At 36.0% G+C, this 60948-nt stretch overlaps 8 protein-coding genes across 8 annotated transcripts in view; 7 read left to right on the plus strand and 1 right to left on the minus strand.

Moving 5' to 3' along the window:
• LOC144439169 (beta-1,4 N-acetylgalactosaminyltransferase 2-like) overlaps nucleotides 1-1505 on the plus strand; it is a 1630-nt gene extending 125 nt beyond the window's left edge. Inside the window, exons 1-2 of the mRNA XM_078128440.1 lie at nucleotides 1-327; nucleotides 416-1505. The exon at nucleotides 1-327 is cut by the window's left edge and continues 125 nt beyond it. Coding sequence (XP_077984566.1) covers nucleotides 1-327; nucleotides 416-1505 — 1417 coding nt within the window. The remainder of the gene's footprint in view (nucleotides 328-415) is intronic.
• Nucleotides 1506-5566: 4061 nt separating this feature from the next.
• On the plus strand, nucleotides 5567-10937 carry LOC144438946 (beta-1,4 N-acetylgalactosaminyltransferase 2-like). The gene is made up of 2 exons (XM_078128174.1): nucleotides 5567-5621; nucleotides 7702-10937. Exon 2 carries the CDS (start codon nucleotides 7721-7723, stop codon nucleotides 9347-9349), a length of 1629 nt encoding a protein of 542 aa, XP_077984300.1. The 5' UTR covers nucleotides 5567-5621; nucleotides 7702-7720; the 3' UTR covers nucleotides 9350-10937.
• A 5315-nt stretch (nucleotides 10938-16252) lies between these two features.
• LOC144439170 (beta-1,4 N-acetylgalactosaminyltransferase 2-like) lies at nucleotides 16253-17881 on the plus strand. Its single transcript, XM_078128441.1, has one exon. The coding sequence runs from the start codon at nucleotides 16253-16255 to the stop codon at nucleotides 17879-17881; it is 1629 nt and encodes a 542-aa protein (XP_077984567.1).
• Nucleotides 17882-21931: 4050 nt separating this feature from the next.
• On the plus strand, nucleotides 21932-26960 carry LOC144438974 (beta-1,4 N-acetylgalactosaminyltransferase 2-like). The gene is made up of 2 exons (XM_078128205.1): nucleotides 21932-21986; nucleotides 23997-26960. Exon 2 carries the CDS (start codon nucleotides 24016-24018, stop codon nucleotides 25642-25644), a length of 1629 nt encoding a protein of 542 aa, XP_077984331.1. The 5' UTR covers nucleotides 21932-21986; nucleotides 23997-24015; the 3' UTR covers nucleotides 25645-26960.
• A 3875-nt stretch (nucleotides 26961-30835) lies between these two features.
• On the plus strand, nucleotides 30836-32548 carry LOC144439171 (beta-1,4 N-acetylgalactosaminyltransferase 2-like). Its single transcript, XM_078128442.1, has one exon. The coding sequence runs from the start codon at nucleotides 30836-30838 to the stop codon at nucleotides 32546-32548; it is 1713 nt and encodes a 570-aa protein (XP_077984568.1).
• Nucleotides 32549-33660: 1112 nt separating this feature from the next.
• LOC144438998 (COMM domain-containing protein 8-like) lies at nucleotides 33661-43017 on the minus strand. Its single transcript, XM_078128237.1, has 5 exons — nucleotides 42932-43017; nucleotides 39127-39282; nucleotides 36387-36539; nucleotides 35326-35481; nucleotides 33661-34598 (listed from the first exon to the last, which is right to left on the minus strand). The coding sequence occupies exons 1-5, from the start codon at nucleotides 42995-42997 to the stop codon at nucleotides 34575-34577; spliced, it is 555 nt and encodes a 184-aa protein (XP_077984363.1). The 5' UTR covers nucleotides 42998-43017; the 3' UTR covers nucleotides 33661-34574.
• A 9241-nt stretch (nucleotides 43018-52258) lies between these two features.
• LOC144439172 (beta-1,4 N-acetylgalactosaminyltransferase 2-like) lies at nucleotides 52259-53782 on the plus strand. Its single transcript, XM_078128443.1, has one exon. The coding sequence runs from the start codon at nucleotides 52259-52261 to the stop codon at nucleotides 53780-53782; it is 1524 nt and encodes a 507-aa protein (XP_077984569.1).
• A 4268-nt stretch (nucleotides 53783-58050) lies between these two features.
• On the plus strand, nucleotides 58051-60003 carry LOC144439173 (beta-1,4 N-acetylgalactosaminyltransferase 2-like). The gene has a single exon (XM_078128445.1). It carries the CDS (start codon nucleotides 58051-58053, stop codon nucleotides 60001-60003), a length of 1953 nt encoding a protein of 650 aa, XP_077984571.1.
• Nucleotides 60004-60948: the final 945 nt, after the last annotated feature.

Consider the following 60948-nt stretch of genomic DNA (forward strand, 5'->3'; position numbering starts at 1 on the left):
CCCGCCCAGAACCGATGGAGAGGGGAAAAGTGGTGGTATTGATAACTTTTGTCGCCGTCTGTGGAAGAAAAACGTAGCGCCTACCATTTTGGAATATGAAGGGGACACTCTCACGAAAAAGTGTTCTTGCCAAAAGGGTCACCAAAATCGAACGTTCGAGACAAGCGAAAATTCCTCTTTGCAGAGAAGACATAAAGAGTTCATAGAATGGGAAAGAGAACAGGACATCAAAAGGGAACCCTTGATCTACACTCCTGCGATGTCCGCTTTTGGTTACCTTGCCAGCGGATTAACCGTCCAACCTGGAAAATCAGTTCCCATCAAATCGTTATACATTGATCCTATGGCCGTGGAATGTCTAACAGTTATCCATGGATTTAGTTTCCAGGACAAAAAAAACAATGTTGAACTTCAGATGCGGTGACGGGAAAGCAGTCATGTTCATCTCGCCAACGTCATCTAGTTTGGCACAGGTCAGAGTTGATGGCAACCAAACCAGTGATTTAAGGATATCTATGGCATTCAATGTCGGTATGCTAAAATCATCGATGGACCGATCGCGATCTGATATCGTCACTCAAGCTATCAACGAAGTATTAAACAATATCCATTACTGCAATATCTACTATGACGTATTCAATCGTGACGTCATCAACGTTACTTTTCTGAATCTCACTTTTCAAATAAACGTTCTCATCAAAGAAAACGCTTTACCTCATCTGTATGACACCGGTTCCGGTGACGATATCGCCAATAAGGTAACTATAGTAACTAAAACTTTTGAACGCCCAGATTCTGTGCTTAACCTCATCAAAAGCATCAGAAAGTACTATCCGAGTGTAACCATAGTGATAGCTGATGATTCAGAGCAACCAGTTGCTATCCATGGTGACAACATCAAGCATTACACCATGCCTTTTGCAGAGGGGTGGTTCGCTGGACGGAACTTGGCTTTAAGCCAAGTGCGAACCAAATATTTTTTGTCGGTAGATGATGATTTCGAATTCACAGCCTTAACTAATCTTAGTAAGTGTCTCGAAAAATTGGAAAACAATGAAGAAAATATCGATATTGTAGGTGGCGTCCTTGCCAGTGGCGAAGGAAGAGATGTTGAATTGAAGAACTACCAGGAAAGAATGAGATTCGAGGGTGGTGATATGGGGCATTGCGTATACCGAAAATCTGGTGTGTACAGAAAACTACGGAATTATCCCCAGTGTCGCGTGACAAACATGGTGCTTAATTTCTTCATGGCCAAAACGTTATCTGTCAGAAATATAGGATTTGATCCACAATTCGAACGAGTTGGACACTGGGAGTTTTTCTTAGCTGGTTTAGGGTATCTTCGGGTCGCCTCGTGTTCGGATTTCATCGCAAAGCATTGCCGCTCTTTGCCTGAGAAGTACAATATATACAGGAATAAAATGGTGGATCCAACTTACAAATACAAGAAAGAACAATATACTCTTTTCAAACATTATTTACAATGTATTCAAATGGGTTAACTTGACGGCAACGTAAATCATAGGTGTAGCCTACCTGCGGACGGTTGAATATATTCTTCACATGTAATGCAATGATGAACGCATATCTTTTTTTAATGCGTCAATTGTCAATATTGGTGAATATTGCGTTATTGGTGAATGGTTGTTATTTTCGAACGTGAATGGTGAATGCTTATAAATTAATCGTCAACGGCATCATTTAACTCACCAGTACAGTAGTACGCTCCAGGTCGCAACAATCTATTCGTTTCACTACACTTTGCATCATTGTATAATCAATCGATATTACACCTGTCAGACTGACTAAAGACGTTACAAATCAATAATTATCATATCCGTTTTATACCTTTTCTGGCATATCTATCTTTGGTTTGTTTTGTTTTCTATTATTTTGTTTCTATATGTGACTAGTTATATCTTCTCTAATATGTTCGTAGTGTATGTATTTTGATTTTCTGTTAGTGCTGCTCATAACGTGCTTAGGGAGCCCCTGATACAAAAGGGATGCAAAAAATAGATAAACAAAATTAAAAGGAAATTTAAGTATTCATGGGTAATAACTGAATTTTGCGGTCCTAGTACCTCATATTATTATATCCTTGTAATGTATTTTTGGCCACATCCGCAAATCTCGTTATAATTGACCACATTCCGATCATATCACTGGACACAAGTGACGGTCTGTAGAAACTTGCAATGTACGAACTGTTACATGAGTTTTAGATTTAATGAATATCTGTATCTCAATATTTGGTATCAGGAATTCGTTTAATTTTTAGCATATGATTTTTGGCCGCTTTTTTTACTAGTGTCTGTAAAACTATGAAATTGGAACAATTCCATAGCAGGTTAAAATTCGTCAACTGTGGTGGCGCACTCGGTGTTGCTTTCAATTGCGGGTAGCACAATACCGTATACCTTAATTTAAGACAGATACGAAACTACAGTTCAACGTAAACTGGGATATCATTTCCTTCACATTTGCACAATTCTCGAAATATATAGTGGTTCAAAAACTGAGTTTATATGATGTTTTACTTGGAAGAGTTTTGAAAAATTATTTAAACTAAAACATTTATTTAATTATTCTGGTATAATGTTAATGTTAATGCATGTACCTTCGGTGACATTACAATTACTTCTGGCATTGTATGTATAGTTTTATTAAGGGTTTCTCAACTTTTTAGAACATAAACTCAAGATTATCATTTAATTACATTCTACTCTGTAACCATAGGTGACAAGGTATAAAAAGTGTTCCTTTTTAGTTTGTTTTCTTTTTGTTGTTGTTTATTTTATTTACAAACTCACAATAGCTCAATTATAATTTTTCCCATTGGCAATGTGTTTACACTAAATAAGTGTAGTGTGGGGCATTTATACTATAAAGATTGTGGGCAACTGTGTTGATAGGCTGCCCTCTAGTGGGGGAACAGTCCAACACCTAAATGGATTAATTATCAAATCTCTATAACTTTAGGCGATATGGTTATTCGATATTTTTGTTTCATTGGGCAATAAACAATAAAACGTTCTTTTATTGCAGAATTTTGTGATTGTCGTTGTTCTAATTATTGCAATTACCTTCAAGATTAATTTCGGAAAACGTGTTTTTTCACATTTAAAAGCTAAGCAAGCATCAACTTTGGCCAAAAGAATGACCCATTACTTTATTGCCAAAATAATGACCATTATGTTAAGCATTGGAAAATTGATCAAACCAATGGCCAATATTTTGGCCACTGGGAAATGAGAGTTAGGGAGCCTTCAATATTTACAAGTGGGAGGGCCGGAGGAAATCACACTTGGTCTGTTAAGTAAAACATGACCCTCCCCCCCCCCCCATTCTCCATTTGTAAAAAGTGGCCCTCCCCTTTGTCCCATTTTCTAAAACATGACCCATGACAATTGCATATACTGAATGTTAAATAATTTTCCCATTATGTGTATACATACAAATTAAATTATTTTGACTCTGTATTAGAAAGCAATATTTGTACATATAAAATGAAAACAGTAAAACGCTGACTAGTTGCCTTTCTCTTATAATCATACACAATCTAGTGAGTATCTAAAACATGCTTTCCATGTTGTGCATACTCTGCCTGATCTGGAAAACTTGCAAAAGTTCCCTGATATCATTGTCATCATCATCACCTTCACCTTCACCTTCAGTATTGCCATTATCAGGGTCACTCTAATCTGACTCACTGGTACTACTTGAGTCAGTACATGTATCACTGTCCGTGTTCTCTATAACATTCAAAACTAAATCATCATCATCATCATCATCATCATCATCATCATCATCATCACCATCATCATCATCATCATCATCATCATCATCAACAACATCATCATCATCATCATCATCATCATCATCATCATCATCAACAACATCATCATCATCATCACTGCTACCATCACCATCATATTTTAACAACAACATTCACGGACAGTGTGAGTGATAAGGTGAGATGGTACACTCAACAACATGCATCCTTTTATTAAACCATTTTCTTACAATATATGTATTTTTAATTTTTGTATTTTTGCATGTAAAGTACTCGTAAAAATAAATGTTGAGTGCATATCACTTTTATGAAAGCCCATTAGGGACATTTACAGAATAGAAAAAATAAAAAAAATTCTCGAGATAAAGATAAATTATCTCATTATCTCGAGAAACTATCTCGTTATCTCGACATAATATCTCGTTATCTCGAAAAACTACCTTATATACGTGTGTGTATATATATATATATATATATATATATATATATATATATATATATATATATATATATATATATATATATATATATATTATAGATTTTCATTTTTCTTTCGCCAAGTAGAGTACTCAATCACCTTGGAGAGCTACCATACATAAAAATGAAAGAAGACGAGTCTGATATTACATTATGGATTTACACTATGGACAGTTTCACCAGAAGGATCGTTGGGTGTAATAGTAGGGTGTAATAGTAGTCGTTGGCTTTACATTCTGCTTTATGTACATAACGTCTTCTTCTTTTTTGTCTACACACAGCCGTCAATGAACACACATAAGTTATGTACCGTAGCAGAATGTATCTCGCGAACTTATCTCATTATCTCGAGAATTTTTTATGTTTTTATTCTGTAAATATCCCTAACGGGCTTTCATACACTTTTTCGTCTCAAAACACACAAAACAAATTGACAATATTTGAATTTTCAATTTGGTCACAAAACTACGGATTGTAAAATGTGGCCCTCCCCAAAACATTGTAATGATATGAACCTCCCCCAAGAACAGGTTTGTAAAATTTGAGCCACTCTCGATTTCCCCCCCCCCTTGTAAATACTGAAGGCTCCCTTAGTAATATCATACCATTTCAATAGATCCATGTGAAATGTTATTTTTGGTAATAGGGATGGTGCAACATGGCCTACACTATGATGTAAAGAAACGGCAACTCTCTCTCTCTCACTGGTGGTGACCCACTATTATTTTGTCATTGATAGATAGCTGGAATAATACATTGTACACATACAACAGAAAAAAAATAATCTATCATGGATGTCTGGACATAATACACATTGCACTAAAATATGTGAGTTCATTAAGTGCTCCAGGGACAATCTTTAACTGTCAAATATCATGATGTAGTTAATTGTTGTAAATCTACTTATTTTGACCCAAAACAATATGTGTAGATACAAGAAACGGTCATTATCTTGAAAACAAAGGTGGCGACATAGTATTTTCTTTGTATTTTTTATATATTCAGATATCACTGCTTAGGTATGCAAAGTATAAGAAAAATCTATAGACCTTTGTAATTTGACACCTCCCCCACCCCCTAAGTTAGTTATCTATTGTCAACTACATACAAGCTCTGACATTAGCTCACCCAGTCTCACCTTGACATAATTTCTCACAAACAATGAGCAATATGTATTTGTCAATGATCAGTTTGGGAGGACATGCATGATTTTATTTCAAATTTCTTTTAAAAATTCAATACATTATATATTTTGAATTTGCATTTTACAGAGAGTTAGAGGGTTCGCAACAGACACATACTGATGGTGGTTGGAAACTTGTTGAAGCTGTAACTACACAGTCACGTACGTATATGACTTTCTTACCACATTTCTCTTCTAGTGATTGTATATAATACCAAGTTATCTGGTAATGCATGTAAATATATAGTCGAGCCATTATACTTTAAGTTAGGTGTCAAATTCGAATTACGCCGGTCAACGACGCAACTTTCGGCGCAGACTGAAACGGGCGCTCTTGTCAACGTACATTCACACGCGAAACAAACCAGTGTTTGGAAGTGAAGTGAAGTGAAGTGTTATATTTCGATTGTTGTACGTAATCATTGGAGATTTAGGGTGAACCTCAGACCACTAACGTGTGAATGGGGCTCTTAATCCCTCTCCCTACTGCCATGCTCAAGTATGCCTTTTGTTTTAAACTCTCTCCGAAAACTGTCGAACGTTGTGCAAAATGATACTTCGGGTCTTTACGTTTTTTGCAATTGAGGCGACCACTTTCTATCGGAAAAGGTCAAAGGGTTGAGGTAGCATGGTGGCCTGCTAAGGAGTTACCAGACTAGAACACCAACAAGGGAAAACCCATTGAAAACATTTATTCGGAACTTCTAAACTACATCGAGGCCATAAAAAAGGCTGATTACACGATTATGGAACGCCATGACTGTCTTATGATGTCTCATGTCGTGTTGTCCATTTAATATGACGTGGTGTGCTTTCACCACAACGTGATGTGCATATGCAATGACATGATGTGCTTTCACCACAACGTGATGTCCATTTGATATGATGTGATGTGATGTGCTTTTACTACAACGTGATGTCCAATTTGATCTGATGTGGTGTGCTTTTACCACGACGTGATGTCCATTTGCAATAATCGCCATTAAATGAACTACTTTGTTTGGGTTTTTCCTTTGTTACTATGGTAAACAGATTTGCTATACAGATTGATTCTATGTCGTTTTGGAAACATATACCTCAATAGGTCAGCAGTGTCACCAAAGCTAGAGGACGATTGATGGGGTCAAAGCAGTAGGTCAATCATTTGGTTGTTTGTGCGCGTTTTCTAAAACCATTGATGTCTCATCGATGCTAAAACAACGTGCGCATTTGTCATTACAAGAAAAACAACAATGGCAATTATTAGAAACTGATCGTGGAGAAAAAAAAGTGAAAAAGCTAATTCTCGTATTTGAATTAAGGCGACGGCAACACTTCCGTTTTATTCATTTATGGTGCTGATTATTTTATCATCCAATCATTTGATTATTGTATATTTTATGTTTATAAGAATGTAATGGAATAATAAAGTTTGGATTCTTTATTTGGAAGAGACGGTCTGGGGCAAGGAGCGTCAATCTGCCCCCTGACTGGGCCACTTCTAAATGATCCAGAGCTAATTCCCTAAAGCCGATCCTGTGTACGGAGTAGAGAGAGAGAGAGAGAGAGAGAGAGAGAGAGAGAGAGAGAGAGAGAGAGAGAGAGAGAGAGAGAGAGAGAGAGAGAGAGAGAGAGAGAGAGAGAGAGAGAGAGAGAGAGAGAGACAGAGAGACAGAGACAGAGACAGAGAGAGAGACAGAGAGAGAGAGAGACAGAGTGAGAGACAGAGACAGAGAGAGACAGAGACAGAGACAGAGACAGAGACAGAGACAGAGACAGAGACAGAGACAGAAGCATTGGAGGAGGGTTAGTTAACATTAGAGGTCTCCCTCTCTATTTGTTACACAAGCAATAAATAATGTTTATTTGACCAGTTTGGGAGTTGTAGATGTATGGATTTTATTTTAACTTTCCTTTAAAAAAAACAATACATCATATATTTTAACTGTTACGGTAGTGTATTTAGGTGAAACCATTGATAACTACCATATATAATTGTGGGTATCAGAGACCTAGAGGGTTCGCAACAGACACGTATATAGTGAATTGTTGTTCAGAAGACTTGTCAAAGCTGTAGCTACACAGTCACGTATGTATACGACTTTCTTACCACATTTCTCTTCCAGCCATTGTATATAATAGCAAATTATCTGGTAAAGCATGTACATATTTAAAAAAGCCATGATATGTTCCGTCATATACATTTTCTGACGGAAAATGACCACTAATAATTTTATGTCGATGGTTTCGTTTTTCAATACAGTACAACTCGCACAGTTACCATGGGGCGACGTCTTCTATATGTTACCTTTCCACTTCTTTTCTTGGTGATGATCATCCTATATTTCCTACCACCATGGACTTTTATCGTACCAGAGGTAAAGAAATGTCATCATGGATTTACCGTCCCACCGTCGCCACGAACCGGTGGAGAAACGAAAAGTGTTGGTTTTGATCACTTTTGTCGCCGTCTGTGGAAGAAAAACGTAGCGCCTACCATAATCCAATACGAAGGAGACACTCTCACGAAAACGTGTTCTTGCCAAAAGAGTCCGCAAAAGTTCGGGGAATACGAAAATTCCTCTTTGCAGAGAAGACATAAAGAGTTTATAGAATGGGAAAGACAACAGGACATCAAAAGTGAACCCTTGATTTACACTCCTACGATGTCACCTTTCGGTTACCTTGCGGGCGGATTGACTCTCCAACCTGGAAAATCAGTTCCTCTCAAATCGTTATACATCGATCCCATGGCCGTGGAATGTCTAACAGTTATCGATGGATTTAGTTTCCAAGACAAAAAAACAGTGTTCAACTTCAGATGCGGTGACGGGAAAGCGGTAATGTTCATCTCGCCAACGTCATCTAGTTTGGCACGGCTCAGAATTGATGGCAACCATACCAGTGATTTAAGGATATCAATGACATTCAATGTCGGTACGCTAAAATCATCGATGAACCGATCGCGAGTTGATATCGTCACTCAAGCTATCAACAAAGTATTACACAATATCCATTACCGCAATATCTACTATGACGTGTTCAATCGTGACGTCATCAACGTTACTTTTCTGAATCTCACTTTTCAAATAAACGTTCTCATCAAAGAAAACGCTTTACCTCGTCTGTATAACACCAGTTCTGATGACGATATCGCCAATAAGGTAACTATAGTAACTAAAACGTTCGAACGCCCAAATGCTGTGCTTAACCTCATCAAAAGCATCAGAAAGTACTATCCGAGTGTAACCATAGTGATAGCTGATGATTCAGAGAAACCAGTTGCTATCCATGGTGACAACATCAAGCATTACATCATGCCTTTTAAAGAGGGGTGGTTCGCTGGACGAAACTTGGCAGTAAGCCAAGTACGAACGAAATATTTTTTGTGGGTAGATGATGATACCGAATTCACAGCCTTAACTAATCTTAGTAAGTGTCTCGAAAAATTGGAAAACAACGAAGAAAATATCGATATTGTAGGTGGCGTCCTTGCCAGTGGCGAAGGAAGACATGTTAAAATGAGTACATTCGACAAAACACTGGTAATCGAGGATGGTGATAACGGGTTTTGCGTATACGGAAAAGCTGGTGTGCACAGAAAACTACAGAATTATCCCCAGTGTCACGTGACAAACATTGTGATTAATTTTTTCATGGCCAAAACATTATCTGTCAGAAATATAGGGTTCGATCCACAATTCGAACGAGTTGGACATTGGGAATTTTTCTTGGATGGTTACGGGTATCTTCGGGTCGCCTCATGTTCGGATTTCATCGCAAATCATCACCGATCACACAACAAGAAATACGGAAAATACAGGAATGGTATGGTGAATTTAGCTTACTACGGTATGATCGCGCAATATCTTCCTTTCAAACATTATTTACAATGTTTTGAATTCGATTAACTTGACGGCAACGTAAATCATAGGTGTAGCCTACCTGAAGACGGCGAAGTACGTATATTCTTGACAAGTGAATGGTCAATATTGGTGGATATATTGCGTTATTGGTGAATGATGGTTATTTTCGAATGTAAATGATGAATGCTTATAAATTAATCGTTAATGACATACATGTGATTTTGTGTGAATGAAAATTGTGAATTTAACCTGGACTTAAAATCATGCTATTGATGGGGCAATGATAGGTTCATCGGGGCACTCACCTGTACAGTAGTACGCTCCAGGTCGGAACAATCTATTCTTTTCACTACACTTTGCAACATTGTATAATCAATCGATATTACACCAGTCAGACTGACTGACTGACTATTAAAAGACGTTAAAAATCAATAATTATCATATCCGTTTTATGAGTTTTCTGGCATGTCTATCTTTGGTTTGTTTTGTTTCTTTTGTTTGTTTCTGTATTTGACTAGTCATATCTTCTCTAATTTCTCCGTAGTGTATGTATTTTAAGTTTCTGTTTAGTGCAGCTGCTCATAACATGCTTAGTGAGTCCCTGATACAAATTGGATGCAATAAATAAATAAACAAATAAATAAATATAAATAGTTATCAGGAAATTTAAGTATTCAGGGGTAAAAACTGAATTTTGCGGTCCTAGTACCTCATATCATTATAACCTTGTAATGTATTGTTTTGCCACATCCGTCAATCTCGTGCACATGCATTTCGATTAAATCACTGGACACAAGTGACGGTCTGTAGAAACTCGCAATGTACAAACAGTTACATGAGTTTTACATTTAATGAATATCTGTATCTCAACATTTGGTATCAGGGATTCGTTTACATTTTAGCATATGATTTTTGGCCGCTTTTTACTAGTATCTGTAAAAGTATGAAATTGGAACAATTCCATAGCAGGCTAAAAGTCGTCAACTGTGGTGGCGCTCTCAGTGGTGCTTTGAATTGAGGGTAGCACAATATCATAGACCTTAACTTAAGACTGATACTAAACTACAGTTTCAACGTACTCTGGGATATCATTTCCTTCACAGTTGCATGATTCTGGAAATATATAGTGAGTTTATGAGATATTTTACTTGGAAGATTTAGGAAAAATGATTCAAACTAAAAACATTATTAAGCTATTCTGGTATAATGTTAATGTATATGTAATACATATACCTTCTGTGACATTATAATTGTCTTCTGGTATTGTATGTATAGTTTTATTAAGGGTTTCTCAACTTTTTAGAACACAAAGGCAAATTATATCATCCAATCGTGTGTATGTTTCTATAGCTTTCATGGTTTCGTGATGTTTTATTACATTCTACTCTGTCACCATTAGTGACAAGGTATAAAAAATGTTCCTTTTTATTTTATTTTATTTTTGTTGTGTTTTTTTTTTACAAAATCATAATAGGTCAATTATAATTTTGTCCATTGGCAATGTGTTTACACAAAATAAGTGTAGTGTGCGGCATTTATACTATAAAGATTGTGGGCTACTGCGTTGATAGGCTGCCCTCTAGTGGGGGAACAGTCCAACACCTAAATGGATTAATTATCAAATCTCTATAACTTTAGGCGATATGGTTGTTCGATGTTTTTGTTTTATTGGGCAATAAAAAATAAAACGTTCTTTTATTCCAGAATTTTGTCATTGTCGTTGTTCTAATTATTGCTATCACCTTCCAGGTTAATGACAATGTCAGCTGATTTTTCACATTTCAAAGAAAATCAAGCATCAACTTTGGCCAAATTAATGACCCATTATTTTTGCAATGGCCAAAATAATGACCATTATTTTAAGCATTGGAAAATTGATCAAAATAATGGCCAATATTTTGGCCACTGGAAAAAAAGAGAATTATAGAGTTTCAATTAAATCCATCTACAACTTATTGAGATGTCTTCTTAACAAACAGATTAACACATGAACAAAAATACAGCCACATAGGCATCCACACAACTCACATTCACACATGTACTGGTAAATAAATACACCAACAAATTTAGTAAATATACAGGATGTACCAAGTAGACGTCGCTATTTACTACTAGTTTATTCAGATAATCTTGATGCCTTTAAAGTGGCAATATGGATAAGGATCAGTGTTCTCGCTAAGGCTTATTTGTGCGCTACATGTGCAAGGTCTCTGTCTGCTCTCACAGTCAAATTTCATGGTTTGCGCAACTATATATCCAACCATCAAGAATAAAACAGAAAATATATATACAAATAAAATATAATTAATGATTAAATGAAATGTAATAAAGTTTTTATTTCTTTCTATTCAGCATCCAAGAACAGGTGTTAGCTTCATATTGCAAATAAACGTATGATTTTGCTTCTTGCCTTCGGCCAAAAGGGGGATACACCCCTTCTAAACTATCCTCCATGTCACCCTTCCCATTTTTTTCCTTCACCTCAAGTTGCTCAATCTTAAAACCTCAAAGGGAACACTGATGAGGATTGTGTATTTATTTTGGATTTTTTAATTAATAAAACAATTTTATCATGGCTTCCTACTTGAAAAAATAATGTGAAACAACATTGAGTAAGTCTGTGTTTGTAACTCAATACATTGCAAAAAGCTAAAAAAAAAAACTGTAAAAAGTTTGTTATTGTACGTACAATAACAAACATTTTACACATTTATTATGTTTTTTTCAATTTATTGAGTTACAAAAACGAACTTGGAATATTATGTTTCACATTCAAGTAGGACGCCATGATAAAATTGTTTTATAAATTAAAAATCCAAAATAAAACCCAACCCTCATCCATATGGCCACTTTAAATCCAAATAAAACATGACTGAACTTAAAAGAGAGTATACATGTATGTATGCTTAAATTATAGTAAATCTTTATATTTGAAAATACAGAACAGAAACTGTTTTCATTTCATTGTCTATTACTATAATTCTTCTATTTTATAAAAGAGAAAAGGAAAACATTTCTTCAAAATAAAGTCTTTCTGTTGCTATGGAGATATTCTCTATGACTTCAATTGTAACACAGCCTGAAAGAGACAAATATAAGGATTTGATTAGGAAAATAATTATCTCTATCTCAAATACAATGAATCAATTTTTTGCAAGAAGTACAACATTCACCCTAAATGGCAGATTTTTATCAGTAAATCAAGTTTATATGTACAAATACAACAAAAGTCTAAAAGACTGAGTTTATCTACCTGTTTCATTAAGCTTCAGCAGTCATTTTATTAAAGTCTTGTGTGTGTTTTTTTTTTCTTTTACATGTGACTTTAATTGGTGTTTGTAAATTTTTTGTGGATGCTTCACATTACTGTCGTTTTCAGGGTACATTGTGTACTAATGATGTCATACATTGGTTTAGTGACAGCAATGCGTGCGAATGTGCTGCATAAACGCTAACATTATTATATCTAAAATAACCGTCCGATGAGTAAACAATCAAATATTTTACATACACTACACTGGTTTTCACCTCCTAATTATGTTATTACTTGTAACACTCAAATGTTATATAGACTGACCTGTTTGCTGCTTCTAACGACGCTATAATTTTCGTATATGCTACATACTAATAACTTTGTGTACATTCAGTTTTCATCCACAGCTGAGCCAGCTTAACAATCAAATGTAACAGTTGTGTACACTAATCTGTTTACTCAGTTTCTCATCTTATCATTTTCATCTACTGTTGACTGACAGCTGTTAACAATCACATACAAATGTATTGTATATAAACTAACCCTGTTTGCTGTTTCTAATTAAGTTATCATTTTCTTCAATTCTTCTTCATTCATTTCCACAGAAACTGACTTCTTACCCTGTTCTTCTTGTAAATCTCAATCTAATGTAACTAGTGGTTCATGATTTATTTCATACTGTTATCAGAAGACATCTTCGAATAAAAACATTTACAAGAACACAAAAGTCAATTAAAAGACCCTGGATCACAAAGGGCTTATTTGCATCCATACATACAAAACATAAACTTTTCTCGAAAATGAAAAATCACCCAAGGAATAACCAAATTAAAAATAAGTATACTAGGTACAGGAATACATTGACGAAGCTCCTTAGGTTGGCTAAGAAAAACTACTACACCAATAAAATTTCAAATGCCTCTGGCAACACCAACAAAACTTGGCTTATTATTAAAGAGATGTTGAACAAAACACATACCAAATGTACTCCCGATAAATTAACTACAAACAACCCTGGAAACACATGCTTAACAGATACAAGAGATATTGCTCAAGAATTCAATAATTATTTCACTAGTATTGGGCCCAATCTTGCTCAAAAGATTACAAGCAACAAAGACTTTAGACAATACCTGGATGGGAACTACTTCAACTCCTTTTTCTTTCACCCCGTGTCTGAAGAAGACGTCCTGGGAGAAATATTCAAGCTTGATCCCCGCAAAGCTACCGGTCAGGACACAATTAATCCCCTCTTAGTTATACACGCTGCTCACATTATTGCATGCCCTCTCACACATATAATTAACTGTTCTCTCAACAATGGTATTTTTCCAAGTCTTCTTAAGATTGCCAAGGTAATACCTATTTATAAAAAAGGTTCGCCATGCGATGTTGGCAATTATCGCCCCATTTCAATTTTGCCCGTAATCAGTAAAGTGTTTGAATCTATTGTCAATCATCAACTTGTTAAATATCTTGAAAAATACAACATCCTCATCAAAACTCAGTTTGGTTTCAGGAAAAAACACAGTACTAAGCTTGCCCTGGTTGACCTGATCACTGGTATTGCTAATAAGCTGGACAATGGTTATCTGACATGTGGTATTTTCATTGATTTGCGGAAAGCCTTTGACACAATAGACCATAGTATTCTTCTTCAGAAACTGAGTCACTATGGTGTCAGAGGCTTGCCTTTACTTTGGTTTAAAAGTTATCTCTCCCAGCGTAAGCAGTGTGTCTGTATAAATAATGTTACCTCGCCATATAGCGAAATACAATGTGGAGTACCACAAGGCTCAATTTTAGGCCCCCTTCTCTTTCTGATTTACATCAATGATATTGTGAACGCTACTGATGCATTTGAATTTCGATTATTTGCCGACGACACAAACTTGTTTCAATTTATCAACAATCCCTCAAATATAATTCAGCTTGATCAACTCCATTTCGACTTCAGGAAAGTATGTGACTGGTGCGACGCCAATAGGCTCACTATCAATGTAGAAAAAACTAATTTCATGATTATTAAGACTTCGCAAAGATTGGTGAAAATGGAGGGAAGTCTGGGCATCAATGGCTCACAAATTTCACAAGTAACGTCAACCAATTATCTTGGCGTGTGTTTAGATCAAAATATGCTTTGGACATCACACATTGAAAAAGTTAGGAAAGCAATTTCTCCAACTATTGGCATAATTTCCAAAATTCGCTATTACGTACCTAAATCTACTCTTCTTCTGTTGTATAACTCTATGATCTTGCCCCATATCTCATATTGTATAGAGATATGGGGCAATACATACAATACATTTCTCAAGCCTATCTTAAACCTTCAAAAGAAAGTTATTCGCTTTATCACTTTTTCAAATATTGATGCTCCCTCCTCCCCTCTTTTTCAGCAACTAGGAATTCTAAATGTCCACCAGCAATGCAAATTTAATACTTCTTTATTTATTTTTGATTTGAGGGCCGGTCACTTCCCGCAAACAGTTAACGACTACTTTAACACACCACCAAATACGTATCACACTCGGAATACAGCGAGAGATAACTTTTACATTCCAAAAGTAAATCTTATATTTGACGCAACACAATTTTCAGTATGCAGCTGCAAAACATTGGAACTCCTTACCTGAAGAATTGAAAAAATACAATCCAGGACTACTTTTAAATCTCAGTTAAAACAGTATTTGTTACAAAATTAATTCAGCTTTTTCTACCTTACATTGCATTTAATGCCAGTTATATATTTTTTGATGAACGCGTTTTGTTTGTTTTTTGTTTGTTTTTGTTTTAATTTCAAATTTGTTTTTGTTTTTGCTTTGATTATTTTGTTTAATCAATTGTAGTATGGGCCACAAACTTGACTAGTTTGTTTCAAACTATTTTTGTGGTCCAGCCATAAACTCTGTATTCATCCATCAGTTTATGTGTAATATTTATTCCACTGTCTTTTTTACTTTTTCTCTTTTGTTATATTGATATGATTTTGAGTTTGTGGCAAATAAAATACTATAACTATGTACGGAAGCTAATTTATCATTAGCCATGGCAAGCTGTGTACAGGAGACAGGAATTTCAATTCGGTAAGAGTCATTATAGCCGCGCAGTATCAGTGGTATAGAATTTATGTTAACAGTCCGACTAGAAATATCAGAACCCCTTAAGTTAGTTATCAATCGTCTACTACAGACACGCTCTGACCTGAGTTAGCCAAGTCTCAAATTAACACAATCGATTTCTGAAGGTAGAGATGTAGTGAAAGGAGTTCAAGAATTTGATACTTGTTGTACTTCTCACAAGTAGTAAATAATGTTGATCAGTTTGGGAGTACACATATGCATTTTATTTCGATCTTCCTTTAAAAAATCTATACATCATATATTTTGAATTGAAGTGTATTTTAGGTGAAACATTGGTAACTACCATTGCAGATTTCAGAGACCTAGAGGGTTCGCAACAGACACGTATAGGAGACTTGTCGAAGCTGTAACACACAGTCACGTATGTATACGACTTTCTTACCACATTTCTCTTCTAGTGATTGTAGAATAGCAGATTATCTGGTAATGCATGTGAATATATAGTCTAGCCATGATATTTCATGTCATATACACTTTCCAACGGAAAATCACCACTAATCATTTTCTGTCGATGTTTTCCTTTTTAAATACAGTATAACCGGCAGAGTCATCATGAGGGGAAGTCCTCTATATATTGCCTTTCCACTTCTTTTCTTGTTGATGAGCATTCTGTATTTCATATCACCATGGTCTTCTATCGTATCAGAGGTGATGAAAAATCACGATGGGTTTATCGTCCCGCCCAGAACCGATGGAGAGGGGAAAAGTGGTGGTATTGATAACTTTTGTCGCCGTCTGTGGAAGAAAAACGTAGCGCCTACCATTTTGGAATATGAAGGGGACACTCTCACGAAAAAGTGTTCTTGCCAAAAGGGTCACCAAAATCGAACGTTCGAGACAAGCGAAAATTCCTCTTTGCAGAGAAGACATAAAGAGTTCATAGAATGGGAAAGAGAACAGGACATCAAAAGGGAACCCTTGATCTACACTCCTGCGATGTCCGCTTTTGGTTACCTTGCCATCGGATTAACCGTCCAACCTGGAAAATCAGTTCCCATCAAATCGTTATACATTGATCCTATGGCCGTGGAATGTCTAACAGTTATCCATGGATTTAGTTTCCAGGACAAAAAAACAGTGTTGAACTTCAGATGCGGTGACGGGAAAGCAGTCATGTTCATCTCGCCAACGTCATCTAGTTTGGCACAGGTCAGAGTTGATGGCAACCAAACCAGTGATTTAAGGATATCTATGGCATTCAATGTCGGTACGCTAAAATCATCGATGAACCGATCGCGATCTGATATCGTCACTCAAGCTATCAACGAAGTATTACACAATATCCATTACCGCAATATCTACTATGACGTATTCAATCGTGACGTCATCAACGTTACTTTTCTGAATCTCACTTTTCAAATAAACGTTCTCATCAAAGAAAACGCTTTACCTCATCTGTATGACACCGGTTCCGGTGACGATATCGCCAATAAGGTAACTATAGTAACTAAAACTTTTGAACGCCCAGATTCTGTGCTTAACCTCATCAAAAGCATCAGAAAGTACTATCCGAGTGTAACCATAGTGATAGCTGATGATTCAGAGCAACCAGTTGCTATCCATGGTGACAACATCAAGCATTACACCATGCCTTTTGCAGAGGGGTGGTTCGCTGGACGGAACTTGGCTTTAAGCCAAGTGCGAACCAAATATTTTTTGTCGGTAGATGATGATTTCGAATTCACAGCCTTAACTAATCTTAGTAAGTGTCTCGAAAAATTGGAAAACAATGAAGAAAATATCGATATTGTAGGTGGCGTCCTTGCCAGTGGCGAAGGAAGAGATGTTGAATTGAAGAACTACCAGGAAAGAATGAGATTCGAGGGTGGTGATATGGGGCATTGCGTATACCGAAAATCTGGTGTGTACAGAAAACTACGGAATTATCCCCAGTGTCGCGTGACAAACATGGTGCTTAATTTCTTCATGGCCAAAACGTTATCTGTCAGAAATATAGGATTTGATCCACAATTCGAACGAGTTGGACACTGGGAGTTTTTCTTAGCTGGTTTAGGGTATCTTCGGGTCGCCTCGTGTTCGGATTTCATCGCAAAGCATTGCCGCTCTTTGCCTGAGAAGTACAATATATACAGGAATAAAATGGTGGATCCCACTTACAAATACAAGAAAGAACAATATACTCTTTTCAAACATTATTTACAATGTATTCAAATGGGTTAACTTGACGGCAACGTAAATCATAGGTGTAGCCTACCTGCGGACGGTTGAATATATTCTTCACATGTAATGCAATGATGAACGCATATCTTTTTTTAATGCGTCAATTGTCAATATTGGTGAATATTGCGTTATTGGTGAATGGTTGTTATTTTTGAACGTGAATGGTGAATGCTTATAAATTAATCGTCAACGGCATCATTTAACTCACCAGTACAGTAGTACGCTCCAGGTCGCAACAATCTATTCGTTTCACTACACTTTGCATCATTGTATAATCAATCGATATTACACCTGTCAGACTGACTAAAGACGTTAAAAATCAATAATTATCATATCCGTTTTATACCTTTTCTGGCATGTCTATCTTTGGTTTGTTTTGTTTTCTATTATTTTGTTTCTATATGTGACTAGTTATATCTTTTCTAATATGTTCGTAGTGTATGTATTTTGATTTTCTGTTAGTGCTGCTCATAACGTGCTTAGGGAGCCCCTGATACAAAAGGGATGCAAAAAATAGATAAACAAAATTAAAAGGAAATTTAAGTATTCATGGGTAAAAACTGAATTTTGCGGTCCTAGTACCTCATATTATTATATCCTTGTAATGTATTTTTGGCCACATCCGCAAATCTCGTTATAATTGACCACATTCCGATCATATCACTGGACACAAGTGACGGTCTGTAGAAACTTGCAATGTACGAACTGTTACATGAGTTTTACATTTAATGAATATCTGTATCTCAACATTTGGTATCAGGAATTCTTTAAATTTTTGGCATATGATTTTTGGCCACTTTTTTTACTAGTGTCTGTAAAACTATGAAATTGGAACAATTCCATAGCAGGTTAAAATTCGTCAACTGTGGTGGCGCACTCGGTGTTGCTTTCAATTGCGGGTAGCACAATACCGTATACCTTAATTTAAGACAGATACGAAACTACACTTTCAACGTAAACTGGGATATCATTTCCTTCACATTTGCACAATTCTCGAAATATATAGTGGTTCAAAAACTGAGTTTATATGATGTTTTACTTGGAAGAGTTTTGAAAAATTATTTAAACTAAAAACATTTATTTAATTATTCTGGTATAATGTTAATGTTAATGCATGTACCTTCGGTGACATTACAATTACTTCTGGCATTGTATGTATAGTTTTATTAAGGGTTTCTCAACTTTTTAGAACATAAACTCAAGATTATCATTTAATTACATTCTACTCTGTAACCATAGGTGACAAGGTATAAAAAGTGTTCTTTTTTAGTTTGTTTTCTTTTTGTTGTTGTTTATTTTATTTACAAACTCACAATAGCTCAATTATAATTTTTCCCATTGGCAATGTGTTTACACTAAATAAGTGTAGTGTGCGGCATTTATACTATAAAGATTGTGGGCAACTGTGTTGATAGGCTGCCCTCTAGTGGGGGAACAGTCCAACACCTAAATGGATTAATTATCAAATCTCTATAACTTTAGGCGATATGGTTATTCGATATTTTTGTTTCATTGGGCAATAAACAATAAAACGTTCTTTTATTCCAGAATTTTGTGATTGTCGTTGTTCTAATTATTGCAATTATCTTCAAGATTAATTTCGGAAAACGTGTTTTTTCACATTTAAAAGCAAAGCAAGCATCAACTTTGGCCAAAAGAATGACCCATTACTTTATTGCCAAAATAATGACCATTATGTTAAGCATTGGAAAATTGATCAAACCAATGGCCAATATTTTGGCCACTGGGAAATGAGAGTTAGGGAGCCTTCAATATTTACAAGTGGGAGGGCCGGAGGAAATCACACTTGGTCTGTTAAGTAAAACATGACCCTCCCCCCCCCCCCATTCTCCATTTGTAAAAAGTGGCCCTCCCCTTTGTCCCATTTTCTAAAACATGACCCATGACAATTGCATATACTGAATGTTAAATAATTTTCCCATTATGTGTATACATACAAATTAAATTATTTTGACTCTGTATTAGAAAGCAATATTTGTACATATAAAATGAAAACAGTAAAACGCTGACTAGTTGCCTTTCTCTTATAATCATACACAATCTAGTGAGTATCTAAAACATGCTTTCCATATTGTGCATACTCTGCCTGATCTGGAAAACTTGCAAAAGTTCCCTGATATCATTGTCATCATCATCACCTTCACCTTCACCTTCAGTATTGCCATTATCAGGGTCACTCTAATCTGACTCACTGGTACTACTTGAGTCAGTACATGTATCACTGTCCGTGTTCTCTATAACATTCAAAACTAAATCATCATCATCATCATCATCATCATCATCATCATCATCATCATCATCATCATCATCATCACCATCATCATCATCATCATCATCATCATCATCATCATCAACAACATCATCATCATCATCACTGCTACCATCACCATCATATTTTAACAACAACATTCACGGACAGTGTGAGTGATAAGGTGAGATGGTACACTCAACAACATGCATCCTTTTATTAAACCATTTTCTTACAATATATGTATTTTTAATTTTTGTATTTTTGCATGTAAAGTACTCGTAAAAATAAATGTTGAGTGCATATCACTTTTATGAAAGCCCATTAGGGACATTTACAGAATAGAAAAAATAAAAAAAATTCTCGAGATAAAGATAAATTATCTCATTATCTCGAGAAACTATCTCGTTATCTCGACATAATATCTCGTTATCTCGAAAAACTATCTTATATACGTGTGTATATATATATATATATATATATATATATATATATATATATATATATATATATATATATATATATATATATATATATATATATATTATAGATTTTCATTTTTCTTTCGCCAAGTAGAGTACTCAATCACCTTGGAGAGCTACCATACATAAAAATGAAAGAAGACGAGTCTGATATTACATTATGGATTTACACTATGGACCGTTTCACCAGAAGGATCGTTGGGTGTAATAGTAGGGTGTAATAGTAGTCGTTGGCTTTACATTCTGCTTTATGTACATAACGTCTTCTTCTTTTTTGTCTACACACAGCCGTCAATGAACACACATACATGTAAGTTATGTACCGTAGCAGAATGTATCTCGCGAAATTATCTCATTATCTCGAGAATTTTTTATGTTTTTATTCTGTAAATATCCCTAACGGGCTTTCATACACTTTTTCGTCTCAAAACACACAAAACAAATTGACAATATTTGAATTTTCAATTTGGTCACAAAACTACGGATTGTAAAATGTGGCCCTCCCCAAAACATTGTAATGATATGAACCTCCCCCAAGAACAGGTTTGTAAAATTTGACCCACTCTCGATTTCACCCCTTGTAAATACTGAAGGCTCCCTTAGTAATATCATACCATTTCAATAGATCCATGTGAAATGTTATTTTTGGTAATAGGGATGGTGCAACATGGCCTACACTATGATGTAAAGAAACGGCAACTCTCTCTCTCTCACTGGTGGTGACCCACTATTATTTTGTCATTGATAGATAGCTGGAATAATACATTGTACACATACAACAGAAAAAAAATAATCTATCATGGATGTCTGGACATAATACACATTGCACTAAAATATGTGAGTTCATTAAGTGCTCCAGGGACAATCTTTAACTGTCAAATATCATGATGTAGTTAATTGTTGTAAATCTACTTATTTTGACCCAAAACAATATGTGTAGATACAAGAAACGGTCATTATCTTGAAAACAAAGGTGGCGACATAGTATTTTCTTTGTATTTTTTATATATTCAGATATCACTGCTTAGGTATGCAAAGTATAAGAAAAATCTATAGACCTTTGTAATTTGACACCTCCCCCACCCCCTAAGTTAGTTATCTATTGTCAACTACATACAAGCTCTGACATTAGCTCGCCCAGTCTCACCTTGACATAATTTCTCACAAACAATGAGCAATATGTATTTGTCAATGATCAGTTTGGGAGGACATGCATGATTTTATTTCAAATTTCTTTTAAAAATTCAATACATTATATATTTTGAATTTGCATTTTACAGAGAGTTAGAGGGTTCGCAACAGACACATACTGATGGTGGTTGGAAACTTGTTGAAGCTGTAACTACACAGTCACGTACGTATATGACTTTCTTACCACATTTCTCTTCTAGTGATTGTATATAATACCAAGTTATCTGGTAATGCATGTAAATATATAGTCGAGCCATTATACTTTAAGTTAGGTGTCAAATTCGAATTACGCCGGTCAACGACGCAACTTTCGGCGCAGACTGAAACGGGCGCTCTTGTCAACGTACATTCACACGCGAAACAAACCAGTGTTTGGAAGTGAAGTGAAGTGAAGTGTTATATTTCGATTGTTGATTGTACGTAATCATTGGAGATTTAGGGTGAACCTCAGACCACTAACGTGTGAATGGGGCTCTTAATCCCTCTCCCTACTGTCATGCTCAAGTATGCCTTTTGTTTTAAACTCTCTCCGAAAACTGTCGAACGTTGTGCAAAATGATACTTCGGGTCTTTACGTTTTTTGCAATTGAGGCGACCACTTTCTATCGGAAAAGGTCAAAGGGTTGAGGTAGCATGGTGGCCTGCTAAGGAGTTACCAGACTAGAACACCAACAAGGGAAAACCCATTGAAAACATTTATTCGGAACTTCTAAACTACATCGAGGCCATAAAAAAGGCTGATTACACGATTATGGAACGCCATGACTGTCTTATGATGTCTCATGTCGTGTTGTCCATTTAATATGACGTGGTGTGCTTTCACCACAACGTGATGTGCATATGCAATGACATGATGTGCTTTCACCACAACGTGATGTCCATTTGATATGATGTGATGTGATGTGCTTTTACTACAACGTGATGTCCAATTTGATCTGATGTGGTGTGCTTTTACCACGACGTGATGTCCATTTGCAATAATCGCCATTAAATGAACTACTTTGTTTGGGTTTTTCCTTTGTTACTATGGTAAACAGATTTGCTATACAGATTGATTCTATGTCGTTTTGGAAACATATACCTCAATAGGTCAGCAGTGTCACCAAAGCTAGAGGACGATTGATGGGGTCAAAGCAGTAGGTCAATCATTTGGTTGTTTGTGCGCGTTTTCTAAAACCATTGATGTCTCATCGATGCTAAAACAACGTGCGCATTTGTCATTACAAGAAAAACAACAATGACAATTATTAGAAACTGATCGTGGAGAAAAAAAAGTGAAAAAGCTAATTCTTGTATTTGAATTAAGGCGACGGCAACACTTCCGTTTTATTCATTTATGGTGCTGATTATTTTATCATCCAATCATTTGATTATTGTATATTTTATGTTTATAAGAATGTAATGGAATAATAAAGTTTGGATTCTTTATTTGGAAGAGACGGTCTGGGGCAAGGAGCGTCAATCTGCCCCCTGACTGGGCCACTTCTAAATGATCCAGAGCTAATTCCCTAAAGCCGATCCTGTGTACGGAGTAGAGAGAGAGAGAGAGAGAGAGAGAGAGAGAGAGAGAGAGAGAGAGAGAGAGAGAGAGAGAGACAGAGAGAGAGACAGAGAGAGAGACAGAGAGAGAGACAGAGAGACAGAGAGACAGAGAGACAGAGACAGAGACAGAGACAGAGACAGAGACAGAGACAGAGAGAGAAGCATTGGAGGAGGGTTAGTTAACATTAGAGGTCTCCCTCTCTATTTGTTACACAAGCAATAAATAATGTTTATTTGACCAGTTTGGGAGTTGTAGATGTATGGATTTTATTTTAACTTTCCTTTAAAAAAAACAATACATCATATATTTTAACTGTTACGGTAGTGTATTTAGGTGAAACCATTGATAACTACCATATATAATTATGGGTATCAGAGACCTAGAGGGTTCGCAACAGACACGTATATAGTGAATTGTTGTTCAGAAGACTTGTCAAAGCTGTAGCTACACAGTCACGTATGTATACGACTTTCTTACCACATTTCTCTTCTAGCCATTGTATATAATAGCAAATTATCTGGTAAAGCATGTACATATTTAGTCTAGCCATGATATGTTCCGTCATATACATTTTCTGACGGAAAATGACCACTAATAATTTTATGTCGATGGTTTCGTTTTTCAATACAGTACAACTCGCACAGTTACCATGGGGCGACGTCTTCTATATGTTACCTTTCCACTTCTTTTCTTGGTGATGATCATCCTATATTTCCTACCACCATGGACTTTTATCGTACCAGAGGTAAAGAAATGTCATCATGGATTTACCGTCCCACCGTCGCCACGAACCGGTGGAGAAACGAAAAGTGTTGGTTTTGATCACTTTTGTCGCCGTCTGTGGAAGAAAAACGTAGCGCCTACCATAATCCAATACGAAGGAGACACTCTCACGAAAACGTGTTCTTGCCAAAAGAGTCCGCAAAAGTTCGGGGAATACGAAAATTCCTCTTTGCAGAGAAGACATAAAGAGTTTATAGAATGGGAAAGACAACAGGACATCAAAAGTGAACCCTTGATTTACACTCCTACGATGTCCCCTTTCGGTTATCTTGCCGGCGGATTGACCGTCCAACCTGGAAAATCAGTTCCCATCAAATCGTTATACATTGATCCCATGGCCGTGGAATGTCTAACAGTTATCCATGGATTTAGTTTCCAAGACAAAAAAACAGAGTTCAACTTCAGATGCGGTGACGGGAAAGCGGTAATGTTCATCTCGCCAACGTCATCTAGTTTGGCACGGCTCAGAATTGATGGCAACCATACCAGTGATTTAAGGATATCAATGGCATTCAATGTCGGTACGCTAAAATCATCGATGGACCGATCGCGATCTGATATCGTCACTCAAGCTATCAACGAAGTATTACACAATATCCATTACCGCAATATCTACTATGACGTATTCAATCGTGACGTCATCAACGTTACTTTTCTGAATCTCACTTTTGAAATTAACGTTCTCATCAAAGAAAACGCTTTACCTCGTCTGTATAACACCAGTTCTGATGACGATATCGCCAATAAGGTAACTATAGTAACTAAAACGTTCGAACGCCCAAATGCTGTGCTTAACCTCATCAAAAGCATCAGAAAGTACTATCCGAGTGTAACCATAGTGATAGCTGATGATTCAGAGAAACCAGTTGCTATCCATGGTGACAACATCAAGCATTACATCATGCCTTTTAAAGAGGGGTGGTTCGCTGGACGAAACTTGGCAGTAAGCCAAGTACGAACCAAATATTTTTTGTGGGTAGATGATGATACCGAATTCACAGCCTTAACTAATCTTAGTAAGTGTCTCGAAAAATTGGAAAACAACGAAGAAAATATCGATATTGTAGGTGGCGTCCTTGCCAGTGGCGAAGGAAGACATGTTAAAATGAGTACATTCGACAAAACACTGGTAATCGAGGATGGTGATAACGGGTTTTGCGTATACGGAAAAGCTGGTGTGCACAGAAAACTACAGAATTATCCCCAGTGTCACGTGACAAACATTGTGATTAATTTTTTCATGGCCAAAACATTATCTGTCAGAAATATAGGGTTCGATCCACAATTCGAACGAGTTGGACATTGGGAATTTTTCTTGGATGGTTACGGGTATCTTCGGGTCGCCTCATGTTCGGATTTCATCGCAAATCATCACCGATCACACAACAAGAAATACGGAAAATACAGGAATGGTATGGTGAATTTAGCTTACTACGGTATGATCGCGCAATATCTTCCTTTCAAACATTATTTACAATGTTTTGAATTCGATTAACTTGACGGCAACGTAAATCATAGGTGTAGCCTACCTGAAGACGGCGAAGTACGTATATTCTTGACAAGTGAATGGTCAATATTGGTGGATATATTGCGTTATTGGTGAATGATGGTTATTTTCGAATGTAAATGATGAATGCTTATAAATTAATCGTTAATGACATACATGTGATTTTGTGTGAATGAAAATTGTGAATTTAACCTGGACTTAAAATCATGCTATTGATGGGGCAATGATAGGTTCATCGGGGCACTCACCTGTACAGTAGTACGCTCCAGGTCGGAACAATCTATTCTTTTCACTACACTTTGCAACATTGTATAATCAATCGATATTACACCAGTCAGACTGACTGACTGACTATTAAAAGACGTTAAAAATCAATAATTATCATATCCGTTTTATGAGTTTTCTGGCATGTCTATCTTTGGTTTGTTTTGTTTCTTTTGTTTGTTTCTGTATTTGACTAGTCATATCTTCTCTAATTTCTCCGTAGTGTATGTATTTTAAGTTTCTGTTTAGTGCAGCTGCTCATAACATGCTTAGTGAGTCCCTGATACAAATTGGATGCAATAAATAAATAAACAAATAAATAAATATAAATAGTTATCAGGAAATTTAAGTATTCAGGGGTAAAAACTGAATTTTGCGGTCCTAGTACCTCATATCATTATAACCTTGTAATGTATTGTTTTGCCACATCCGTCAATCTCGTGCACATGCATTTCGATTAAATCACTGGACACAAGTGACGGTCTGTAGAAACTCGCAATGTACAAACAGTTACATGAGTTTTACATTTAATGAATATCTGTATCTCAACATTTGGTATCAGGGATTCGTTTACATTTTAGCATATGATTTTTGGCCGCTTTTTACTAGTATCTGTAAAAGTATGAAATTGGAACAATTCCATAGCAGGCTAAAAGTCGTCAACTGTGGTGGCGCTCTCAGTGGTGCTTTGAATTGAGGGTAGCACAATATCATAGACCTTAACTTAAGACTGATACTAAACTACAGTTTCAACGTACTCTGGGATATCATTTCCTTCACAGTTGCATGATTCTGGAAATATATAGTGAGTTTATGAGATATTTTACTTGGAAGATTTAGGAAAAATGATTCAAACTAAAAACATTATTAAGCTATTCTGGTATAATGTTAATGTATATGTAATACATATACCTTCTGTGACATTATAATTGTCTTCTGGTATTGTATGTATAGTTTTATTAAGGGTTTCTCAACTTTTTAGAACACAAAGGCAAATTATATCATCCAATCGTGTGTATGTTTCTATAGCTTTCATGGTTTCGTGATGTTTTATTACATTCTACTCTGTCACCATTAGTGACAAGGTATAAAAATGTTCCTTTTTATTTTATTTTATTTTTGTTGTGTTTTTTTTTACAAAATCATAATAGGTCAATTATAATTTTGTCCATTGGCAATGTGTTTACACAAAATAAGTGTAGTGTGCGGCATTTATACTATAAAGATTGTGGGCTACTGCGTTGATAGGCTGCCCTCTAGTGGGGGAACAGTCCAACACCTAAATGGATTAATTATCAAATCTCTATAACTTTAGGCGATATGGTTGTTCGATGTTTTTGTTTTATTGGGCAATAAAAAATAAAACGTTCTTTTATTCCAGAATTTTGTCATTGTCGTTGTTCTAATTATTGCTATCACCTTCCAGGTTAATGACAATGTCAGCTGATTTTTCACATTTCAAAGAAAATCAAGCATCAACTTTGGCCAAATTAATGACCCATTATTTTTGCAATGGCCAAAATAATGACCATTATTTTAAGCATTGGAAAATTGATCAAAATAATGGCCAATATTTTGGCCACTGGAAAAAAAGAGAATTATAGAGTTTCAATTAAATCCATCTACAACTTATTGAGATGTCTTCTTAACAAACAGATTAACACATGAACAAAAATACAGCCACATAGGCATCCACACAACTCACATTCACACATGTACTGGTAAATAAATACACCAACAAATTTAGTAAATATACAGGATGTACCAAGTAGACGTCGCTATTTACTACTAGTTTATTCAGATAATCTTGATGCCTTTAAAGTGGCAATATGGATAAGGATCAGTGTTCTCGCTAAGGCTTATTTGTGCGCTACATGTGCAAGGTCTCTGTCTGCTCTCACAGTCAAATTTCATGGTTTGCGCAACTATATATCCAACCATCAAGAATAAAACAGAAAATATATATACAAATAAAATATAATTAATGATTAAATGAAATGTAATAAAGTTTTTATTTATTTCTATTCAGCATCCAAGAACAGGTGTTAGCTTCATATTGCAAATAAACGTATGATTTTGCTTCTTGCCTTCGGCCAAAAGGGGGATACACCCCTTCTAAACTATCCTCCATGTCACCCTTCCCATTTTTTTCCTTCACCTCAAGTTGCTCAATCTTAAAACCTCAAAGGGAACACTGATGAGGATTGTGTATTTATTTTGGAATTTTTAATTAATAAAACAATTTTATCATGGCTTCCTACTTGAAAAATCAATGTGAAACAACATTGACTAAGTTTGTGTTTGTAACTCAATACATTGCAAAAAGCTAAAAAAAAAAAAACTGTAAAAAGTTTGTTATTGTACGTACAATAACAAACATTTTACACATTTATTATGTTTTTTTCAATTTATTGAGTTACAAAAACGAACTTGGAATATTATGTTTCACATTCAAGTAGGGAGCCATGATAAAATTGTTTTATAAATTAAAAATCCAAAATAAAACCTAACCCTCATCCATATGGCCACTTTAAATCCAAATAAAAAACATGACTGAACTTAAAAGAGAGTATACATGTATGTATGCTTAAATTATAGTAAATCTTTATATTTGAAAATACAGAACAGAAACTGTTTTCATTTCATTTTGTCTATTACTATAATTCTTCTATTTTATAAAAGAGAAAAGGAAAACATTTCTTCAAAACAAAGTTTTTCTGTTGCTATGGAGATATTCTCTATGACTTCAATTGTAACACAGCCTGACAGAGACAAATATAAGGATTTGATAAGGAAAATAATTATCTCTATCTCAAATACAATGAATCAATTTTTTGCAAGAAGTACAACATTCACCCTAAATGGCAGATTTTTATCAGTAAATCAAGTTTATGTGTACAAATACATCAAAAGTCTAAACACTTAGTTTATCTACCTGTTTCATTAAAGTGGCCATATGGATGAGAATTTGGTATTTATTTTGGATTTTTATTTGATAAAAAAGCTTCACCATGTTTTTCTACTTGAAAAAATAATGCAAAATAACATATACCAAATCCATGTTCATAACTCAATACATTGCAAAAAGATGCAAAAAGTGTAAAAAGTTTGTTATTGTACGTACAATAACAAACATTTTACACATTGTTTAATGTTTTGCCGTTTATTGAGATGTGAACATGGACTTGGTATATGTTATTTCACATTATTTGTTCATGTAGAAAAACATGGTGAAGCTGTTTTATCAAATAAAAATCCAAAATAAATACCAAATTCTCATCCATATGGCCACTTTAAGCTTCAGCAGTCATTTTATTAAAGTCTTGTGTGGTTTTTTTCTTTTACATGTGACTTTAATTGGTGTTTGTAAATTTTTTGTGGATGCTTCACATTACTGTCGTTTTCAGGGTACATTGTGTACTAATGATGTCATACATTGGTTTAGTGACAGCAATGCGTGCGAATGTGCTGCATAAACGCTAACATTATTACATCTAAAATAACACACAGGATGAGTAAACAATCAAATATTTTACATACACTACACTGGTTTTCACCTGCTAATTATGTTATTACTTGTAACACTCAAATGTTATATAGACTGACCTGTTTGCTGCTTCTAACGACGCTATAATTTTCGTATATGCTACATACTAATAACTTTGTGTACATTCAGTTTTCATCCACAGCTGAGCCAGCTTAACAATCAAATGTAACAGTTGTGTACACTAATCTGTTTACTCAGTTTCTCATCTCATCATTTTCATCTACTATTGACTGACAGCTGTTAACAATCACATACAAATGTATTGTATATAAACTAACCCTGTTTGCTGTTTCTAATTAAGTTATCATTTTCTTCAATTCTTCTTCATTCATTTCCACAGAAACTGACTTCTTACCCTGTTCTTCTTGTAAATCTAAATCTAATGTAACTAGTGGTTCATGTACTTATGCTAATTTATCACTGGCCATGACAAGCTATGGAAAGGAGACGGTAATTTCAATTCGGTTAAAGAGACATTATATCATGCACAAGCCATTTATAACAACAAATATGGAATATATACTCTAGTCGTTTTACGTCACAACAACACGCGTCTATGTCACAACAACGTGTGTCTACGTCACTGGTTCTGCTGTGCTCAAAATGTCATTCAAAATGTTAAAAATTACCATTACTTTCACCGATTTTTCTTTGATATTACTAGCACTGGTATAATTACGCTATTCTCCAATATTTTTTTTCATTCAGTCGGAAAATACTCGTGACCTAAGAGTTGTTACTACTCGTATTTCGACAAAGACCCCTAGGTCACTCGTATCTGTTTTCAATGTAGCCGTGCAGTATGGTATAGAATTCATTATCAATCGTCTACTACAGACACGCTCTGACCTGAGTTAGCCAAGGTTCACCTTAACAAAATCAATTTCTGAAGGTAGAGATGTAGTGATAAGAGTTCAAGAATTTGTTACTTGTTGTACTTCTCACAAGTAGTAAATAATGTTGATCAGTTTGGGAGTACACATATGCATTTTATTTCCGGAATCGATTATTCCTTTAAAAAATCAATACATCATATATTTTGAATTATAGTGTATTTTAGGTGAAACCATTGGTAACTACCATTGCAGATTTCAGAGAGCTAGAGGGTTCGCAACAGACACGTATATAGTGAATTGTTGTTCAGGAGACTTGTCGAAGCTGTAACACACAGTCACGTATGTATACGACTTTCTTACCACATTTCTCTTCTAGTGATTGCATATATTAGCAAATTATCTGGTAATGCATGTGAATATATAGTCTAGTCATGATATTTCATGTCATATACACTTTCCAACGGAAAATCACAATTAATCATTTTCTGTCGATGGTTTCCTTTTTGAATACAGTATAACCGGTAGAGTCATCATGAGGGGAAGTCGTCTATATTTTGCCTTTCCACTTCTTTTCTTGTTGATGAGCATTCTGTATTTCATATCACCATGGTCTTTTATCGTATCAGAGGTGATGAAAAATCACGAAGGATTTACCGTCCCACCCAGAACCGATGGAGAGGGGAAAAGTGGTGGTTTTGATAACGAATCAGAGGTGATGAAAACTCACCATGGATTTACCTTCCCGCCCCGAACCGGTGGAGAAATGTTAAGTGGTGGTATTGATAACTTTTGTCGCCGTCTGTGGAAGAAAAACGTAGCGCCTACCATGTTGCAATACGAAGGGGAGACGCTCACGAAAACGTGTTCTTGCCAAAAGGATCACCGAAATCGAACGTTCGAGACAAGCGAAAATTCCTCTTTGCAGAGAAGACATGAAGAGTTCATAGAATGGGAAAGACAACAGGACATCAAAAGGGAACCCTTGATTTACACTCCTGCGATGTCCCCTTTTGGTTACCTTGCGGGTGGATTGACCCTCCAACCTGGAAAATCAGTTCCCATCAAATCGTTATACATTGATCCTATGGCCGTGGAATGTCTAACAGTTATCCATGGATTTAGTTTCCAAGACAAAAAAAAAATGTTGAACTTCAGATGCGGTGACGGGAAAGCGGTCATGTTCATCTCGCCAACGTCATCTAGTTTGGCACAGCTCAGAGTTGATGGCAACCATACCAGTGATTTAATGATATCTATGGCATTTAATGTCAGTATGCTAAAATCATCGATGAACCGATCACGAGTTGATATCGTCACTCAAGCTATCAACGAAGTATTACACAATATCCATTACCGCAATATCTACTATGACGTATTCAATCGTGACGTCATTAACGTTACTTTTCTGAATCTCACTTTTCAAATAAATGTTCTCATCAAAGAAAATGCTTTACCTCATCTGTATAACACCAGTTCTGATGACGATATCGCCAATAAGGTAACTATAGTAACTAAAACTTTCGAACGCCCAGCTTCTGTGCTTAACCTCATCAAAAGCATCAGAAAGTACTATCCGAGTGTAACCATAGTGATAGCTGATGATTCAGAGAAACCAGTTGCTATCCATGGTGACAACATCAAGCATTACATCATGCCTTTTAAAGAGGGGTGGTTCGCTGGACGAAACTTGGCAGTAAGCCAAGTACGAACCAAATACTTTTTGTGGGTAGATGATGATTTCGAATTCACAGCCTTAACTAATCTTAGTAAGTGTCTCGAAAAATTGGAAAACAACGAAGAAAATATCGATATTGTAGGTGGCGTCCTTTCCATCGGCTATGGAAGACATGTTAAAATGAGTAAATACGACAAAACACTGGAAATCGAGGATGGTGATAACGGGTTTTGCGTATATGGAAAAGCTGGTGTGCACAGAAAACTACGGAATTATCCCCAGTGTCACGTGACAAACATTGTGCTTAATTTTTTCATGGCCAAAACATTATCTGTCAGAAATATAGGGTTCGATCCACAATTCGAACGAGTTGGACATTGGGAATTTTTCTTGGATGGTTACGGGTATCTTCGGGTTGCCTCATGTTCGGATTTCATCGCAAATCATCACCAATCCCACAACGAGAAATACAGAAAATATAGGAACAATCTGGTGAATTCAGCTTACTACGATATGATCTCACAATATCTTCCTTTCAAACATTATTTACAATGTTTTGAAATCGATTAACTTGACGGCAACGTAAATCATAGGTGTAGCCTACCTGAAGACGGCGAAGTACGTATATTCTTGACAAGTGAATGGTCAATATTGGTGGATATTGCGTTATTGGTGAATGATGGTTATTTTTGAACGTAAATGATGAATGCTTATAAATTAATCGTTAATGACATACATGTGATTTTGTGTGAATGCAAATTGTGAATTTAACCTGGGCTTAAAATCATGCTATTGATGGGTCAATGATAGGTTCAGCGGGGTACTCACTGGTACAGTAGTAGTACGCTCCAGGTCGGAACAATCTACTAGTATAATTCTTTTTACTAAACTTTGTAACATTATATAATCAATCGATATTACACCTGTCAGATTGACTAAAGACGTTAAAATCAATAATTATCATATTCGTTTGATGCCTTTTCTGGCATGTCTCTCTTTGATTCGTTTTCTTTCTTTCTTTGTTTCTGTATGCGACTAGTGATATCTTCTCTAATTTTTTTTGTAGTGTATGTATTTTAATTTTCTGTTTAGTGCTGCTCACAACATGGTTAGTGAGCGCCTGATACAAAAGGGATGCAATACAAAAATAAAAATAAATATAAATAGTTATCACCAAATTTAAGTATTCTTGGGTAATAACTGAATTTTGCGGTCCTAGTACTTCATAATATTATATCCTTGTAATGGATTTTTGGCCACATCCGTCAATCTCGTTGTAATTAATCACATTCCGATCATATCACTGGACACAAGTGACGGTCTGTAGAAACTTGCAATGTACGAACTGTTACATGAGTTTTACATTTAATGAATATCTGTATCTCAACATTTGGTATCAGGGATTCGTTTACTTTTTAGCATATGATTTTTGGCCGCTTTTTTTTACTAGTGTCTGTAAAACTATGAATTTGGAACAATGCCATAGCAGGTTAAAAGTCGTCAACTGTGGTGGCGCACGCACTCAGTGGTGCTTTCAATTGCGGGTAGCACAATACCGTAGACAAACACATGGACAAACAAACAGACACAGGCATCCACGCAACTCACGTTCACACATGTACTGGTAAATACATACACCAACAAATTCAGTAAATGTAACACGTACCAAGTAGTCGCTATTTACTACTAGTTTATTCAGATAATCTTGATGCCTTTAAAGTGGCAATATGGATAAGGATCAGTGTTCTCGCTAAGGCTTATTTGTGCGCTACTTGTGCAAGGTCTGTGTCTGCTCTTGCAGTCAAATTTCATAGTTTGCGCAACCTTATATCCAAGTATCAAGAATGAAACAGAAAATATATATACAAATAAAGTATAATTAATGATTAAATGAAATGTTGTAATAAAGTTTTTTATTTATTTCTATTCAGCATCCAAGAACAGGTAAAAAGTGTTTAGCTTCATATTGCAAATAAATGTATGATTTCAGCTGAAAGGGGGATATGCAAGTGCGGCCACCATATCACCCTTTCCATTTTTGTCTTTCACCTTAAGTTGCTCAATCTCAAAAACCTTACAGGGAACACTAATGAGGATTGTGTTTTTATTTTGGATTTTTTAATTTATAAAACAATTTTATTATGGCTTCCTACTTTGTTTGTAACTCAACACATTGCAAAATGCTAAAAAATGTGTAAGAAATTTGTTACTGTAGGTACAATAACAAACTTTTTACACATTTATTAATCTTTTGCAATTTATTGACTTACAGACTCCGTCAGTGTTGTTTCACATTGATTTTACTAGTAAGAAACCATGATAAAATTCTTTTATAAATCCAAAATCCAAAATAAAAACACAATCCTCATTCATATGGCCACTTTAATAAATCCAAATAAAACACATGGCTGAACTTACAAGAAAATATATATGTATGTATGCCTTTACAGTAAATCTTTATATTGGAAAATACAGAACAAGAGAAACTGATTTCATTTCAATGTCTATTACCATAATTCTTCTATGTTATAAAACAGAAAAGGAAAACATTTCTTCAATAAAGTCTTCCTGTTGCTATGGCGATATTCTCTTGTTGCTATGACTTCAATTGTAACACAGCCTGAAAGAGACAAATATAAGGATTTGATGAGGAAAATAAAGATATCTATCAAAAATACAAAATATTAGGTGACCAAGATTTGCAAAGGTTATAAGTGAGACATCACAACATTAATACCCTAAATGGCGGATTTTTATCAGTAAATCAAGTTATGTACAAATACATCAACAGTCTAAAACATGAGGAAATTACCACCCTTATCTACCTGTTTCATGAATTTGCTGCACTCATTTTATTAAAGTCATGCATGTGCTTTTTTCTTATACATGTGACTTTAATTGTTGTTTGTCTAAATTTTAGACCGAGATATTCATCAGTGTGGATGCTTCACATTACTGTCGCTTACAGAGTACATTGTAATATAATGATGCATACATTGGATTAGTGACACCAATGCATCGCATAAAAACTAACATTATTACATTGAAATATAGCCTTTGACTTTTGAGTAAACATCAAATATTTTATATACACTAGACTGGTTTTCTCCTCCTAACTGTGTTATCATTTTCATCCAAAAATGACTAAATATACAAATGTAGTACTGGTAACAATCATATATTGTATACACTAGCCCATTTGCTGCTTCTAACAACATGCTTATATTCATCCAAAAATGACTAAATACTTATAATAAATAAATAAATATATCATATACTGTATTGTTTGCGCTCATTTTTCACCCACAGCTAACAGCTTGTAACAATCAAATGTTGTGTACACTAACCTTGTTTGCTGCTTCTAATGACATTATCATTTTCTTCAATTCTTCTTCATTCATTTCCACAGAAACTGACTTCTTACCCTGTTCTTCTTGTAAATCTAAATCTAATGTAACTAGTGGTTCATGTACTGATGCTAATTTATCACTAGCCATGGCAAGCTATGGAAAGGAGATGGGAAATCAAATTCAGTAAAAGAGACAATATCAACAAGTACACGAAAGGGAAAGTTCACCCACTGAACGGTGTGAATTGTAATGATTGGTGATATGCTTGATGATTGATTATTACCAGTTATTGAACTCAATTGTTAGTTTTTATCTGGGTTTTACAGTACTTTCCGATTTCTCAACATTATGTAAATTGCCATATTACCTGTTTTGTCCCACCCTCTAAAGTTCATTCTGAGAAATGTTGATGGTCACAATCTGCTAATCTTGAACTTGGTCTTGACAAGCAATGGCATTTGGCATTGACCTTGATATGGAAACTACATGGTTGAATTGCAATACACAAAAATTAACTCCATAACAGAGTAGTTTGGATTTGGAACGGAATGACTAGTATTAGTAATATATTGTTATTCCTTTTTTAGTTGTTAATTTTAACCGATTAAAAATATCTAACACCTATTGAAAATGATTGCATTTTTATGACTACTTGAACCAACCATCTCTTTATCATTGATTATACCATGCACAAGCCAAGTTCAACAAAAAATATGGAATATATACTCTGGTCATTCTTCATCATGACAACGCGCGTCTACATCACTGGCTCTACTGTGTTCGAAATATGAGTCAAAACATTCAAAATTGCTATTACTTTCCTCAATTTTTCTTTGATATTACTGGCGGTGGTATAATTATGTTATTCTCCAATATTTTTCTTCATTCAGCTGGAAAATACTCATGACCTAAGGGTGTTGTCACTACGAGTCACTAGACGAGTAGTGACAAAGGCCCCTTAGGTCACTCGTATTTTCCTTGACTGAACGAAGAAAACTATTGGGGAATAACATCTAATGGTACTGCATACACTGGCTTGACATCCATGCTATCCTTACCTTTAGTTTCCAGTCAAAATCTGTGAAATGTGCTTGTGAAATAGCTGCTGTATTTTCTAAAAGCATTCTTCTGATCTCATCTTTTCGTACATTATAGCAATCTACAATTATCTTCTGATGGTCTGCAGGAACACTTTCTACACCTTTACAAAACTGAAATATATTAAATAAAAACAAATGTGAATACAGGTATGCCAACTTTTTTTTTCATCTCTCTGAGCTATTGCTAATTTCAACTTCCAGCTCATTGCAAAACCAGACTTATCCAGAATTCTGGTAAATTGAGAGTTCTGTTGATAAGGGATACATGTATCTCAGCTCTCGCTTTTCAAATTTATTGTTCCTATTGGTTAAATTTCTCATTATCAAGGGACGTCTTCCTTTATGACAACCTTTTCCAGAGAAAAAAAAATTCTTCGTCGAAGACATATCCAACTAGTGTACTAAAAGTATATTTTTTCAGACAAATATGGCCATCCTTCAGTCAAAAGATAATTAATAATAATTTATGTGTCCAATGTTATCTACATATAAAGATTTTATCAGTCACCTTCAAATATGTACTTGATACACAAGAAAAGGGTTGATTTTGACGTCGTGTGAGTGAAAAGAAGCAATGTTTAGTAAGATTTTTGTTGAGCCAGAATCGTTTGATTTCGACTGATTTCTATTGTAGGAAAGAGCATCACTTCTAACATATTTCACAAAGCCATCAGATTCCAATCACGCATAAATCATAACATGAAAAACACATTTTTTATGAAACAATATGCCAGACATATGTCCATTTCTTTTATTATTTTCTATTGCCAGTGTCAGTGATTACTCCATAGAAGGTTGTGGTACTGTAATGTTGTATACTGAAGTATTGATATGTGTGCACAATGCACTCCATCAGTTGGTATCAGTAAAACATATGGCTTCATAACTGGATTCTTTGTTAGATGTGAAACGGGTACAGATTTGGTATGCACAAGCCTGTTGCTTAAATTACAAAACTTACATAGAAAGGAAAGGCACACAAGATACTTGTCTACTAAAATTCAGACAGGAGCCTGTCTTCTATCTGTGACACGTTTGCAATAATGTATCAATTATTTTGGATATAAGCTAAACTGAAATAAATGAATGAACGCTTAGTCTGAGCTAATACATGTAGTACCCATAGTTGTGCACATTGTTTCACATGCTTAGCACTGCACAAGACCTGGATGTTGTCATGAGCACATCCTCTGCCTGTACATTTCTGAAACTGAAAGCAACAGAATTTTTGAGTGTATCTATTCAAGTTGCATCTTCAGTGTTATCTTTGTCGTTGTTGATAAGGTGTTGTGTATTTGAGGTTTGGTGTTATATATTTATTAAGCATTGAACAGAATCGGTCAGCATGGAATCTACTATCCTAATTTCCCAGATGATCTACAAAATTTTGAAACAGTACAGTTATTATGATAGCACATGCTAGCATCAACTGATGCTTGACATGATGTTCTATAAATAGCCAGCCTATCATGTGACTTGTCCAAATGCACACAGCAAAATCATCTAGACTTTAGTATTTATTCATGTTAGTTTAGTTTAGTTTATATTCAAAACATGTATGCAATATTTTAAGCAATAAACCCCCCCCCCCCCTGGGGATGGTATACCAAGAGGTTTTGACCAGTGAAGGAAATATATGCACGAGCAATAGCGAGTGCATATATCGAGTTCACTGGTCAAAACCGAGTTGTATGCCATTCCCAGGGGTGGTTTATCGCTATTATATTATACCAGTATATTGAAAATGTCGGAAACAAGAAAAGACGCAACATTTTCTGGTTTCATTTGCACCCCCATCCCTGCACAGACTACAACGTTCATAGACATCAAACATCAAAATTTGGAAGCGTGCCAACTGTGCATTATCGCTCATTTTAGACGCGCTAGTTCAATGTCTAGACCAATCAGATCTCTCGATTTGTGCCATCAATATACTGGTATAATATAATATATATTATTGCCTTGATATTGGATTATATGCTCTCGATCAGCATGATGCGTAGCAGAGTGCTGATCGAATCCTTGCACCGAGGGCATATAATCCAATATCAAGGCTATAATATTTTTATTATGTCACCTGGGAATTCACTTTCATGCAAGGAATTTCATGTCAGGAACTCTAAAGATGAATATATGTGACATATAATAATACAACATATTCACAGATAGACAATCTGTCCCCCTATTTAATTATAAATTTTCCCATGTCTATAGAAACCAATGTCAATCAGTCCCCCTAGTTTAATTATACATTTTCACGTCTATAGAAACCAATGTGTCAATCAGTCCCCTTATAATAACAAATTTTCACATGTCTATAAAAAAAAAGTGTCAATCAATCCCTCGTTTAATTATAAATTTTCACATCTATAGAAACCAATGTGTCAATCAGTCCCCTTAGTTTAATTACAAATTGTCACATCTATAAAAACCAATGTGTCAATCAGTCCCCCTAGTTTAATAACAAATTTTCAAGTCTATAGAAACCAATGTGTCAATCACACTATTTTCTATTTTGTATAAACACAATGACATGGCCATAAAGTTCTGTCTGCAATTCTGAATTTTCTGTGCAACAATTATTAGCCTAAAACTTATGTTCAGCCGAATGTCACGTTATCCAAGTGCATGCATACTGCATGCATGTATACTGTGGACTGTATTATTATGTACTGCAAAGTTCAAAGGAAGACATTACCTGCTCTGTGGTAGCATTGCATTTGACGGCAGATTTCAGCACTTTTTGTGAGCTGTTAACTACTGTAAACCATTCCTCAATATTCCAGATTTTGGCATAGTCTTGAAAGCGTGGCTGTCTGTGGCCACACAAACCATCAACAACTTGATGAAAAAACTACAAACACAAATTAAAAAAAAAAAAAAAAACCATGATAAATTAATTAATATTTGTACAGGAAAATTCTACTATTCATCCAATCTCAACATCACTATAGTAAACATTTTGAAAGTTAATGTCTACTGTGAATCAAGTACTGGTACATGCACGTGGTTGTACACTTTTTATAAGAAGGTGACAATATTTGTTGACACTGTCCATTTATTTATGAATGGAAAATATCCATAAAAGTAAAAACATTATTGTTACAATAATAAACAGATGGAAATGGGCAAGAGTAACAGTAAGTTATTTTTAGACTTGATACCACATATGATATCAACACTTTACTAAAAAAAATAGTGCCAATAAATGGCATTATAGCACGACTACAGTTTTTAGAAATGTTTATCCACTTGCTGATCCATGCTAGCCTGGCTAGGTATAGGTATCCATTCCCTGAATGATTATCCAGTTGCCTATCCAGCCCTGTTGTTATCTTTGCAATCATTTGTCTGTTGTTATGAGTGTGGTCATGGTTGCTAGGGATAGTTGCATACATTTTTTTAATTAAACTTGCCTACTACATGTTATTTTAGCAAAATATACTGGCATTTAGTTGTCGCTAAGGGTGTGGTCATGGTTGCTAGGGTCAATTGTGTCAAAATATTTTGAACAAAATCTGCAGAATAAAACTTCTAGAAAAATCTCACCAAATTTCAGTCTCATTGACCAAGTACTTTTTGAGATATAATTTTTTGACCAAAATTCACATTTTTACACCTAATTTGTATATTGCTGATGAGATCGTATTATATCATATGCCTAATATTTCTTCATCTACACCCCCCCCCCCCTCCCCCAAATGCATCCCCATTAAATTTCAGCCCAATCTGCTCAGTAGTTATGGAATTAAAGATTTTTGACCAAAAAAGACACATTTCTAACCCTAGTTTGCATATTACCTATGGAATCATCATGTCATGAACATATCTTAATCTACACACCCCTAAGAACATTCCCACCAAATTTCAGACCAATATGCCTATTAATTTTTGACCAAAAATGACTTATTTTGACACAAATCACACACCTGTTATGCGATCGCTTTGCTCTGAACAATTTCCTTATCAGTTCAGTTGTGCTATAAAACCTACTGTGTGGCTGTTTTGATATGATAACATTTATGTATGAGCTTGCTGTTATTTTCAGTTCTCTGAAAAGAGTGAAAGTAGTTTCTAGAAAATGATGAACATGTAAAAATTAGGTCCTTTCAATGCTTTGTGAAAAGACAGAGAAAAACTTAGCATGATGTCTTTCTGAATAACATACATGATAAATATATGTATACATGAACCATGAAAAAACTACAATTGCCCTACAGAATCACAGGAATCACTATATGCTACATAGATTGTATAACAATTAACAACTACTTAGATGTTATTCCCCAATATTTTTTCTTTTTTCAGCCAAGGAAAATATGAGTGACCTAGGGTATTTTCCAGCTGAATGAAGAAAGATATTGGAGAATAACATAATTATATCAGCACCAATAATATCACACAAAAATTGGAGAAAGTAATGACAATTTTCAACATTTTGACCCATATTTCGAACACAGCAGAACCACTGACATAGACACACATTGTCGTGACATAAAACTACCACAGTATATATTCCATATTTACAGCTTATGCATGTTAGTATGTTACCTTTTTTTCAGTTAGTGTCATTGGAAACTGTTGTGTCGGGGTCAAGTATGTATATAAAATCACTTTTGCCAAGATCACCAAAATAGTCAAAATATTTTTGGATTGAAACACTTTATTGTGTTGAAGTTTGATATTATGCAACATTAGACTCACAAAATGATATTTATTAGAGATTTTACTACACTCCGGAAAAGACATTTCCTCCTAGGTTTTAGCTATGCTCACAATTATGATTTATATTTGATGTGTTGCTGGTGTCTAAGGTTAATTGATGGCAAACTAGGCATAAACACTGAACCTTATCACCGTATCAGTTCAGTTGTGCTACGGTTTATTTGGTATTTAACATAAGCACATCAAATGAAATGCAACAAGTGTGATAACACCTTTGTGTTGTTTAGTACCTTAAACAGTCAGGCCATGTTGTATTTCAAATGCACCTTCCAAAATACACCATCAACAGGCTCATTATTTTGCAGTGTCGCGGAAAAAATAACACCTCTGGTTTGCAAGAATGGCATAATCGGAACCACACAATTTCTGTGGTTAGGCATAATGTAAATGTCTGCATTCTATAGCATTGCAAGTGTCTTCTGGTATTGTTAGAACAGTTAATTGAAAGGTAGACATTTACACAACAACAAAAATTTAGACATGAATATGAAATATTATGTGAGCCAATCATTTATAAGGTATATCTTTATACCAAGTTTGAATTTCAAGTGATAGTTAATTATACTTCAGGAAATAGAATACTGCGAGTAATAATATTATGCAACAAACATTACGCCCCGAACCATATAAAATCAGCTTGTGCCCTTGCAACAAATTGTAATACTTATATTTTTCTTTTAATTTTTCAGGTTTTTGATATTTTTTAGTATAGTCTATGCTTAGTTTGGATACATTTAAGAATGCCCTTTGACAACCATGGCTTATTGGAATATCTGGCTTTCACTCACATCTTCTTAGTTGGTACATGCCTATTCCAAAAAGTGGAAAATATATCCAGGAATCAACTGTACACTTGGTTTTGGATCTAACCCATTATAATCAAAACTGGGACCAAACTCAGATCATTCATGAAAGGTTCTCTATCATATTTTGAAAATAAACTGGAACATCAATTACTTGAGGTAACCCAGCAAGAATTGTGGCGTTGTTCGATGTCAAACTTTGGAACAAAAAAGGCTCAAAATCAAAACTAATGCTACAACTATTACAGCTAATACTAGTACATCAATACATATTTCTGTCATGTAAATTTTTCTTAGCAGTGTTTTTTCATGATGTAATGAACACTTGGAAGCATCAATTTTCATTTGCCAAGTTGATTTCCATTTGCATAAAGAATCAATGTCAGAATGACCTTGAAAGTTGGATGTTGAACTTGCAGTCTTGATGAGAGTCAATAGCCCAGATATCATCTGCAAATAGTCTGACTTCTAATGTTACACGACTAGGATAGGAAACAGCAGTGGCCCCAGTACAGTGCCCCGGTGGAACACCGAAGATTACTGGAGAGTTAGTCGAGAACTGTCCATCAATGATAACCCTCTTTGTGTCATTGGGATAGGAAGCGAAATCTGTTCAATCACAGACAAGTGTGGTCGAATTTTACAATAGTTAGTAGATTGTAATTCTGTGATGAAGTGAGATACCAACCGATGGTATCGTTCACCTCTGTCGTATTAAGTTGAATATCTATAGAAAGAGACACATCAAGTCTGCAGGTCATTGAAACCAAACAAGCTAAGATACCTACATTCTATATTGAACATGTATTACTTCTGACTGTTGTGTATACATATACATCTGCATGTATCGTTTATATTTCACCACCGACCACAAACGCCCACTTGAACTAAATGAAAATTTCAGAAAAAAAACGATGCAGTACATACGTTCTGTCAATTCTAAGTCCCTCCTTGTAGTATTCTAAGTAAACTTACCGTAGATAAACGTTCTACTGGACATTTTTGAAGAAAATCGAGGTTTTCTGTTTCCGTGTCAGACATTCTGCAATATTTTGTATTGTGGTCCTTGCGCATGAGCGATGACCTGGGGTCAGAACTCGCAAACCCGTCATAATGCACAGTCAGCTAGCATGACAACATGCCCAGGGCCAAGGGAGGGGACAAGTAGATAACTCTGTCGTACACGTTTGTCAGACTGAGTTGTGATATGTTTGTTATTTATCTTTTATTTGTGGTGTTCTTGTTTTTACGTAAACACAACTAGGCTAAGCTTGAGCCCCAGTGGGGGCGTCCAAACGGTGGCCTCAAGTCGTGCACTGTGCCGAGGCACTGTGTGGATTTTGGGCTCTCGGGTCTCGCCTTCCCAGGTCAAATTATATTCAAGGATGTGACATGGTCATTATACAAAATAATGACGCAATAATAGTAATAATAATAATAATAATAATAATAAACTTAAGAGCACCATAAGTCCAGACAGAGTCTGCTCAGAGGCGCTTTACAACAATACAACAAGTGTAATAAAAGCGTAGCAAACACAAAAAGTTCAAAATCATGTCATCTTCAACCCCCCAAAAAAGATAAAACCACGGGAAAAAACTGAAATTGTGGAACTACAACACTGAAAAACTAAGATTATTCATGAAAGTTAAAAATCAAAAGTGTTCATGAGTAAAGAAAACCCACATAAGAGTTGAAAAAAGGTGGTTAAAATGCAAAACCAGAAGTTCAAATGTTCGAACAGATTCAAAAGTTTGCTGTGAATAAAAAAAAAAATAATTAAACTATAGGGCATAGACCTTCATAAAGAGATGGGTTGCTTAAAAGTGTCAATGGAGTTGAATTGTTAAAGCTATTTTGCAACAAATACCCACACGTTGATCAATATATCAAGGGGGAACCCCTCCTGTACCTACCCTCACACTGTTCCCTTTCATTTTGATTAAAATGTTATGTAGTATTATTACTACATTGACATGTTAAAATAGCACCAGAAAGCATTCTTTTAGTCCTTGCATTTCAAAAATCTCCAGTTCCCCTCCCGTACCCACGCCCACTTGCTTCCCATAAACTTTTATTCAACTTACAGGTAAAACATCGAGGGATCGCCGAACGACTGTGCCTATCATACACATTTTATGTTCCCGAAGAACAATTTATTTAGATAGATAAGAAACAGGCCTCCCACAGACCACTCAATACAAATATAAACATCATCCAACCCCTACTGATACACAGACACAGACAGACAGACAGACAGACAGACAGACAGACAGACAGACAGACAGACAGACAGACAGACAGGCAGGCAGACACACACACACACACACACACACACACACACATACACACACACATCGTCCTTGGAACAAACAAGCTATTGAAAGTCATCACATTGCAGGCTTAGATTTTGACACATACAAGTGTATTGATTCAAAGTTACAAGTGACCCCCATGCTTACAACACACAAAAGAATGTTGTCGTTTCTAGTTAGGAAACATTGCCTAAGTGGTGTGACAACGCGAATTGATTAGTTCTGTAGTTGTCTTCCCTGTAGTAACAATTATGTCGGGAGAATTATTTTTGTTTTCCCTTGGATCTGCAGTCTGCATTGGCTGGACAAACACGAGAAAAAAGAAGATCGAGGCGGGGTATTTAAGTGATCAGTGCAAACTCATCAGAAAACAATTCTTTTTTTTTCTTGGCCTTAAATTATAAAAACCCCTACCATGAGATATATGCTACAACTTTCTATAAAAACTTTCCATTATTACATGTGTGGTTGGCCGTAAGATCGCATCTGCAGGCAATTATGCTGGAGATTTCGCGTACGTAACTTCATACCATCTCTTCACTATTTCACCAGATTTAAACTGAATGCCTCCCGTAAGGGAATCACTAATTATGCAAATAACTCATTAAACTAAAAAAAACTATGGTAACAGGCTTTGTTTTTTGGACAAGCGTGCTTTCGTAAGAGTGTATGATACTGCTTAATTACTGAATATCGTTCATTATTCAAAATATTCATTAAAGGAAAAAGTTGTAGCAACAAACTTCATAGGACAGGTGCGTATTATTATGGTTGATGTATGTATCTATCATATTATACAAAATTTGAAGTTTGCATTTTCAAGATACAACCTAGTTACCTAAAATCATTAATTATGCAAATTTTTCATTCAAACTAAGCTATATAAAAGATTTTACAGGACATATCCGCTTTGTTATGGTTAACGTATGTACTAAATTATATTGAAATTGAAGTATGCAGTCTTAAGATATTGCATAATTAGTTGATTTCATTAATATGCAAATTTCTCAGACAGACAGACAGACAGACAGACACACACACACACACACACACACACACACACACACACACACACACACATTCCCCTTTTAATACCTCCCGTACCCTTACGAGAGGTAAAAATTGAAAATCTTGTTTTTACTTTTTTCGATACTCGCGCATATTTCTGAAAGCATTCATGAGGAGATCGTCGGTCAAACCAGATCAGCTTCAACTTCCAGGTGAAATCACCAGCTTTCTACCAAAAATTCTTGCTGGAGAATTCGCCAAAATAAATCCGTACGATCTCTTCTTTGACCAAAATTGAAAATCTTTTCTCTTTTTTTAAATATAAATCTTTCGATTCCGGCTTTCGATAGTAAGGGCGAGTTTGCTGCCAGACTAAATAACTTGATGACGGCTCCCTTATCAATTGCAAATCTTTTATTTTTCATTTTGTTTGACAACATTTGTACCATACCACACTCTCTGGCAGTGTCTGTAATGTAATAAAAGATTGAATTGAATACAATTGTAATATAGGTATTTTGCGGCTATTCAAAACAATACGGCCATCGGAAACGACACTGCACAACATGTGCTCATACATCAATGTATATCACATCAAAGCAGCTACACATGAGGTTTTTTAATAAAGTGTTGATATCATATGTGGTATCAACTCTGTTGATCTTACTATTAATGTTTGTACAAAAAATACCGTCACCTATGTTTGCATCGAATGTATCGATATAATTTTTCGTTGCAAACACCGGTGACTGTGTTTTAAATATTCGTAAATACCTCATAACGCCATTCATTATTTTGCATTATGGCCATCTTTGAATAGAATATTAGCTCACAAGTGGAAGGTGCTTTTAAAACTATGTGATACCAATATTCATTTCATAACTAGATATAAATTACGCATTCATTTTCCCTGAAACTTGAGAAGTAGTTATATCAAAGATATAGATGAACACCCTGTTGTGTGACTATAAATGCCAGCAATGTTTTGAAGATCGTTCAGTAACTTGACAGTTCATACAATCTTGCAGTTACCTTACATGTAAGCCATGTTGCACCATCCCATAAACCTATTACCAAAAATATTTTTTACCACCCATGTGATGCAAACATTTTGATTTGAACAATTTTCTACCAAGACACCTAAAGTAACATCCCAACAAAGTTTCACTGAAATTAGCCCAGTGGATTTTGGCTTACAGGTCCTTTACACACACACACATTCATTCATACATACAGAGAGAGAGAGAGAGAGAGAGAGAGAGAGAGAGAGAGAGAGAGAGAGAGAGAGAGAGAGAGAGAGAGAGAGAGAGAGAGAGAGAGAGAGAGAGAGAGAGAGAGAGAGAGAGAGAGAGAGAGAGAGAGAGAGGCAGGCAGGCAGGCAGGCAGGCAGGCAGACAGACAGACAGACAGACAGACAGACAGACAGACAGACAGACAGACAGACAGACAGACAGACAGACATAGGGAGAGAGGCAGAGAGCGACAAACACACACACGTACAGACACAGACAGACAGACAGACAGACAGACAGACAGATAGATAGATAGATACTTACAATACCCATAGCACAACTGAATAACAGGTAACTCAAAACTTAGGTCCGTACGCGTGTAAGTTAGGTGTAATTAAATTTCTCCTGCGAGGCAAGGGGTGACTCAATTTAATTTATTTTTGTTTTTTCCGAACCCCCTCCCCCACTCTGCAAATAACGACGGCTCTCTACAACCAAAATAATCATACGCAAATAATCAAAGTATGTGTTAGTAAATAAAATAGCTATCTATAGCTTCAATACCAGCTATAGATATATGCAGGGCCTACATACACCTACTCACTTTTTAGAGGGTTATGTTTCTATAAACACGGCCATACAAATCCAACTTAACTGCGGGGATCAGACTTCAACCGAAGACAGCGAATAGAAGAGCCTTAATCTTTTGCATAACACTGTGTTTGTCTTTGCTCTTTGTAATATATCATATCAAATGTTATTTTTGGTAATAGGGATGGTGCAACATGGCCTGCATCTAATGTAATGGCAACTCTCTATGCCCAATGTGGAAAATCAGTGTGTGTGTGTGTGTGTGTGTGTGTGTGTGTGTGTGTGTCGTTCTCCAAAAATTTGGAAGATTCTCGTCCTTGCAGGATGAATTCTAAAAGTCATATGCCTAGCCTTAGTAATACACAACCGTTCAAACACAACAACTTGACGAATTTGGATCCAATGAAGTGATGTTTTCCAACGAATGATTCAACCTCTAGGTCTGGGAAACTTTTTATCACAAGAATTCCTACCATAACCATTAGTTTCTCAGAGTCTCATAATCAATTTAAATACCATTTTGTTTTTAAAATTTTCACTTTCTAGTTGTAATCATTGTTTCAAATTATAATGTCTAGTTGTTATAATTTCAGATTCACTGTGGTTCTCACATACCAGATAATAAAAACTTCCACCAGAGTTGTTATGATTTGCAATTTGCATTGATATTCAGTGCAGGTGTTTTACTCTCTAGACTAGGGACGTGGCTGTTTAACTCGACATATTGGCTCATGTTTTGGTGACAGGCACTGTCAAGCCAGTCAGCCAAGTCCCTCTGGGCAATACTGGTGTATAGATTTAAAAATATAATTGAAATAGAGTTAAGAATACTTTTAGTTTTAGTGGAGTAATTCCGAAACAAGAGAACAATATTTGCCGTCACGTGCACTTTTTTGGGCAAGAAATACAATGTAAAAACTGAATACTTATTGACGGCGAACCGAGCTATTTTACGGAATTCACTTGCATTTTTCTTTATATGAGAAATTGCGTATGTTGTCTGAATCAGGAAAACATATCATTTTTTTTCTGAATAAAATTCTTGGATCATTGAGTTATCAAATTTCACTGTATGTACAGAAATGAGCGAGTTGTGCATGAACAAAGTCACAAAGTAAAACCATCATCACGTAGTGTTTTATACATGTGGATTTACAACGCCATTACATAAGTGACCACGCGATGAGTGTGTTTTAACTGTGATAAGAATGAAGAAAGACTGGGCATCAGTTTTCCGAAGTTTTGGATTTATAACTGAGATTTAGATCCATGGTTCAACCGACTACTGCTATTCACATAAAATCTTTTATGGTTGAACTTTGGATGGAATTTGAAACCGGACATGTGACAGGACATCATCGTGGTGCCCATATGCAAGCATATCTCACAACACTACACACACACTCGTAGTACACTAGGAAGAAATCCCAGTCCATCTGCACCCACACCCAACAGTAATGAAAACATGGGGAGAATACTGCAGTCACCTCAAACTATCACAGAGAAAATAAACAAGGTGCATGCACGACAAACAGACATATAATTACCAGACTAACAAAAATTGAAAGAACAATGAAAAGGGACAATGTCAGTAAGTTATACATTGAAGAAAGGACAGCCTGAATACATAGGTATTGGTGTGTTGGTTATATGTATAAAATGTTAACAACGGGAACAAATGGCTATCTTAAAAAAATTATGTGGTTTTGATTACCTATCGATTATCTGTTGACCTCATACTTTTTATGGTAAAAGTGTTTCCAAATACATGTATTCTGTGAGAAATAGACAGGTGATAGATATGTATTATAATAAATTTGTAACAGTTAAATAATAATAATAGTATGATTAAATAATATAATATAATAATAATAATAATAGTTTTAATAATAGAAAAATTCTACGCCATATTTTGAAATATGCAGTTATTGAACAACACCATTTTTTTCTTGGCTAACATGGAAACAGGTGGTCTCATGATAAATATAGAGATATGGATTGGTGATATTCAAATAACTGCCTATTTCAATACATGGCGTAGAATTTATATATATATATATATATATATATATATATATATATATATATATATATATATATATATATATATATATATATATATATATATATATATCATTTGGGAGACTTTTATTTTGTTCTCGGATAATTTATTAAAGGATATTATAAAGGGTACCATTCCTGTCTGTGCAAGTGAATAGGCAATCCAATTGAATATGAAATTTGGTAAGAAGCCATACAAGGCTGCAAGTCATTATAAGAGAGGCCCTGCAACTCTTCAACAATTGGCGATAGGAAGAGATAAGGAAGGTACAGGCTTTCTTTTCACTTTGGCTTTGACCTTCAGGGTCAGTTATCAAAATCAAGCCAATTCTTGCCTACAATGAAGAAATTTTCTTTTGAAGCCGTAAACTAATTATTATAGGATATCGGCCATAGCACAATCAAGCCTACAAAATAAGGGGCCATATGTCAGAACACACACTCGGCCAACAACATTTAATGGCTTTATAAAAGGCGAAAATCTGAGACAAAATAAAGATAACCAACTTAAGAGGTTCTGGTATTTGTAGTAGGAGTGTTAACATATCATACGGCAGAAGTGTAAAAGGCAACATTGAAATGAGAGAGAGAGAGAGAGAGAGAGAGAGAGAGAGAGAGAGAGAGAGAGAGAGAGAGAGAGAGAGAGAGAGAGAGTGAGTGAGAGAGAGAGAGAGCAACTTGAGAGTTCGTACAATTGTACCGTTACCTTTATGCCATGTTGCACCATCTCATAAACCTATATTACCAAAAATAACCAAATTACACCCCTGTGATGCCAACTTGATTTGCACAATTTCCCAGCTAGACACCTAAAGTAACATCCCCACTAAGTTTCACTCCAATCGGCCCAGTAGGTTTTGGCTTATACGTCATTTACACACATCCATACACAGAGACAGACAGACAGACAGACAGACAGACAGACAGACAGACAGACAGACAGACAGACAGACAGACAGACAGACTTTACAATAACCCATTGCACAACTGAATAACAGGTCACTCAAAACTTAGTTCCGTACGAGTGCAAGGGAGGTGTACTCAAATTTTTCAGGCGATTCAAGGGGTTACTCAATTTAATTTATTTTTGGTGTTTCTTTTTGTTACACTATTTCATCTATCCTTACTGCCATTTTTGCAAGACAGAGATTGTTCTGGAATCTCAGTTCACCGACATGTCATGCACTGTGGTTGTATCAAATATTAACAAATGCTATTCTATAATACACAGCAAGCATGTGATCATATGATATATATATATATATATATATATATATATATATATATATATATATATATATATATATATATATATATATACATATATATATATATATATATATATATATATATATATATATATATATATATTATATTTATATTTATATATATATATATATATATATATATATATATATATATATTGACAACAACGCACGTATTACAAAGATCACATCGACGTGGCGATCTGAAAGTGGAAGTAAACAACTTTTCTGTCTGCACAAACAAAGAAATCACACTTGACAAGGTGGTTACTGTTGATTGTAGCTGGTTTCTATCTATCAGGTGTAATTTGAGCCATAAAACAGTCAACACTCAGTTTGAATTTATTATTTAGGGTTAGCACTTTGCATGTAACCATTCCTCCACCTTCATTGATCAGGTCTTTACTATGTTTACACATGAAAGGTCAGCAATATGTGTCTAATAAAGCATTGAATATTGGCTTCAGGAATACCATTGTTGATTAATTTTATTGAGACTGTAGGCAACATTGTGACATGCTCTACTCTCACATCATGTGTTTCTGCTGCACTAGTGTTAATTGAAAGTCCCATATTACTAAGTAACCATCCATGAAACCATCACCCACCCCCCCCCCCTAAACCTACCAGCTTTAAAACACTATGTTTTATTTGTATATCAAAAACTGTTTTTACTTTTTACATTGCGTTTTCAGTTGTAGTCTGGAAGCACATTCTCTAAAAGTTCTTAAAAGAGTTTGCTTGTTTCAGTGTTCAATTTTCTTTTCTTTTCTATTGTCTCCTGTTTTCAGTGTTCACGTTCAACATTTAACTATGACAGTGTAACCGACAGCTACAATAGATGGCTTCAAATTACGAATTGAAGAGTGAAAGTTGTTATTCAAAGTGTAATGTTTCATGGTGTTTGTGTATAGGTAAATGACTTTGTGTTGAAGTGTTGTTGCCTTTATTGAACTATCTTGAGGTGTTTCTTCTTAATCATAGTACAAGGATATGGCAGATGCAATGCTAAAAAAGAGACAGTGTGGATGCCCCCCCCCCTTCACATCACTCAGACACATGCTGTAACTCTGTGCTGTTCTTTGCTCTTAGTAATATCATACCATTTCAATGTAGCCGTGCCGTATGGTATGAAATATATGTTAAAACCCTACTAGAAATACCAAACCCCCTAAGTTAGTTATATATTGTCAACTACAGACATGCTCTCACCTGAGCTGACACAGTCTCACCTTAACATAATCGATCTATTATGGATTTCTGAAGGTAGACATGTAGTGATAAGAGGTCTTGAATTTGTTACTTGTTGTACTTTTCACAAGCAATGGGTAATGTTTATTTGTCGATGATCAGTTTGGGAGTACATGCATGAATTTTATTTCAACTTTTCTTAAAAAATCAATGTTATATATTTTCAATTGTAGTGTATTTGAGGTCATTGGTTACTACCATTCCAGGTTTCACAAAGCTAGAGGGTTCACAAGAGACATAGTGACAGTGGTTGGAAACTTGTCGAAGCTGTAACTACACAGCAACGTATGTATAAAACGTCTTTCTTACCACATTTCTCTTCTAGTGATTGTAGAATAGCAGATTATCTGGTAGTGCATGTGAATATATAGTCTAGCCATGATATTTTAAGTCATATACATATTCCAACGGAAAATCACCACTAATCATTTTCTATCGACGATTTCCTTTTTTGAATACAGTATAACTCGTACAGTTACCATGAGGAGAAGCCGTCTATATATTGCCTTTCCACTTCTTTTCTTGTTGATGAGCATTCTGTATTTCATACCACCATGGTCTTTTATCGTATCAGAGGCGATGAAAAATCAATATGGATTTACCGTCCAACAACGAACCGATGGAGAAATGAAAAGTGGTGGGTTTGATCACTTTTGTCGCCGTCTATGGAAGAAAACCACAGCGCCTACCATGTTGGAATACGAAGGGGACACTCTCACGAAAACATGTTCTTGCCAAAAGGGTCCGCAAACGTTCGGGGAATACGAAAATTCCTCTTTGCAGAGAAGACATAAAGAGTTCATAGATTGGGAAAGACAACAGGACATGAAAAGGGAACCCTTGATTTACACTCCTGCGATGTCCCCGTTCGGTTATCTTGCCGGCGGATTGACCGTCCAACCTGGAAAATCAGTTCCCATCAAATCGTTATACATCGATCCTATGGCCGTGGAATGTCTAACAATTATCGATGGATTTAGTTTCCAAGACAAAAAAACAGTGTTCAACTTTAGATGCGGTGACGGGAAAGCGGTCATGTTCATCTCGCCAACGTCGTCTATTTTATCAAGGCTCAGAATTGATGGCAACCATACCAGTGATTTAAGGATATCTATGGCATTCAATGTCAGTACTCTAAAATCATCGATGAACCGATCGCGATCTGATATCGTCACTCAAGCTATCAACAAAGTATTACACAATATCCATTACCGCAATATCTACTATGACGTATTCAATCGTGACGTCATCAACGTTACTTTTCTGAATCTCACTTTTCAAATAAACGTTCTCATCAAAGAAAACGCTTTACCTCGTCTGTATAACACCGGTTCTGGTGACGATATCGCCAATAAGGTAACTATAGTAACTAAAACGTTCGAACGCCCAGATTCGGTGCTTAACCTCATCAAAAGCATCAGAAAGTACTATCCGAGTGTAACCATAGTGATAGCTGATGATTCAGAGCAACCAGTTGCTATCCATGGTGACAACATCAAGCACTACACCATGCCTTTTGCAGAGGGGTGGTTTGCTGGACGGAACTTGGCAGTAAGCCAAGTGCGAACCAAATATTTTTTGTGGGTAGATGATGATTTCGAATTCACAGCCTTAACTAATCTTAGTAAGTGTCTCGAAAAATTGGAAAACAATGAAGAAAATATCGATATTGTAGGTGGCGTCCTTTCCAGTGGCGAAGAAAGAGATGTTGAAATGAGTACATTCGACAAAACACTGAAAATCGAGGGTGGTGATATGGGGTTTTGCGTATACAGAAAATCTGGTGTGCACAGAAAACTACGGAATTATCCCCAGTGTCACGTAACAAACATTGTGCTTAATTTCTTCATGGCCAAAACGTTGTCTGTCAGAAATATAGGATTTGATCCACACTTCGAACGAGTTGGACACTCGGAATTTTTCTTCGATGGTTTCGGGTATCTTCGGGTCGCCACATGTTCGGATTTCATCGCAAATCATCGCCCCTCCAGGCCTAAGAAATACATGAAATACAGGAATAGACAGGAGGATCCCACTGACAAACACAGGAATGTACAATATATCCTTTACAAAAATTATTTACAATGTTTTGAACTCCATTAAGTTGACGGCAGCGTAAATCATCGGTGTAGTCCACCTGTAGACGGGGGAGTATATTCTTGACGCGTGATCTACGTGAATCGTTAATATTTTCACGCGTGAACGGTGAACCCATCTTTTTTTAAATGTGTGAATGGTGAATTGGTGAATATTGCGTTATTGGTGAATGGTTGTTATTTTCGAACATGAATGGTGAATGCTTATAAATTAATCGTGAATGACATAATTTTGTGTGAATGCAAATTGTGAATTTAACCTCGACTTTAAATCATGCTATTGATTGATGGGTTCCGCGGGGCACTCACCGGTACAGTAGTACGCTCCAGGTCGGAAAATTTAAATCTATTCTGTTCCCTAAACTTTGCAAAATTGTATAAGCAGTAACTATTGCTGACTAAAGATGTTAAAAATCAATAATATTATATTCTTTTTATGGGTTTTCTTGCATGTCCCAGACTTCAGCATTTTATAAAGCCATTAAATATTGTTAGTTGAGTGTGTGTTCTGATATCTGATCCAGACAATGACAGAAGTGTGTCAATCTAATCATTGGGAGTTGAATTGTGGCCTTCAGCTCAGCCAATGAGATCCAACCACAGGTATTTATTAATGCAGTGCCTTCACACACATCCACATGACGGTACTCGTGGGAAATTATCCAATGCCTTTCAAACTTTCAACGTTGGTGGCAGCAGTGGAATGAACAATGAAGTCCTTACCATTGATTCTGGGACTCATGTCCTTTTACAGATCTTATAGCATTAATAACTCATGTTTTGAATAGGGGATGGTCACTCATATGTTAGAGAAAAGAAAATCGAGGGAAGGTCACTTAGTAGGACGACGGAGTCGGGGAGGGTCACATTTTACACAACAGTCCGAGCCTAATTTTTCCCCATCCCGGCCTAACCCCCCTCCCCCCTGTAATTACTGAGGGCTCACTAAGGCTAGTCAAACTATGACAAAATTGTATGTTTGATATTGGTGAATTTACACAAGATTTACTGGTGAATGGTATATTACAATAATATTTGGTGAACGTTAATTGATATCTAGAGATACTGGTTTAGACCTTTTCTTCGTGGTGAGGCACGAACACTCATGATTCAAGATGTGCTCAGTGTGAATCAATACACGCTCACTTATGAATAAAGTCTTTAAAAAAACTTTATTACAGCCTCATCACAGTGTATCAGCATACATATTTCAAATATACTTCATTGTGTGCACTAAAACTCCGCGCAAGTAACACAAACTGTAATAAATCCTAGCCTAGCTTACATTAATATTTGTTTTTAGAGACATTTTGTCTATACATGTGTACCACTGTGCATATCACAATGAAAGTATTGAAACCAGAATAAAAATGTTTTATGTTGAAATCACATCAATCCAACGATTTAGGCTTTGTTTTTGTTGTGCACCATGTCCCAACACTCCATACACTTGGCAACTTACATACCCTGTAGTGTCAGTGCTTCAATCATATCAGACGCCAACCTTCCCAAGACCATGACGTGACAATCATACTGGGAGCGGACACACTCGCCCTGAATTAAAGGAGAGATGTATTTGACGTTGCAAATTGTATTTATGAACCCATTTATTGCAATGGGTGTCTGCTAATAACTCGGGAAAACTAGACTATACGAGTCTCAGTTACCCAGATTCCATTGCGGGCTTCCCTACTTCCGCAATGGGGTGTGGATAACCATAGAAGTCAACTGATTGGACACAGCGTTCAACTGATACATTCACAATTTCAACTGATATGACGTCATCCATATAGACACCCCTAGTCTAGTTCCTATACAGTATCGTTGCGATTTATACCTTCACTCACAGTCTAGTCAAAGTCGTGACTCGAAGTCCTGAGATGCATGAGATGTAATTTAAAATTCATCCACAGCCACCCACACATGTACAGTCATCATCGTGTCTTTATTAATCAATCACACACTTCTAACCAATAACACAGTCCCCCCTAATGTTAGTGTTTATTGGAGCAGGTAAGTAATGTCCAAATATGGTATATTAGTCAGCTGAGGATGCTACTTATACACTATAGGAGCTGGGGTTCACTGATTGGATGAACAACTTTTTGTGCTGATTGAGGGACTTTGACCATACTGTAGTTAAAAACCACAGTTGGCGTCCAGACTGTGGACACCACGACGACGTCCTGTCACTTTTCTGTGTCAAATTCCCTCTAATGTTCATAAAATGCTTTATGTAATTAACAGTAGTCGGTTGAACCATGGATCTAAATCTCAGTTATAAATCCAAAACTTCGGAAAGCTGATGTTCAGTCTTTCTTCATTCTTATCACAGTTAAAACACACTCATCGCATGGTCACTTATGTAATGGCGTTGTAAATCCACATGTATGAAACACTACGTGATGATGGTACTGTCTGTTTTACTTTGTGACTTTGTTGCGCAACTCGCTCATTTTGTACATTCAGTGAAATTTGATAACCAAGAACTTTATTTTCAGAAAAAAAGATGTTATGTTTTCCTGATTCAGACAACATACGCCAGTTCTCATACAAAGAAGAGTGCAAGTAAATTCTGTGGAATACCTCGGTTCGATCGCCGTCAATAATTATTCAGTTTTTATATTCAATTTAGTAGCAAGACCCTCACATAATACTTGCCCAAAACAGTGCACGTGATGGCAAATATTGTTCGCTTGTTTCGGAATTACTCCGCTAAAACTAAAAGTATCCTTAACTCTATTTCAATTATAATTCTAAATCTATACACCTGTATTACCCAGAGACTTGGCTGACTGGCTTGACAGTGTCGGTCACCAAAAGAAAACAGCTGTACCATATGAATATTTAATGAGCGATGACAACTGCCCTTTATTACTAGTGACATGCTCTGTTCGAGCTTTGCTTGCCATGGGGATGAACCATAATTAACACCTTTCAGCAGGGTCTTGACTATACTGTGAGTGAAGGTATAAATTGTAACGATACTGTATAGGAACTAGACTAGGTCTTCCATTATTACGTGATCAAAGTAGCGATAATTTAAAATGAAAAAGTAAGACAATGCAATGCAAAAAAATGGTGTGGATACCCCTTCCCCTCCCCTCCACATCACTCAGACACATGCTGTAACTCTGTGCTGGTCTTTGCTCTTAGTAATATCATACCATTTCAATGTAGCCGTGCCGTATGGTATGAAATATATGTTAAAACCCTACTAGAAATACCAAAACCCCCTAAGTTAGTTATATATTGTCAACTACAGACATGCTCTCACCTGAGCTGACACAGTCTCACCTTAACATAATCGATCTATTATGGATTTCTGAAGGTAGACATGTAGTGATAAGAGGTCTTGAATTTGTTACTTGTTGTACTTTTCACAAGCAATGTTTAATGTTTATTTGTCAATGATCAGTTTGGGAGTACATGCATGAATTTTATTTCAACTGTAGTGTATTGAGGTGAAACCATTGATAACTACCATAACTGCGGGTTTTTAGAGAGTTAGAGGGTTCACAAGCGAGACATAGTGACAGTGGTTGGAAACTTGTCGAAGCTGTAACTACACAGTCACGTATGTATCCGATATTTCTCTTCTAGTGATTGTATATGTTAGCAAATTATCTGGTAAAGCATGTAAATATCGGGTGTGTAACGGGTATATATGTACCGTGGTGGACAAACATTAGAACAACAAACGCTACAAAAAATTCAAAAACTAGGGGTCTAAAGTCTACATTTTAGCAAGAAACAGGGATCAAATGTCATGAGTTTTGAACACTTTTCATACCCTTTCACGTGTCACCTGCATGCTTCAGTCATCGCTAGTTCATTGGCTGCCTGGGGGCCGGGGGAGGGGGGCCTACATCCGATAAAGATGACTGAAAACAACCTTGTTCAAAATATGGGGTCAAAAGTCGCACGTGCATTCAAAGAGATGGGTCAAACCTCTACATAATGCTTTAAAAAATTTACTTTTATTATTATACATTTTTTCATTTGTGAGTTTTGTTTTCCAAATGGTGTCTATGGTGTTTACTTCATCCTATCAGATGTAAAGCCATTACTAGAAGAACAATTTTAGAGTGTCTTTTTGAGTTGATGACAGTTTTTGCATACACTATTTCTTGTGAGACTTCAAAAAAAGTTTAGGGTCGGCAGTGAAAAGCTAGGTGGGGTCGGGTAACTGGAACCAAACAATTATTTTTTTAGGCCTAATCATTTTCTGTCGATGGTTTCTTTTTTGAATACAGTATAACTCCCACAATCACCATGAGGGGAATTCGTCTATATGTTGCCTTTCTACTTCTTTTCTTGTTGATGGCCATTCTGTATTTCATATCACCATGGTCTTTTATCGTATCAGAGGTGATGAAAAATCACGATGGATTTACCGTCCCGCCAAGAACCGATGGAGAGAGGAAAAGTGGTGGTTTTGATAACGAATCAGAGGTGATGAAAACTCACCATGGATTTACCGTCCCGCTCAGAACCGGTGGAGAGAGGAAAAGTGGTGGTTTTGATAACGTATCAGAGGTGATGAAAACTCACCATGGATTTACCGTCCCGCTCAGAACCGATGGAGAGAGGAAAAGTGGTGGTTTTGATAACGTATCAGAGGTGATGAAAAATCACGATGGATTTACCGTCCCGCTCAGAACCGGTGGGGAAAGGAAAAGTGGTGCTTTTGATAACGAATCAGAGGTTATGAAAAACCACGATGGATTTACAGTCCCGCCCGGTGGAGAAATGAAAAGTGGTGGGTTTGATCACTTTTGTCGCCGTCTGTGGAAGAAAACCACAGCGCCTACCATGTTGGAATACGAAGGGGACACTCTCACGAAAACATGTTCTTGCCAAAAGGGTCCGCAAACGTTTGGGCCATTCGAAAATTCATCTATGCAGAGAAGACATAAAGAGTTCATAGAATGGGAAAGACAACAGGACATCAAAAGGGAACCCTTGATTTACACTCCTACGATGTCCCCGTTCGGTTATCTTGCCGGCGGATTCACCCTCCAACCTGGAAAATCAGTTCCTCTCAAATCGTTATACATTGATCCTATGGCCGTGGAATGTCTAACAGTTATCCATGGATTTAGTTTCCAAGACAAAAAATCAGTGTTCAACTTCAGATGCGGTGACGGGAAAGCAGTCATGTTCATCTCGCCAACGTCATCTAGTTTGACACAGCTCAGAATTGATGGCAACCATACCAGTGATTTAAGGATATCAATGGCATTCAATGTCGGTACGCTAAAATCATCGCTGGACCGATCGCGAGTTGATATCCTCACTCAAGCTATCAACGAAGTATTACACAATATCCATTACCGCAATATCTACTATGACGTATTCAATCGTGACGTCATCAACGTCACTTTTCTGAATCTCACTTTTCAAATAAACGTTCTCATCAAAGAAAACGCTTTACCTCGTCTGTATGACACCGGTTCTGGTGACGATATCGCCAATAAGGTAACTATAGTAACTAAAACGTTCGAACGCCCAGATTCGGTGCTTAACCTCATCAAAAGCATCAGAAAGTACTATCCGAGTGTAACCATAGTGATAGCTGATGATTCAGAGCAACCAGTTGCTATCCATGGTGACAACATCAAGCATTACACCATGCCTTTTGCAGAGGGGTGGTTCGCTGGACGGAACTTGGCAGTAAGCCAAGTACGAACCAAATATTTTTTGTGGGTAGATGATGATTTCGAATTCACAGCCTTAACTAATCTTAGTAAGTGTCTCGAAAAATTGGAAAACAATGAAGAAAATATCGATATTGTAGGTGGCGTCCTTTCCAGCGGCAAAGAAAGAGATGTTGAAATGAGTACATTCGACAAAACACTGAAAATCGAGGATGGTGATATGGGGTTTTGCGTATACAGAAAATCTGGTGTGCACAGAAAGCTACGGAATTATCCCCAGTGTCACGTAACAAACATTGTGCTTAATTTCTTCATGGCCAAAACGTTGTCTGTCAGAAATATAGGATTTGATCCACACTTCGAACGAGTTGGACACTCGGAATTTTTCTTCGATGGTTTCGGGTATCTTCGGGTCGCCACATGTTCGGATTTCATCGCAAATCATCGCCCCTCCAGGCCTAAAAAATACATGAGATACAGGAACAGACAGGTGGATCCCACTGACGAACACAGGAATGTACAATATATCCTTTACAAAAATTATTTACAATGTTTTGAACTCAATTAAGTTGACGGCAGCGTAAATCATCGGTGTAGTCTACCTGTAGACGGGGGAGTATATTCTTGACACGTGATCTACGTGAATCGTTAATATTTTCACGCGTGAACGGTGAACCCATCTTTTTTTAAATGTGTGAATGGTGAATTGGTGAATATTGCGTTATTGGTGAATGGTTGTTATTTTCGAACATGGATGGTGAATGCTTATAAATTAATCGTGAATGACATAATTTTGTGTGAATGCAAATTGTTAATTTAACCTCGACTTTAAATCATGCTATTGATTGATGGGTTCCGCGGGCCACTCACCGGTACAGTAGTACGCTCCAGGTCTGAAAATTGAATTATATTCTGTTCACTAAACTTTGCAAAATTGTATAAGCAGTAACTATTGCTGACTAAAAGATGTTAAAAATCAATAATATCATATTCTTTTATGGGTTTTCTGGCATTTCCCAGACTTCAGCATTTTATAAAGCCATTAAATATTGTTAGTTGAGTGTGTGTTCTGATATCTGATCCAGACAATGTCAGGAGTGTGTCAATCTAATCATTGGGAGTTGAATTGTGGCCTTCAGCTCAGCCAATGAGATTCAACCACGGGTATTTATTAATGCAGTGTGCCTTCACACACGTCCACATGACGGGAGTAGTGGCAAATTATCCAATGCCTTTCAAACTTTCAACGTTGGTGGCAGCAGTGGAATGAACAATGAAGTCCTTACCATTGATTCTGGGACTCATGTCCTTTTACAGATCTTATAGCATTAATAACTCATGTTTTGAATAGGGGATGGTCACTCATATGTTAGAGAAAAGAAAATCGAGGGAAGGTCACTTAGTAGGACGACGGAGTCGGGGAGGGTCACATTTTACACAACAGTCCGAGCCTAATTTTTCCCCGTCCCTAACCCCCCTCCCCCCTGTAATTACTGAGGGCTCACTAAGGCTA

Source organism: Glandiceps talaboti, chromosome 8 (genome assembly GCF_964340395.1).
Source record: "Glandiceps talaboti chromosome 8, keGlaTala1.1, whole genome shotgun sequence".
NCBI classification, from domain to species: Eukaryota; Metazoa; Hemichordata; class Enteropneusta; family Spengelidae; genus Glandiceps; species Glandiceps talaboti.

What these genes read in the sequence shown, in the direction of transcription:
- LOC144438998 (XM_078128237.1), bottom strand. Translation starts at nt 42,997, where the DNA reads ATGTCTGACACGGAAACAGAAAACCTCGATTTTCTTCAAAAATGTCCA. An exon ending in CAGTAGAACGTTTATCTACG is followed by an intron (nt 39,283 to 42,931) that starts GTAAGTTTACTT and finishes TTGTGTTTGTAG; the next exon opens with TTTTTTCATCAAGTTGTTGA. An exon ending in CATTAGAAGCAGCAAACAAG is followed by an intron (nt 34,599 to 35,325) that starts GTTAGTGTACAC and finishes TGTCTCTTTCAG; the next exon opens with GCTGTGTTACAATTGAAGTC.
- LOC144439173 (XM_078128445.1), top strand. Translation starts at nt 58,051, where the DNA reads ATGAGGGGAATTCGTCTATATGTTGCCTTTCTACTTCTTTTCTTGTTG.
- LOC144438974 (XM_078128205.1), top strand. Translation starts at nt 24,016, where the DNA reads ATGGGGCGACGTCTTCTATATGTTACCTTTCCACTTCTTTTCTTGGTG.
- LOC144439171 (XM_078128442.1), top strand. Translation starts at nt 30,836, where the DNA reads ATGAGGGGAAGTCGTCTATATTTTGCCTTTCCACTTCTTTTCTTGTTG.
- LOC144438946 (XM_078128174.1), top strand. Translation starts at nt 7,721, where the DNA reads ATGGGGCGACGTCTTCTATATGTTACCTTTCCACTTCTTTTCTTGGTG.
- LOC144439170 (XM_078128441.1), top strand. Translation starts at nt 16,253, where the DNA reads ATGAGGGGAAGTCCTCTATATATTGCCTTTCCACTTCTTTTCTTGTTG.
- LOC144439172 (XM_078128443.1), top strand. Translation starts at nt 52,259, where the DNA reads ATGAAAAATCAATATGGATTTACCGTCCAACAACGAACCGATGGAGAA.